The sequence below is a fragment of the Protopterus annectens genome, chromosome 4.part1, assembly GCF_019279795.1.
Source record: "Protopterus annectens isolate FY-2018-M chromosome 4.part1, PAN1.0, whole genome shotgun sequence".
NCBI lineage: Eukaryota > Metazoa > Chordata > Ceratodontiformes > Protopteridae > Protopterus > Protopterus annectens.
The window spans coordinates 640716035-640788123 of NC_056734.1; positions in this window are offsets into that span (position 1 = coordinate 640716035).

Below are 72089 nucleotides of genomic sequence, written 5' to 3' on the forward strand. Positions count from 1 at the left end.
GTTACTAGTTTGTACATTTGCATCATTATGGGTCTCTTCTGTGGATGTGTATGCATTTCTGAAGGAGATCATCATCCACAGTTCTAGGTCATAACCAGCACCCCCCATTAAATGGCCATGTGTGATGTCCCCCCCTAGAAAACTTCTGGTACAGCTGTGATGGGTGCCAGATATGGGAGTCATAATAACTGCCAGAACTGCCAGAATACACATTCATGATAATCTCCTGGACATCATACATGATAATGCAGTTAATGGAATGGTACCCCTTGCAGTTGATGTAGATTCTTCTCTCCTCACCAGGTGGTGCCCTGATGTGTACATGAGTGCAGTCTATGGCAACCTGTACTTCAGGGTAGTGTGCTACATGGTAGAAGTGTTGCATATTGCTGGCCCTCACCTCAGCAGTGACGGGAAAAGAAATGTGCTCACTGGATGTCCCCAGTTGGTCTTTGGAAAGTACCTGAAGCTAGTATCCTAAGGCCTATACATACCCTTGTTTCCACTGGGATGGGTTCCCCTCTGTTGGCTCTGGGTCTGAGTTGAGGCCAGCAGAGCTCAGTGAGTTCTTGTAGTATGTCCCTGTCCACCATGTACCGCTATACAATATCCAGCACATGTAGCTCCTGGAAGGTTACTCTGGGCCTGAACACTGTTCTCCTTCTCTGTCTAGGCCTATTGTCAGACTTGTCTGCTGTCTCGTATGTCTTGTTTGTTTGTAAATGCATCCTCACCTACCCAACTTCCCTCCCTTACACATACCTATGTCCTTTCCCTAACATTCCACTCTCACCTTAAAAAAAAAATAAGCACCTGTCCCAAAAATATCATCTCATGCATTGCTCCCCATTTCACACATGTCCAATGGACAAACATAATTTGGTCCAATTGGCTTGACAATGCAGTTTTCTTGTCCTCACTCCTTTTTCTGGGGATTGAGAAGCCAAATTCATCTACAAATCTGTCAAAGTGCACAGTTGTTGCTGTGCAAGAAATGGATAGCTATGGTTCTTTCCTATTCGCTTCCTGCACATCCCTCTGTGCCTTTCACTATGTTTTCCCCCTGCTTCCCCCCATTTCACCACTTTCCTATCTCCCTTTTTTGTTTTCTTTATATTTTTTAGAGCTGATCTGCACAATGCACCTCGTTGCACAGCTTTGCTAATCTCAAGCTAAATAGATCTATGATGACTATATGTGTTTCTAACACTGAAAGACACATGTACAAAATAAACAACTCTGTGAAGTTTTGAATCCAAGCCCATCACACCTAAAGCACACTGCATTAACCTGCCACACCATGCAACTCTCAATTAAAACGTGGTTTGAACAAAACATAGTAATTGCCAGTTACAGTCATTAGGCATGTTTCAGTGGAGCGGCACACTGCGCTGCACCACACAAACTGGAATACAAAGTAATAGAATAAATGGGAGTATACCTTGGACTCTGGTACAATAGTACACCACTAGACAGCCAAAGACATGATAATAGATGTAACTGAGGCCTGTAATATCAGGTAAATGTGCCCTTTTATCAGCAACATATAGAAAGTCACCTGCTAAGGCATTCATGGCAAAATACATATTCAACTGGTAGTCTAGTGCAGAAATACATCCATATAAAGCCATATGCATACTGATGGATGTAGAAAATGTATGTCACAGCCTGTATGTGTGCACATATATTCTTGCAAATACACTCACTGTAACAGTGAGTCAATAGTTCAGCCTATTAAATGCTTTGCCTACAGTGCATTTTGCCACACACAGTCCTGGATTCAAATCCAGTTTTGTGTTGCATTTCAATTACATTATTGTGAAGACAGCAATTAATGAATGACTCATGCACTCATTATCCACAAAAAGCACTGGAAATTAAAACACTGCTTTTCACTGCTGAAGTCACAGGCCTGCAGGTAGGGACACACATAAACGTAAAGTATTACTATATGTCACCTAGTAGTCTGTTATTGGCACAGTTGCCTAACGTACCTTAAATATATGCTGTAATTGAAGTGTAAAGGGTACTCTCACCCTGGCTCTGCCTTAACAACACATCTGACACAGGTGACACAGCTACACCTACAGCTTGTTCTCCTCCAAAGTGTCCACACTCACTGCCTATTTCTATTCCATGCACCAGCAGCTGCTGCAGCCTGTAGTACACATAGCCCTCTGTAAAGGTTTCTGCTACAGACCTACCCTCTGTAACAATGTAGTCTCCTCACCCCAGTAATGTCCATCTCAACAGCTAAGAAAGGGGCCCTGTTCTACATGAAGGCTTATATATTGCAGTTGTTGCATGTCATTGACTAATGATAGTGAAACTCAACTGTTTTGGTTGCAATTAGCATATCAAAGTCACAGACTGGTTTAGAGGCAATTACCTGCTAATGAGAAGCATGTTAAAATGCAAGCAGCTAACTATGGGCAAACATTCTACATGACACTTTCCTCACACAGACCATACCTTTGCGAAACAATACTAGAAGCACATTTCAAAAGAGGAGCGCTGTACTCCGCCAGGTATGTAACTGCTTTTTGTGTATAACAGGATGTAGATGGGAGGATAGAGGTATAGGGAACAGGGAATATAGCAGTAAGCCTGTCTTAGACCTGTGGTAATGACATGCCAGTGATACCCTGCTTCCTTATACATACAGGAGACATACAATATATCAGGATTGTATTGTATTTTGTCATTGTGCACACTGGTGTTGTTGGAATGTCCCAATATAGTGGTTGCAATAGCACACTGCTCTTTGTCTGGCACTGGTCTTACACCATATTATTGGGTGGCTGGCCTTAGGGGACACACCACAGTGGCCTGGATTGTTGGGTATAGGATCATACAGCAGAAACTCTCATGAGACACAGGGAACTACCTCTGTAATGATACAATCTTGGTTGTATCCACACATGTAGCATGTTGTCACATTGTAGGGTATGACATGTGTGAGCAAGCAATAGGATAGTACTGGCCATTTTGTTCTTCCTGTATTTGTACATAGTGGCCATCCATGTATTTGATCCTGCAATATGTTTCCCTTTTGGTGTGTTTCAGGACTAATGTATCACAGATGGCATGCCCCCTTCTCAGATGCAGAGAATGAAGTAATGCTTCAAGGACTGCAGCAGTATCATCGCATCCTCCTATCCAGGAGGAGGCATATCAGGGAATGGCGGACTGCATTGTGGGCAGACCTTGTCTGAGATGTGAGAGAGACTGGCCACCAGAACAGGACATATGAGCAGGTTCGACACCACTCTACAGACATGGTGAATGCTGCATGACAAAGAACAGCTAATGTAGCCAGGTATCCTGCCATCACCTGTAGAGGGCCTGCAATGGAACAACCACTCATGGCCACTGAGGGACTCGTGACAAACCTAGGCACACATGACAGCTCCCAGGCATCCATCGCACCATACATCATTGAGGGGGAGTGCCACAGTGTCCACAGCAGAGGAGCGTGCAAGTAAGCTTATTGTGATCACTATTGCAATACTGTAGCAGTCATTCTGTGAGGCTGTACATACCTTTACGTGAGTGTCAGGTCTATGTGCTGTGTGGGGGGTTTAGCTCAGTTGTACACTCATACTCAGAATGTCAGCAATACATCACATAACACAGTAGCTGCTGTACATGTGAGATATATGCAGGTATTATCTTGTTGTGCAGCAACATGTGGTGATACTGAAATTACCTCATCCTGATCTTTTTACTGGTCCATCAGGAGTTGTCCAAGGCCATGGTCCTGCTTCGGGTAAAGTTGATACTGTTTTGTTATGGAATATACATATGCTATTATGGGTAAGGGCCAGGATAATTACCTATGTACAGGTAATGTTGTGTGCAACCAGATTAGAATGTTTGTATATTCTAGTTTTGAACAGTAGCCTAAGTTTCCTAGAGTGGGTAATTACAGGAGTGTAGTTGAATGAGTAGAAACACTTTTGCAGTTATAGTTTAGAGTAAATAAGCCCCCTGATGTACATGAGGCAATTAATCTGACATGCCTTGTATATACTGAAAGGTCAATGGTACATACCTTGGGCACTGAAACTTGTATTTGTATATATGTGTTAAGACAGGTGTACTAGTTTTTATGTGTTGTTTTATCTGGTATAGTATCATATTGCATACCTAAAAGGTACATTGTACTGGCCAAGGGTCACGTGATTTACCTGACTTGCTTGTTATAAAGACATCAAAAGAAGTAAAACCAGAGATGAACAATGTTCAAAAAATGTAGATTTTCTTTTATTGTATAATCATACATTCTAGTATCTTGGCCATTTGCCTTCAATGGAACAATTTATTTCAAAAACATCACATCCTTATATACCAAAAAAACAATTAATTATATACAATTAACATCATCATCATCATCATCATCATCTTCTTCTTTCAGCTGTTCCTGTTAGGGGTCGCCACAGTGGATCATCTGTTTCCATTTCTTCCTGTTCTCTGCATCTTGCTCTTTCACATCATCCGCCTACATGTCCTCTCTCACCACATCCATAAACCTTATCTTAGGCCTTCCTCTTTTCCTCTTACCTTGCAGCTCCATCCTTAGCATCCTTTTCCCAATATACCCAGCATCCCTCCTCAGCACATGTCCAAACCAACGCAATCTCGCCTCTCTGACTTTGTCTCCAAACCATCCAACCTGAGCTGACCTTCTAATATACTTATTCCTAATCCTGTCTACCCTCGTCACACCCAGTGCAAATCTTAACATCTTTAACTCTGCCACATCCAGCTCTGACTCCTGCCTTTTTGTCAAGGCCACTGTCTCCAACCCATACAACATAGCTGGTCTCACTACCCTTTTGTAGACCTTCCCTTTCACTCTTACTGGTACCCGTCTGTCACAAATCACTCCTGACACTCTTCTCTACCCATTCCACCCTGCCTGTACTCTCATCTTTACCTCTCTTCCCCACTCACCATTACTCTGAACTGTTTATCCCAAGTACTTAAACTCATCCACCTTTACCAACTCTACTCCCTGCATCCTCACCATTCCTCTACCCTCCCCCTCACTTACACACATATATTCTGTTTTAGCCCTGCTGACCTTCATTCCTCTCCTTTCTAAAGCATATCTCCACCTCCCCAGGGTCTCCTCAACCTGGTCCCTACTCTCACTATACATCACAATGTCATCTGCAAAAATCATAGTCCATGGGGCCTCCTGTCCAATCTCATCTGTCAACCTGTCCATCACCACTGCAAATAAGAATGGGCTCAGAGCTGCTCCTTGATGTAATCCCACCTCCACCTTAAATGTATTTGTCACTCCCACCGTCATCCTCACCAATCAATCAAATATATATTTTTTACACAAAAAGCTGATTCCTTTAAAGTGCAACTACATTGTGCTACTATGAACAACTCAAAAATAAAGACTAATATCCATCACATAGCAAATGTATATTTTGTTGTGAAGAAGTCTGTTCTGCATGAAAGCAGAGATACGAAGATGTGAGAGTGGTAATGCAGTTGTGGCTCCTAATTATTATGACTCTTGGTGGATTTTCCATACATAAGAGTGGGGGTAGTAATGTGCTGCTTTTGTCTTGGTTTCCACAGGTGACTGGGCAGGTCGGGGTCTCTCCCCCACACAACCTGATGTCAGTGTCTCTTCTAACTCTGAGATGATGATGGCCACAGTGCGGTACAGGTGGAGTTGTCAGGGGGGCTGAATCTGTCCCAGAGGTTGATATCACTCTTCTGCCCCCATTGTCACTACACACAGTCAGTATCCCCACATATACCCAGTCCTCACAGGCCACAAATATGGGACAGTCAGTGGGTAGAGACATCAAACAGGCCAGTGTGGCAACTATGGCTTCAGTGAGTGTAGACACTGGCCATAGCCAGAGAGCTGGCGCGGTCCAAAACAGGCAGATTTGCAGGGGGGGGCTTCATAGGAGGACTGCTGTCCATCCACCATCTGTTGCAGGTCTCACATCATGGGTCACCCGGCGCATATTTTGAGACATCATGGAGGCACAGTTATGTTTTGAATGGAATACCAGGTGTTTGCTTAGGGTTATGGATGTAGCACAGACTGACATCCATGACTGCCTCCACCATACTGGGGACACCCTGGATTGGTTCTCTGATGCAGTGGACAGATGGTGGGCTGAGACAGTGTCCATCTTGGACTGCACATGGTCTGTGCTGGAACATGTGGTTGGAGTTGGGCAGCGGATCCGTGGATGTAGGTCAGCAACACCATCTGCTGATAGTCCACGTGGCTGTGCACAGTTACGGTCCCATAGTAGCAGTACATCCAGCACTACAGAGGGGTGTGTGCTGTCTACACTACAACATGGGAGGTCATGTGCATGTGGTCCAGGGCAGTCCCATGGGGGCACATTCCCAGCAGACAGCAGTCACCATCAAGTACTAGCAATGCATCTGACATTGAGCATGGTTGTGCCAGTGCAACATCTGGTAGAGCCAGTTTCCATGTTTAGGGCTGGAGACAGTGAACTGTCAGCTTTACCATGTATGGTCCACAGCTGTACAACATACACATGTGTAGGGCTAGCACTGAGCTTGACTGTGCACATGCACACACTCACACACCACTGTCACATGCAAGTGACCTACAGACACACACAGCATGTCTCCATGGTCCATCTAACCCACTCCCCTTCCTGACTCCCACACATGCTGTCAACTGTGTGGATGAGCCAAAGCCTCCAGCACCCCCACACATTAGCCTGCGCAAGTGATACCTGTGTCACATCCCTGCCATCCTTCCCATCGATGCAGAGAAATGAAGCTATGTGTCTGATGCACAGGGTTACTATACTACTTGACATGTACTTGTGTAATGCAATATTGTTTTGCCATGCCACTTGTAGTGGTCATCAACATACACTGTATGCTGGCATGTGTCATGAGTACGCAACATACTTTTGTGGACTTATGTTGTATGATGTTGTACTCACAGTATTGTAACACAATGACAGGTATGTCACAGACCTGTGTTTGTTTCTGTTCCAGGAGTTCGAGTGGATAACTTATGGACACACAGCAGCAGTGAAGAGGCACAGCATGGCAGCACAGCAAAAATATGACATCTGCAAGATACAGCAGTACACTTGTATGGGTCCATAGGTTGACATGTGTATGACAGTCTACCAAGAACAGCAGCAGCAGTCAGTGTACTCATGCATTCGTTATTTGTGATAAGGTCTGCTACAGGGCAAGATGTGACCTTGTTGGAGTGCATATGCTGCTTATCTGTTGGGAACATAGTAGATGGATGTAAGGACATTAACCTACTATGCAACATTAGTACTACATGCTTGTGAGAAACATATGTATAGCAGACATAAACATATTCTTGAAACAGACCCTGCCTACTGGTACACAGAGCACCTCAGTGCATCTCAGCACATGCTATCTGTTTGATTGCCTGGGTGGTTGTCATCTCAACACATGTCATCTGCCTGAGTCCCTCTTGGACTGGGACAATATGTGCAGGTCCTCTACCAAGGGATATACAGATATATCTGACTGTGAGAGCTGTATGGCCATTATGCTAGTTACATTGACATGCCCTATGGTTCCATAACATGATGTATACTACTGTAACAGCCTTACACACAAACATGGCCACATTCAGGCTGGCAGTACTCCATTCACTACATACAGGACATGACAAGACACACACATACTGCAAGCTGGTGGCATGTAGATCAGAACACTTAACTACGTACTGGTACATACTACAGATTACAGTACCAATGCATGCAACACAACTCATGTCTGCTAGTACACAACATATAATGCTTGTTGATATCAACAAGCCTTGTTGTGGTGTGTCATGTCTGGGGCCACATCACCTGCTACAAATAAAATGATGCAAAGCACTAACTCATTCTAAGTTACAAAGGTTGTCATATCTATGCCACATGGATATGCACACACACCATGTTGGGTGGAGTGAAATTAGAACCTGTACCTATCTAGGCTTATATACTATAGATCATAGTACTTATTGCATGCACCACAGCTTATAATTAATACTATGTTGTCAGCTGGTAGTCTTAAGGTAGCTGACATCAGCAGACCTTGTAGAACAGGACAGTTTGGAAGCCAGCAGCAAGTTATGGGCACAAAAAAGCATAAGGATTGCTGCTGGATAGTTCAAGAAAACATGCCCACTGTTTTGCAGAGGTATATACACACACACACACACACACACACACACACACACACACACACACACACACACACACACACACACACACGCACGGAGGCTGCAGTGAAATTAGAACCCCTACCTATCTAGTCTTATACACTATAGATCACAATACTTATCACATGTGCCGCATCTTATGTTTGATAATATGTTATCAGCTAGTAGTCTTAAGGTGGCTGACATCAGCAGGCCTCGTAGAAGAGGGCAGTTTGGATGTCAGCAGCAATTTATGGGCCCTAAAAATGCATAACCATTGTTGCTGGATAGCCCATGAGGGCATGGCCATTGTTTTGCAGGGGTATGTACACAGACGCACACCAAGTGGGCTACAGTGATATTTGTACTCCTGCATACTTAGGCATATACACTATAGATCACAGTACTTAATGTATGCACCACAGCTTAAGCCTGTTGTATATGTCATTGCAGGAACAGTAGTTGTGCAGTACACAAACTAGACTTGTGTTGAACAGCATCTGTGGCCTGCAGAGTGATATTACTGCTTACTGTTATCTGCATATATTATACTAGCAGTGAGACTGCTGTCATCCTAGCTAAGTGTGTAAAATTACCAGTATGGCCATATGTGGCTGCTTGGAGTAAGATAGGCGACAGTGAGAGCAGGGACAATGTGCCTTTGGCACCATTTTACATTACACCACCTGTTCACCTGCATCTCTCTATGTGGTGGCATCCAGCAGGCATAGGGATCTGTAGGTAAGTGGGTTATGTACTGTTGCACCCTTAGTTTGTATCCTCTGTGCAATGTTATGGCTGTGTGATAGTACAGTTTACTCACCATTATTAGAGTATGTCGGGCAATGCAGACACCCATGAATTTCAGTATATAGCAGGGATGTATATATACATGTAGCTGTGTGTGTATATTATATGTTTATGTGTTATGTAGATATATGGGGGAGTCTATGTATCATTTTAATATATATAGATACATATATCAGTATATACCTATTTGACACTACATAACGATAGTTATAATATGCATGTGAAAGAGAGATACTAACCAATGGATATCTATAGGTATATGTCTGTATGTATAGACAGTTATATACAACAGGTCATTTCAATGAAGGGTCAACAGAATTGAGCTCATTTTTATTAAGTGTATGGGCATGCTCAGTGGGACTGTCAGCACTTATAATGTGACTCCAGGCCACACCTACCTGCATTCCAGCCAGGGATTTTGTATGTTACAGACATTAACATCCACCCCTGTTTCTGCAGTACTGCACTTCACTCCAAATGTCCACAGTATTCCCCAGCTGTGTGCTGTACTAAATATGTGACTGAGGTTGGTAATGTTACACCACCAACAGACTGACAGTCTGCATGCCTCTCAACTGTCCTGATTTAACAGAATGTCCAGAGGTTTGCCGCATGTATTTGATCTGTTCCTCACACATTTGTGGCCTTCTGGTGCTTTAATGAATGTTGACATCAATACATTCTACTAACTACAGACAAACAATTGTGTGTCAGACTTTATATCCATCAGAAAATATGTACTCCTGCAACATCTTTAATTCCAGCAACTGTCTAGGTTTATGTGACCAATATTTAAACTCTGTCTCTATGTTTGGGCTTTTGTCCCCCAAAGTCTTTATGGTTTTGTCCAGATTTCTTGCACTACGAGGTTGGGAGGTATGAATTCTGTGAAAACACCAACAAACTACTACCTCACATGCAAAAGATGTGAGTAATTCCAGATTAGCACCATCAACACCATCACTCATGCTAGCTTCCCTAGTCCAGTGAGCCACAGAGATAGCTAGACAGAGAGGGGTCATTCATCACTCACTCAACAGCATAATATGTACATTGTTATCCTGTGTGAAGAGAGACATACAATGTGTGAGCGTTATCTATGTTACAGTCCCAAGATTGCCTGGTCCACTTTTATACCATAGCTGATTTTCTGTTAAGGCAGTTATATGGGTTACCCTGGGTATGAACACCCTTCTCCTTCTCTACCTAGACCTATTGTTAGAAGCAACAGCAGCATTGCCTTCACCATCTAGCGCATACAGGTGAAGTAGACCTGCAGCAGCCTCTAGCATTCCTTCAATTAAAATTCCCAAGTCTGTACTCCAGTGGTGCAGAGTATGGTGGAAAAGTCAGATTATAGGGTGTATGCATACTGTGTAGTGCTGTACTGTAGGGGCTGCCTGAGTGATTGGCTACCTATGATGCAGTGCACTTGCCTAATATATCATTGACATCATATAATGGCCCTAGTTTAAGTTAAGCAAGGATCAACACTAATTAATACATCATTGGCCTTTTTTATACTCTGAGCACTGTGGTGCACTTCACAAACGCATGCCCCATTGGTAAACACTGCTTAGCAGTCAGCGCACACCTCCCAAACTTCCACACTGAGCACAATGGCATGCCATGCAAAAACACAGAGAAACACATGCTCTGTAGGTAAACAAAGCTTAGACGTCAGTGCACACACACCCTCTGGCTTCCATGCTCAACTTGGTGGCATGCCATTCAAACCAGTGCAGCTAAGCTCCAATCAGATTAGAATGTATTAGACACACCCTCTCCTGATGTCAGCTATCTCCTGTTTGGACACCAACATGGTTCTCTGCCTACATGTAGGGATATGCGGACATGGTTAACCCATTATGCTATTCGGTAACTCCACCTCATTTGCATAGAGATCCATGCTCACAACTTGGATTCTACACACTTCCAAGCCCTTCCACTTTAACAACAGCTTCAATGCACCATTGCAGATACTGCACACAGTGTCTTGTAATATATTTTTGTCTCATTATATTAATATTTGATTTTTCCAGGTTTTCTTTTTCTATAAGGCATGTTTGCACACTGAGGTGGGCTATGCAAACATGTCAAGATTATTAAAAAAATATTTTAACATATTTATTGTAAATTTTGGAACACACAGAGGATAGTTTTGTTCATATCTGTGTGTGCTACACCATTTCTATGCATCTGCCTACAATTTTACAGCCCCTTTTGTCTGTCTACAGTCCTGTACATGGAAGTTTCTATGTACACTACAGACACTGACATGAAGTCTTCATGGCTGCCTGTCTGCTTGCTGGATTACTCTACCTGCCTCATTTACATGTAATTCACCTGCTTATGAGGTGCTTTGCATGCCACGGAAGTTTTCTTATTGTGCTCTTATGCGCGCCACTCAGCATTGCTTACTGAATTTAAATCTGTCTGTAGCTGTGTTAGCAGCACAGTGAGATGCCTACATGGAAATAAAATATGTAGGCTTTATTAAATTCCCCCCACTGATTCCCGAGCAAGAGTGACTTTGAAGGCAGCTGGATATAAAACTCTGAACTTCCATCTAATGGGTTTGCAAAGCTGTATGGCTGGGCAGAACTCTGCTCTGTAAAGTCTCGTGGTCACAGAATCGTCTGGAACCACATAGACATTACTATCATTTAGGATCAACTTCTTAATCCATATTTTCTTTAACAGTGCCTCTTTTGTAGCATATCTGTGAAAACAAATTAGAATTGGTCTTGGCACATGATTCCTTGTCAGAGCTGGACCACTCGCCCTATGATTCCTCTCTGTCTTTAGTTCCTCAAGTGGGACTTTGGACCAAATAGCAAGCTTAGCAGCCATGTATTTTACTCATTCTTTTCTTTCTACTCTCCTTGTGGCTCCCATTCACCTTCATATTTCTTCTATGACTTCTATCCTCCAAGTCAATTAATTTCTCCTCCATTTGTTCCATTTTGTTTTCTGTCAGTTTCAACCTTTATTGCAGATCTTGTATACCAAAGTCATGATGAGTTAACTAACTGAATGCTTTGTGAGAGTAGTTTTCTGTTCCCTAATTTTATTGTCTGACTGTGTTAAACATTCTATTAGTGTATGCTAATTTTGCAGAGTTCCTCTTTCAGGCTACCGATTTTTGATCATACTGAAACATCACTGAATTTTTATCTCAAATCCCTAGCATGTCCATTGATAAAGATGATTGTTTAACAGTGGCTGATGCCTATGTATTTCCCTCACAGCCTTCTTTTTCTTTAGTTTGCAGTGCCAAGAAATAGATAAAGGAGATACCAAATAGGATAATGGTCCAGTAAGCTTTATGAGAGCAACTAGAAAGCACAAAGAAAGAGTTAAGATTCAAAAGGAATGGAGGAGATTTGCAGATTAAATTTGCAAGTTTTGCCATGTCCCTGCTCCACAGATATTACAATTTTAATATTTGTATGTGTGTGTAATGTCTCTCTCTCTTTATATATATATGTGTGTATGTGTGTGTGTATATATATATATATATATATATATATATATATATATATATATATATATATATATAAGCAGTCATTGGAGAGTTGAAACATTGATGTTGCTAATGTTATTGCACTAAACTCAAAAAACTGTCAACATACTATGCATGCCCTAAGGTTATTCCTCAGACAATGCAAATTTCAAAACAGTGTTTATCGAGGGAGGTACGCCACACTGCATTCCCTACATCCCCCTGCTAATTATTTATTCCAACTCGGAGACAGCACAATCCTCAGGGAATGGACATATTCATCAACCCTAGGAACTGTGTGATCTCGCTCAGCTGTTGAACATCTGTGTGTTGATCAAAGTGTGTCAACAACATACAGGTTGATTTAAACTAAAACTGCCTAACTGCAGTTAACATATATATATATATATATATATATATAGAGAGAGAGAGAGAGAGAAGAAAGAGGGAGAGAGAGATTCAGAAGATCTGCTTTTCATATAGTCAAGTTTCATATAATCAAGACCACTCTGCACCCACCATATGCTGGCAGGCTTACAACATAAATATATGAACTCCATTATCACCCAAATGCAAACAAAAAATACAAAATTCCTATAAAACAGGAATTAGTAGTAACCATACCAGTCAACATCTTTACAATGGAAATCTAAACAAAGTTAAAATAATGCCCAGAACTGTCTGCAATATTTAAATGAAACTGTCAATCACTTGAAAATACAATAGAACTACAGATTATGCATCATCAATTTCCCTGATTTAAAAGAAGAAAAATAACATGGCATAACACTGGACCTTCTACTCAACTCCAATAATCATACAGACAAAATTACTGCCAAAATTATTTCTTAGTTAAGACTAAGCTACAGAATATCCAATCTACTAGTTCCTGTGCCCTGTAGATCTATAGCTAAAGATGCACCATTCCCTAAAATACAGTATGCTGTACCCCTACTCAGCATGCACTCTCTCTCTATGATAGTCAAAACTTACAGTCTACTTAATAAGAGTGCCCCTTCTCTTAGTCTTAAAACATGAATCAGCCAGAATGGTACAGCCATTGAATGAGTATTTTTGTAGATCTTTTTTAATAGATGGGTTTCCTGTATAAAGATGATCTGGGCTTTATGTGTTTTGGTATATTTAACTAAACCAGTTCTTTTGACATTATTGTTCAAACCATTAATATTCAATGATAAACATTTATAAGCCATTGACTATAATGTGTATGTTATTGCTAACTGAAAGACCTTTCTTACATGTTGACTTGAAATCTACTGAAAACTTACTTATCATGGATGCATAATGTGTATTAAGCACTACTTTCAAAAACCCAGAACTATTTACAAACACATACATGAAACATAGAGTTTCTGGTTTAGTTAAAAGCTTAAATAAACCATCCATCCACCACCTCTCCAATACCAAATGATACAAATTTTCCATGTCTGCCTAGAATATAATATAAAAACAAAAAGAAAAGCATTATGAAAGCAAATAAAGAAATCTGAATTGATAAAATATACATTAGAATAACAGTGTCCAATATATCCAAAGCTATATGAATATATCACATATGATAATAGCACCTCTAATATGTAGATATGCCAGAAATGTACATCAGATCAAAGTATGTATAAACATTAGAAGCTGAAGGTTAAGATGATTGCCATTATTTCCAAGACTTTTCAAGAAAGATCAGATAATTTAACCATTTTTGTCAGTCATCTATATAACATATTTCATGTAAGGATCAGTTGAATATATATATATATATATATATATATATATATATATATATATATATATATATATTTACATATTTTATTTATTTTTATTTTATTTTACATTTGTTAACTGGGCTAGTCTGGCTGGATGCATGTCCATTTTCAGCAGAGGCCCGAGGAGAAAAGCTCCATTAACATACTCGTAGCTAACAGTGAAAAAACAATCAAAAAATTCAAACAATCTATAAATTTAAACAATCGGACACAAATGCAAAAAGCAAACAGCAAATAAACCAAATGTAAAAAACAAGTAAGCAGATTAGGAACAGTTATTATGTAGTTTAGAAGAATTCAGAGGTAGTAGAAAAAGAGATAACAATGGAGAGGCAGTATTACAATGATTTAATTGCTAGGGAGAGACTGTCAAGGAATGAAGAGGACTGAGAAAAATTATTGTGACATATGGAGAGTCAGTATATATATATAAACACTTGTTACAACATAACTATTATATTTTGCAAGTATACACATATTACTCATATATTTAATTATTTATTTATTTATTTGCATTTGTTAACCGGATTGGTCCAGCTGGGTAAGAATTACCCTTTTTCAGTGGAGACCCGAGGGGAAAAGCCTCAAATAGACATACAAATGCATACGAATAGAGACAAATTAACAATATTACAGAGGAAAACAATATTATGGGTACAATGGATAAGAAAAACAAACAATGAAAGTTTGAGAATATGAGTAAGGTAGGCCAGAGGCATGCATGCAAAAGATTTATGAAAAGGTGTTTTGAGCAAGATCATATGTATTAACAATATCTATGTTGAAGTCTTTCATCAGGAAGGGGGGGGGAGACAGAGAAAAAAGAGGCCTCACAGCCCTCTGTTTAGTTACTAAACGTTTAGTTATATAACATAAGTCTGATGTTAATATGCATAATGAGTTTTCTAATGCAGCTCCTAGTTCACTTGATGTCATTTAGTTACTAATAGTGTCATTGAAGCTGCAGAATGTATCCATCTATAAGAGAACATAGGCATTTTCAAAAGAGTTAAACACTTTTATCAGAACTAATTATTTACCATTTAAAGTCTCTAGTGAAGGATAACAGATTTTCAAGAGAAAAGAATTTTAAGTGCAACCATTTAACAAGTTCAAAATGTCATATGATGTCATTGCTGTTATTTCCTCAAGCTGCAGCTTCATAAACTTGTTTAAAAGTATCTAAATAGGCTCATGCACAACAGAAGTTGTCTCTAGTGAAGAAAAAAGCATTTTCGGTGGGAAGTTCAGATCTTGAAGCTTTTAGAGTTTACAGAAAGCAAAAAAAAAAAAAGCACTCAAGCTGCCTTGTCAGTCCATGTCATTAATCTCCACAATAAGAACACTCACAAAGACCACCAGTTTCCTCACAAAACTTCAACATCATGAAAAAATTAACCCTTTCATATAAAAACAGCTATTTAGAAGTAAGAACAGCTGCCTCAAATCAGGAATCATATTATAACATTTCAATCATTTACCCACCAGTTAACCACACCAGAGAAAAAAAAGAACCTAGTATATATATATATATATATATATATATATATATATATATATATATATATATATATATATATATAACCTATATTTAGCTATCTATAAAACACCATAATGTATATAAATGAAGAATCTAAAACATTTAGTTGGAAACACTAATCAGAAACACCTTGTTACCCCACCACTGGCTCACTAGAAAAACAATGGGGTCTATATTACAAAGTCAAAGTCACGGGAGTTCGAACGTTGTAATATTGAACCCAAATGTTCGAAATACGAAAATAGTGTAGCCATGGCATACCGTTTTTGGGGCTTTCTATTTCCTCCACTGTGGTGCAATGTCAGAGTTGATATATTTAAGTAGGGGTGTGGGGGGTATTTCTTGCGTTTTGAACTTCATGGTTCGATATTACATTGTTCAAACTCCTGTGCTTTCGACAATGTAATATAGACCTGAAAAAATGCACTTCGGTATTAAGTCAAATTATACTATTACTGAAGAATTAGAAGACATACATCATTTGTAGTTATTTAAAAGGGAAAAGTGTGTAAAGTACTTATAATGGGGAAAAGAGAGAAAAAGAACATTGGTAACAAAAAAGAATAGGAAGAAAGAAGAGAGAGAGAGAGAGAGAGAAATAAGGTTATTTAAATACTTAGTACTATATGTAATTAGAAGAAGTAGATATAGAAAGGAAAAGAGAAAGTTAATAATAAAAATTATTCACATTACCTTACAGCTAAGAGGCTTTGCAGAATCAAATATATTATGATTCATAAAACAAAGCATTTAAAATTAGAAGAAATTTATTAATTTGTCCTTTAGTTTCTTAGTTTTGTTTGCTCCTTTCTTCACAGACCATCCATTTTTTGTTGCATGTTTCTTCAAACTCTTGGATGATCATTCCATTTCTTCTATGTCTGACAGTATTTTCTTCTTTTGGATAAATTCTACTGCTTCTTGTAGTGAATCAAATATCTTCACTTCTTCTGGCAAAATGATTTTTATTCTTGCAGGAAAAAGAATTTGAGTTTTAATATTGACTTTTTTCAAGGACTTAATTAGAGGAACACACTCCTTTTTTCTGGATATAACTCTAGAAGTATAGTCATTGTCAAAAGAAATACATTTTACCCATCTTGATAGGGAAATTAGTCCAAGCTGATTTCAGCACTAAATCCTTGTCTTGCAAGGAAATAAATCTAACTATTATAGACCTGGGTAAGATGAACTCAGAGATGAAGCTGGATTTGCCAGGGACCGATGAGCCCCCTCAATTCCAAAAGCAAGGGATTCAGGCATGTTTAGTGCTGATGAAAACCGCTTACTGAGGAACTGAATCATGTTAGCACCCTCTTCTTTCTCAGGAATTCCATATATTCTTATGTTATTCCTCCTTGATCTACTTTTTAGGTCTTCCAGTTTCTCAATCAGCCTGGTGTTTGTTTCAGAAAGAATTCATTGTGATCTTCATTTTCTGTCACTCCAGTATCTAGGTCAGTTACTGTTTCCTCTAAAGCAAGAATCTGTTCAGATTGTTTTTTTTTACTATTCCATTTAGAAGTTCCAGTTGTTTATTGCATTATTGTTTGATAATATCCATTTTGTTTTCAAATTTGTCCATTTGTAGTGACAGTTCTTGAATGTTTATTATAAGATGTAGTTCTTTCTTCACTCTGCTCTCTGGGTGTGTGGTTCTTTTTTGTGTTTTTAGTTTTAGTGACAGTTCTTGGATGTGTAAAGATATAAGATTCTTTCTTCACTCTCCTCTCGGTGTGGGTTTTCTCACGTTGCTCATCTTTAGTGACAGTTCTTGGATGTTTGTTATTAAGATGTGTTTTCTTTCTTCCTGCACTCTCCTGGTGTGGGTTCTTTGACAGTTCTTGAATGTTTATTATAAGATGTAGTTCTTTCTTTACTGCACTCTCCTGATGTGGGTTCTTCGAGTTGCTCATCTTGAGATCTCCAGTAGAGAACTTCTTCACTGGAATAATTGAAAAATTCTCTTGACTATGTATTAATTTTTAGAAAATAATAAAGAGTCTATGTTAATCTAACCTTTAGTATACTTTTAGTTAGATTTTTCTAAAAATTAAAGTATATTTCCTGTCAGGATATTAAAATCTAAGCCGAGCTATGTATTTCTGCTGCTATCAGACTGGCATCTTGACCACGCCCCTACTGTTTATGCCAAGAATTATAGATACAATTTCAGATAAACATGAGATGCTAAGCATGGTTATTTTGGAAATCAATAAGAAGTATTATACTTTGATTAATACATGCTGGATACAAGGACTGAGTACTAAATATGTTGACAGATATCTGGACCTGATTACTTTAAATGCAAAAGGAGAGATTATAGCAACAGGTGATTTTTAACTGCTTATTATCAGGCAATGATACTTCTAAAAATGGTAAAATAAAACTAACATCTCAAGCCAAGATGTTGAATGACTTTACAAACAAGATAAACCTTAAATATATACATGGCCTAAGAGAACATTATTCCTTACTCTATACTCACTATTCATATTGGTTTGGTACACAAACAAACATTGATAAGGTCTTTGTATCAAATAATATATACTCTAAAATAAGTGACGTATCTATAATGACTTGTCCACTTTCGGACCATAATGCTAAAAACTTTACATTAACTACACATACAGATGATTTAAGATTTCTACAGATAATTCATGCTTATATAATTAAGTTAAATAACTTTAGGGAATGGATAATGAAAGAAATAGACATGTTTATGAAAACAAATTATAATGGTGAAGTGACTGATACTATACTATGGGCCACCTTTAAAGTTTATATATATGGTAGGATAAAACCTTGGTACCTTAATAAAAGAAGAGAGTGGGACAAAGAACTTTTAGACTTACAAAAAAAAATAGACAATATAAAAATGGATGCAAAATCAAATAACAAAGTAGCACATAATGAAATTATTAAGTTAAATCAAAAATAGTTAGAAATTCTGAATCATAAGGTAGCCATAAGCCTGGAAAAAATGAAATTACAATCTTATGCTGTTAATCCCAAATATCTACATAAAATAATGGTAAGATCCCAAAAAAATAAACAATCAAAATTTTATTAATGAGATTAAATATAAAAATGATGGTAAAGGTAAGAGTATATTTAATGAGCATATTAGAAGTGTTCAAAAACTACTGTAAAGATATAAATAATAACACACCACTTTTGGAGATAGATAATGCAATAAATAATTTTATTCAAGAAAATATAACTACTAAGGTGTCACTGCAACAAATTAACATACTAAATAAACAAATAGCACTAACAGACGTGAAAGAGCAAATAAAAATTTTAAAAGATAATTAAGCTCCAGGACTGGATGGAATAATTCTTGAACTATATAAGATTTTTCCTGAATATATAATAAAGAAAATGATGAATGCCTTCACTATGTTTAAGCAAAAATGTATAACACCCCCATCATGGAAATACTCAATTATCTTCCCCATGTTAAAACAAGGTAAGGACCCTAAATATTTTGATTCATATAGGCCTATTTCATTACTAAACACTGATTATAAAATGTTCATGATAATATTAGCTAATAGGATAAAGAAAATATTACCTAATATAATACATAATGATTAGACAGGGTTCATTCTTCATAGAAAAGTACAAGATAACATTATTAAATTACTTTCATTAATAGGCATAGCATGCAAATATAAAGACAACTAACTATTATCAGCCTAGACATAGAAGAGGCTTTTGGTTCTATTAGTTGGTCTTATCTACAAAGAATTCTGATTGGTTTTGAATTCTCCTCAGATTTTGTCAGTGGTGGTGCTGCAGTAGCATTGTCGCCTCACAGTTAGACGTTGCCCGTTCGATTCTCAGTTAGAGTCCCTTCTGTGTGGCGACATGCATGAATGGGCATTCCTTCATTGAAGGTTGTGCATTAGGCCCAGCAAGTCAGCATGTAAAACTCTACTGCCAATCATTAGCGGACCGGAGTTCCACTGTGGTGACCCCTAACCAGGAAAAAACCGAAAGACACAAACAAACAAATTAATGACAATTTATAGTGGGGTACAAGCTTATGTGAAAATCGGATCACGTCTATCCTCACCACTAGAAATGCTCAAGGGAACTAGACAAGGTTGTCCTTTGTAACCATTATGGTTTGCTTTTTCAATGGAACCTTTTGTTACATATATCAGAATCAAGCAAAATATAAAAAGCTTTCAAATTAATGACTATTGTCCTAAGATACAATTATTTGCTGATGATATGTTGTTAATGTTGGGTGATATTGATGGTTCTTTGCATGATGTTATAAATATCTTAAGCAAGTTTAAAAGAATTCCAGGGCTTAAATTTAATCATAATAAATCCAAAACATTACTAATCAACAAAAAGATCAACAAAAACCTAAGAGAGAATGGCCTGTTTAATTGGGAGAATTATGTATTAGAATATTTGGGTGTCAGTATAAAGAGTACATGGAAAGAGTCTGTTAAACTAAACTACAATAATTTAATAACCACCATTAGCGAACTAATCAAAAGATGGAATAAAATGTTCTTCACAATTGAGGATAGGCTCTCTTTAATTAAAATTATAATTTTACCTAAAATTTTGTTTTATATAAAGTCATTGATACTACCCTCTCCCAAAAACTTATTTAAAAATTAGATTCCATGCTACTTATTTTTTATGGTTCCCCTTAAACCCTAGGATTGCAAATAAATGGCACATTAGTTCTTGAAACATTAATGGGATAGCATTCCCTAGCTTAGATCTTTATTACAAATCAGTTATAATTAATGTAATATTACACTGGATCACACCTACCTATATATCTGGCTGGAAAACAATATATGAGATTGATATTACTGATGTCAGAACTATAGAAAATCAATTTAAGGAACAATATGGAATGAGTTGAATTCATTGGCTTTTACGTGAAGTTTTTTTATTTAATAAGAAGTCTGCTTATTTTTCTTATGGCATTAATCAAATATTTAAAAACTTTAAAAATATAATTGATTGTAAGTACAACATTAAACAATTTCTATTTCTTATATTCCCTATAGCATACTTCCTGATTGCCTAGATTCTTTCAACATCAATGCGATGCAAAAATGAAAAGAAAATAACTTGATATTCTAGCATCAGTTTATTGAAAATAAGAGTATTAAACCACTAAACTCTCTTTTATGTAATGTTAATATTAATAAAGACAGTTGGTTGTTTATACACTCATTATGGCAGTTTATAGAAAACAAAATGAGAGTATCAATCAACCTAGATACTGAACCTATACCTAGTTTGAGTCAGCTTTTTATTAGGTGCCTTGAAAAGACAGATTATTACAATTACTACAGCTGGGTGGTTGCAGCATGATTTCGGATTGTGTGGTTATTAGGCAATTTAATCTTACAAACCTCAACATATTAGAGATTATGTGTTTTATTCTGGGCATAGGGTGCTGTGGTGTGTAATATATTGCTGACAATCCTAATGTCAAAATTATCAGTTTGTGAGATTTTTGCTTCCAGTGACATTATAGACATGTATCTCTCACATGCTGCATTGTGTTGTTTCAGTAATAGGTGATCATCAGTGAACATGAGGCAATTTCTACATCAGGATATCATACTTATTACCTATCTTTCTATCTATCTATCTATCTATCTATCTATCTATCTATCTATCTATCTATCTATCTATCTATCTCTCTAGCTATCTCTCTAGCTATCTATCTATCTCGCTATCTAGCTATCTTTCTGACTTTCTTTACCAGAAAAGTCTGACTGGGTAATACACATTTTCAGCAGAGGCCTGGGAGAAAAGCTTCATTTGTTTACATTGCATTATACTTAATTCTAGTTAAACAGAGAGCAGTTACATTTCTACTTACATCTATACACATAAAGTAATTACATTTGTATATTTTAAGATTTTACAGAGTTAGAAGTTAATAAATAAAACCTATGGGCAACTTAATATATTGTACAGGCAGCAGTTATGTATAAAAATTGGTTTCTCATTTCAGTGAGATGTTGAGCGCATTATGTTTAAAGAGATTATTTGGAGAGTATCATATGGTGAGCACAAAATCTTAACCTGGTGATAAGCACGTGCAGAGCCAGGACTGGTTAAGATGTTGTTTAAACAGGGATTTAAAACTACTGAGTTTGTTGAAGAGTTTTATTTGTTTGGGGATACCATTCCAGTGATTAGTAACATATTAGGAGTAGAATGAGTTTCCTGCAGCATTATTTGACTTATTTTTGAGTAGTACAAATTTGTTACTAGACCAGAGGTCCCTTGCTGGATGGTAGAGCAGTAAAATGTTTTTTAGCGTAGGTCATTTTTCTGAATGATGAATGAGTCTGTGTGCTGTAGTTAGTTGTGACTATGTTAGGTAGTTGTGCAGTTCAAGCCAGTTTAATTGCTTTAAGCTATGACAATGGTGGGTCCAATGAGTGAAATTTTTGCAAATTTAGCTATTTTATTGTAGCAGGAGGAAATTTTCTTTGAGTATTGTTTAAGAAAGGATAGGAGCGGTCCATAAGAACGGTGGCACTGAGAAGTTTGTGGCTAGAGGCTTTTTTGCAGTATCTGTAAGGAATCCATTGATTTTATAAAGGGATCCTAGTTTTTTGGTGTGTAGATTTAATGGTGTGCAGTATATGATGGTCATATTTGAGACTGACATCTACTATAACACCTACAAGTTTACTCTGAGTTAAAGTTTCAATGACAGTATTGTTTGTTGACTTTATGGCTTTTGATTTTGGCAACTTTTTGAGGTAAAACACATCAACATAGTTTTCTTGGGGTTGAGTAGGAGGTTTTTTTCTTTGAGCCCGGTTTCTACAGAGGAGAAAGATTTTTAGGTAATGTCTTGGAGCTTATTTATTGTTGACGCTGCACATATTAATGTTGAGTCATCTGTATACTGAACTAAGCTAGCAAGATAAGTGGAGGCATGGAGGTTATTAATAAATATATTAATCAAATGACCCAAGACACAGCCCTGAGGGACACCTATAGTAACTGGTTGAAAGGATAAATAGGTTTGTTGCCATTTAATGGCTTGTTAACTTCCAGCTAGTTAACTAAGCAACCATGAGAAAGAGTTTTGTGACAGTCCTATCGAGGAGAGATGAATGAACAATTGCTAGTGTGAGACAGTATCAAATGCCTTTGACAAGTCTAAGAACATGCTGGACACACCAGACCATTGTTTCTATGTTAGTTTATTATACTGGAAAAAATTAGTAGTGCAGTAGTGGTGCTGTGCTGGGGCATAAAGCCATGTTGTGTTTCTGACAGCAGGTTATTTGAAGTTAGGTATTGCATCAGCTACATATGGATGCATTTCTCTAATATTTTGGAGAAGAGGGAGATAATTGCTATTGGTCTGTAATTATTAAACTCCGTAGTTGTGCCACCTTTGTGCAGTGGTATGATGTAGGATTTCTGCCACAGTGATGGGATGTATCTTTCTGCTATAGACCTATTAATTAGTATGGGCATAGGGAAGGCTATGACTTCTGCGGCCATTTTTAGGAACTCTGATGGAAGCTGGGCTACAGCTATAGAGGTTGTTTTTATTTTAAGGAGCAATTTCATTATGAGTGACATGGGTACTGGACTAAAACTGAAGTTGTGTGGGTGGTTTTGGTTGGATAGGGTTAGAGAGAGGAGGGCAGATGTATTAGTGTCTAAGATAAATAATATTGATAGTATAAGGTAGGAATTAAACTGTATGTGGAGAGAGAGTCTGTCATATTATCTGTCTTTTGAGAGGTAGTGGTAGTCTTGCTGGTTTGGAGTCATTTACTGAGTGATGACCAGAAATGTTTTGTCTTGTAGGCTGGTATAGTATGTTTGCTTGTCCTGTTTGACATGGAGTTTTACAAGGTTTCTAAGATGTCTAAATCACTGGAAGGCATTTTGAGTTCTATTCTTATACCAGTTTTTCCAGGCTATATCCCTTTTTATCATGATTCTTTTTGTTTCTTTTGTTAGTATGGTATGGGGTTGGACTATACTCTTTTATTACATACTGGTATTAGATTATTTAAGGTATGTAAGAACATATTATTAAAGTGTTCTACAGCAGTATCTAGTGACATTGTTCTAAGTACATTATAGTTGTATTGTTTTAGTGTTTCACTGAAAATATCTTTGCTGAAATTGGTTGTATTTCATATTTGGTTAGATAACATATGTTTATTTAGGTTATGGTGAGTTCTAATATCATATGTTGGTAAAGCAGTACAAGTTTATGGATTAAGAGGGAATAGTGGACTTTATGAGTTGTAGGTCTATATTTAAGTCTCCAAGTATTATAGTTCCATGGCTAGTTCATTGGGATATCTGATACAGAATGTTTTTAGCAGTACCAATGTTATTTCCTGGTGGTATATAAATTGTTGTTAAACATATAGTTTTCCTATTGTTGATTTTTAGGGGTATTATTAGAAGTTCAACATTGTTAAATTTGTGTATTTTTCAGTTTAATTCCTCCAAGTCCTTTTGGTTTCTAATACCATGATAGGAATGCACCCCATTCCCAAGTCAAAGTAATGATGCAAGTTCATGAAATTATTAGTGTTTCAGTCTTTGATTTTAGCCAGCAGTGCTCTTTGCAGCACCCACAATGTACCCAGAATTGACACCTTCTGTAATTCATACAGAGTTACATGTATCGGTAGGATATCTAAGTATGATTATAAATTATTTTTTATATGACCCGCTGCTCCTACTACTACTGGAAATGTCTAGGTATCCTTCTTCCAGATTGCCCTCATTATTTCCTTTAAATCCTGGTATTTTATGACTTTGTGTGTCCCTCTGTACGTAAGACACTGTAGTCACTGGGTGTGGTGATTTCAATGATCAATACTGCTTTTATCTTTTCATGGACTGCTATATGTGGCTTTTTTGCATCAGCTTTTTCAACTGTTGGTAATGGGTAATCCCATGTGATACAAACTTCATCATTTTCTATACTGCTTTCTGTCTCATGTTTCCAATGCTTTTAAGTTGCTTCAATATTATAATGTTTGCACAGTCTACAAAGCAGCAGTCTTGCCACATTATTATGTCTTTCAGTATACAGTCCTTCTGTCATTAGTATATCACAAACAGCAACAAGATGTTTAACTATTTCAAATTCTGTTTTACAAAACTTACATTTGTCTGTTTCTCCTACATGTTCAATGGACTTTGTAAACCAACATCTACATAGTCCACTATCTTAGGTGACCAATATTAACCTTTCATCTTCTGGTTTAAATTCACCTCTCCTTAACCATTCCTGTACTCAATCCTGATCAACGTGAGGTTGTTCCAATAGTTTTCTACACTTACAGCCATAGTTATGCTTTTCCATGTTTATTGTCTTCTCATCTGATAATTTTTGTCTTTTTTGGCACATTCAGTTGCTGCTTGATTTTTATCTACTTCTGGTTTGATTTCAATTCTCAATTGACACCAATATGCTTCTGCTGAACTTAGCAGGGAGTGATCTTAGACTTAGTCTCTTTGTGTTTTAAAACTTTCACTATGTGTGGGTCTTGTGAGGTCACAGATATGTATTCAGACCTAAGATTGCAGATCTATACATGTAACCAATTTCAAGGAGGCCCATCCCTCCTTCAGAATGAGGAATATATAATCTTGGTATACACTGATTTATATAAATCATTTGATGAACATGAAGCTTCCTTCTTGTTTTCCTGTCCAACCGATCTAGCACCTTTTGGGGCCAGTCAGTCACTCTAAAACTGTAAGTTAGGACAGGAGAAGCAAACTGGTTTATAGCTTGGACTTTGTTCCTAGATGTCAACCCTGTTTTCAGTATGAATTTTAGTCTTCTAAACTATTCCTTACTAACTTTTATTCCCATCTGTTCATGTTTTATTGTTTATCCTTCATCATTTCCCAAATATGTATACACTCCCTCTTGCTCAGGTTCTTTCATATCACATTCTTGTCCTAGACTGATGTTTTCTTGCTGCTGCAGCTTTCCTGCTGTAAAGGTTCTTTTGCTCATTTATCAAGAAGAAATAACATCCTTGCATCATTTGAAAAAGATTTGACCACTTGCAGTTGTGCTTTCAGTTTCTTATCTGATGAAATATACAGTTTTAAATCATCCATGATAAGACGTGATTATACTTTGTTGTTTTCTATGAGCCAAATTGTAGCCATGACTTAATCTGTTAACCAAACAGCTTAATGGGTTAAGAATATGACAAAAGAGCAGTGCTAACAAAGAGTCACCCTGGAGTATCCCCTTTTGAATATTTATCCCTGGAATAATAATTTGTCCTTTATCCTGACTTAACTGTAAAGTGGTTTACCAGTGTTTCAGGGTCACTGTAATGTAATTGATCAGTAAAGGGTATATCTTAGACATTTTTAAGCACTCTTTATCCATGAATGAGGGATACTATCGAATGTTTTTTTGTAGTCTATCCATGCCATGTTTAGATTCTTACCCTTTTTACAGTTATCCATTATGACTTTATTTAACATCAAATGATCCTTTGTTCCATATGAGTTTCTTTTATTATCTTTTTGTTCTATTGCCATGACTGAGTTTTCTTCTAATGTCTATAAACATTGTTGGTATCAATTCCAGTGTATAGTTTATACATTATCAGAAGGCAAATTGTTGGACTATAGTTTTTAGGATGGCTTGCAGGTTCACTCTTAAGTAAGAGTATTGTTTTTCCTGTTGTTAGCAAGGCTGGTGTCTGTTCAGGGTGTGCATATAAATAGTTTTTACTCATGGCTAAATCTTCATGTAAAGATGTTAATACTTTTAGCCAGATTAGGTACTGCATCTGGGCCTGGCGATTTCCACTTAGGAGCTATTCTTAACTTTGTTTCAATCTCTCTGGCTGTTACTTCATCCCATTTCATATCCTGTACATTTGAACTTCTTATTCTTTTACTTTTTCTATCCATTCTTCATCTTTATGTTCCACAGGATCTTCATAGTTATTTCTCCAAAATGTATCTATTTCTTCTTCTTTTTTTTGTGATGTTTCAATTCCTTTTGCCTTGTTTTCCAATTTTCTATAAAACTTTTTTGGATCATCAATAAATTGCTTGTTTTGTAATTTTCCTTTATATTTATCTGCATATCTTCTAAGTTTTTTTGCCTGTGTTGATATTTTTAGTTTATTATTTGTGATAGTGCATACCTCCTAATATGTTCTGATACTTTGCGTTGCTTTTATCACATCTATCTTTCTGAGTATTTTTCTTGATCTATTTCTGTTCTATACTCTTCTAACAGTGACACTTCTTGTCTTAACTGCCTTAAAGTTGTCGAAACATCCATGATGGTGTTTGATTGCTCCCCTTCCTTTCCCTTACTACCATGTGTTTTTGTGGTAAGACTTTATCTGTTATTAATTTAGGTGCACAGTAATATATCCAATTTACTTATGTTATATCACATCAATCACTATGGGCAGTCCTAATGACTGTGTTCATTTGTTTTATCAAACTTCAAACTTTTTGTGTTTTATTGACTTTCTGTAGTCTATTTCTTTCATTGATCTTAATATGTCTGACCAGCTCTATTAAATCAAGCAACTGTTCTCTTAGATCATTTTCTTCCTGCAAGCATTCTATAGAAAGTTTTTATTTTATTTATTTTACATTTGTTGACCAGGATAGTCCAACCGGATATATGTCCATTTCCAGCGGAGGCACAGGGAGAAAAGCTCCAGTTACAGAATATAAAGATTACACAGAAGTTCAGATACACAGTAAAATATCATACAAAAGGTCAGGCATATTTGCAAGTTAGTTTAGTGAAGCCCTCCAACAGGGACTCTCGAGTTACACAGTGTGTCATCTTAAACAAAATCATCAGGTTACAACAAAGAGTTTTGAGTAAGAATGCTTACAACACTATCTAGGTAGGGTAATTAATATGGAGATTAATCAGGGTTGGTACAGGGACAAAGCCAGTACATTTTGAAACACTGTTTAAGGCCTTTTTTGAAGAGACTTGCAAAGGGTTTGAGGGTAAGATTGGTTAGCAATGAATTCCAAGTTTTCCCAACAAAGTTGGCAAACAGGCACTCACCAGCTGAGTTATTAGCTTTGCAGGTTTGGAGCAATAGCTTATTGGATGAGCATAGTGACCTTAAATTACTGTATGGTTTTATAATATTTTTAAGTGAGGGGGTATCTTCAGGTTGGTAGAGAATTTTGTGTGCTATTAAGAGTTGATTGAATTTAATTAAGCTGGGCAGTTAGTTCTAGCCACGCTAGAAGATTAAGGTTTTGGCAGTGATGTGTCCTGTATGTTGAGCCAGTGGCGAATCTGGCAATATAATTGTAGCTGTGTGAGAGCTTGCTAAGTTGGATTTGTTTAGGCTGGAGAGTATAGGGGAGGCGTATATAAGAGTCGATACTAGGTATGAGTGGGCGATTGCATTCCTAGCTAATGGGATTAGAAATGGTTTATTTCTGTATAAAGAACCAAGCTGCTTGTTGATGGTTTTTATGATTTTGTTGACATATAGATCAAATTTAAGATTATCTATTATTACCCCTAAAAGCTTAGTATGGCTGTCCAGAGAGATAGAGGTACCATTGTTGGATGTTACAGAGAAGAAAATAGGATAGATCTACTAGTAGGGGTAAAGAGTAGCAGTTTAGTTTTGCTGGGGTTCAGTAGTAGACATTGGTTAGGGAGCCAGATTTCAATAGTGTTAAATGTCTTCTGGGTTAAGATTTGTAGGTCTGATTGGGAGGAGGCTGAGCAGATCAGGGTGTAATCATCTGCATATTGAATGCAGGTAGCATCAGGGATGACAGTGTGAAGGTTATTGATGAAGACAGAAAACAGCAGTGTTCCTAAAATAGAGCCTTGAGGGACACCGAGTGTGAGCGTTAGCTGGCTGTGCAGTTTACCCTACCAAAATGCAGCCTGTTGTCTGTCAGTCAGATAGGACTGGAACCACTGAATTGCATGGTTATTAAGGGAGATGGATTTTAGGGATTGGATGAGTAGTTCATGGCTGACCATATCAAAGTGCTTTGACAGGTCTAGAAAGAGGACTAAGGATAGCCTATTGTTATTCCTGTTTTGGTAGATGGCATTGGTAAAGGGAAGGAGGGCAGGGGTGGTACTGTGATGTAGCCTAAAGCCATGCTCAGAGTTAGTCAGCAGCTTGTTCTGTATAACATAACTTCAACTTCTATTTTTTTTAACTTCTACTTTAATAATCTTCTGCTCTAATTTTATAGGTTCATAGGTAGGTACTAGGCTATTGGCACTGGGGCCTATATAAGCCTAGCCAAAAAGGTTCCCTGGCTTTCGCCACTCAAGAAAATTATTTTCCTGTGCCCTTGTCAAGCAGTGCTGCAGAAGTGATCCCTGGGGCAAATTTTCTATTTCCTATCCAGTCGTCAAGATTTTTCTTAAAGAGGACCAATGAGGAGCTTTGTTTGACATGAATGGGTAGTTTGTTCCAGAGTATGGGAATTCTCTGGGACAGCAATCTATCCCTCCAGCATGTCCTGTTTATCGTTTTGACAAGGTTTAGGTCTCTGGAGCATGTAGCTTGGAGAGACTGGGATGTCTTTAAGTGTAGCATGTCCATCAGCTCTGGGTTTGACATAGCTTTGTATGTTAGACAGAGATCGCTTCTGAGTAGGTGATATGCGACGGAGTAGAGATGGATATGTGATGGAGTAGAGCTCTTTGTGCTCTTATTTTTTGTATTGTAAAATTTTTCATATCTTGATGCCTTTGCCTGCATTTCTGCTTGAATACCTTTGAGGCTGTTTTTTTGTATTGATTAATGTGGATTTCTCCTTTGCGTTAATATTGCACCATATCAGATCTCACTTTTTTCCGATGTCCATATTTCTTTTTTATACCTTTCAAAAATCTTTAGATTGTGTTCTTTATATTTTCTCACTTCCTCAGTTGCTTCTTTTTCCAAACAGCTCAAGATATCTTTGTCTATATAACATTTTTCATAAATCTATTGTATTGATGAACACAGATTTTTATTTGAAGCTTCTGACAGATTTTCTTGTGCAAGTATTTTTCTTTCCTCCTATATCTCTCTTAATCTTTTTGTATACCTTCTGTTTAGAAATTCTGGGATTCTTACAGGATAGTAAAAATACATAATTTGTTTCTTAGCCTCAGTATTCCACTCTGTCATCTTTATGATTCTTTTTTGTCCTATCAGTTTTTGTGATTTTTGTGAACTACTACTTATTTCTACACCAGGGGGGCCAACCTCCTCCTACATCTGCCCTAGCCCAATTGTAGGAATGTTTCAATGTCTCAAAAATTCTACACTGTCATTTTTTCCAGTCCTGGCACCAGTGCACCTACCAGGATTGGGCATTGTTTATCCTGGGTCTTGTGCACCCAGCTATCTTTTTTTTTATTTTTTAATCTATTTCTGTCCATGATATATGCTATATAAAAGGCAGTCTACATATCAGTGTCATCTTGGTGAAATTTTGTGAAAAACAGAATTCACCTTGTGAAGGTACTCACCAAGACTTGAGGATGAATTTAGTTCCAGCAATACTACTCTCCTTTACTTGCTGACTTATCATCTCTCGGGTCTGACCTGTGTATTTACTGTGGGAGTAAGGTGATGGCTAGGTAAATTTTATAGATGATTGCTACACCACCTGCACTCTTGTTTTGTCTGTCATTCCTGAGTATATTATATCCTTGGTGGGGCGATCTCATTATCCTTTATTTCATTTTTAAACCAGGTTTTAGTAGCTATGATTACATCAGTAGTGTATGTGGCAAGGTAGGCATGTATGTCATGGATTTTATTGCACGTACTTCTTAGGTTCATATTTAGGAAGCTGAGGTTGGCTTCTGTTTTTCTTGAGCACTATTAGGTGGCTGATTTATTTTGAAGTTGGAAGTGATGAACAGTGGGACCTGGACTGGGATGAATATCTCTGCTTATTTTTATTTTTTTTTTAATTGACATTTTACAGAGGGAAGAGTGTGGCCAGTTATATTTTAGTCATGGTTTGGTATTTGTTCATAAATTTGGATACTTAGGCCGGGATTCACTAATCCTCCATGTAAGGCTAGCTAAGTCTTACTTGGAAACTGCAGTCTAAGAGTATGACGTCAGCGTGTCATGCGTATTCATGAGGGCGTGCTGACTCAACTCTAAGGCTAACACAGAGCGTGCACGAGTGCAGGGGGTGTGTCAGACTGCCGAGCAGTCCAAATATCCACACCCCTGCAAGTGCCTAAACTACAAATGTCAACTGAAATGAGCGAGTCCGCTCAAATGTCTACATACCCAGCACTACACTCCCCCAGATTCTAAATCCCTGTACAAGTTTAAAATGTAAAGCTTTCCGTTTTTTTTTTTTATTATTCCCGATATAGCTGCCCGTATTTGCGCGTGTATGCACGGATTTGCCCATTGCTTAGCTACAGTTAGCAGTGTAGACATTGAAGAGGATAATAAACTACTTATATGCAAATTAAGCCAAAAAGCAATAGCGTAGTGGTAGAGCCTTCGCACAAAGAGGATGTATTCCCAGTTCGAGTCCCACCACTAACCTTCCCATTTTCTGTGGGAAATCTGTGCATAAAAATAATTCCTGACATTTACCTTTTAAATTTTAGTAAAATGCATTGAAATGGCCTATGTGGTAGTGAACGATATTTTATATATATATATATATATATATATATAAGAAGGTGGAATGGTCATGCATACTGATAAATGCATAAGTAACATATCTTAAGCAATGTGACGCACTGCTAAGCAAAGTTTACTAGTATTAAGCACAGTTAAGTATAATTGCTCATAGCTTATCTCTGCTTTAACTAGCGCAATGGCTTTGTGTGGAGCTGTGCATCGTGCCAACTAGCGGAAACAACACATGTTTGCGTGGAGCTGCGCACCGTGCTAACTAGCGCAATGTCAGGCAACGTTAGGCAATGCCGGGCAACGTACAGCAATGTAGAGCAATGTCGAGCAACGTTGGGCAATGTTGAGCAAAGTCAGCTAAACATAGCCACACCTTCTAGCCAGTCTGGCCAGTAGTAAAATAAAAAGCAATGACAGGCCTCGAACCCGGGATATTGTGCACCATAATCACAGTACTAAACCACTAAGCCATGACAGCTTTACATATGAATGCATTTCCAACACACTCATATATATCAATGGAAGTTTATGCATTGCTTAGCAGGTTTGCTTTTAGCTGAGATTTTTCAAAACCGGCCAATCACAAATAAGTGCTGGAAATGAGGCATATTTAAGCTCCATAGGCGGGAATAATTTCCATAACTGGTTGTAGCTCCCATCTGCAGACAGTATGGCTGGTGTTGGAGAGGGCTCTCATTTTCAAGTGCAGCAGTGGTTTATTGAGGAGTCAAAAGTAATGGTTTGGCTCCTCATCCATCATCATGATGCAAGACTCCTGCAGGGCCAGTTTCAAGGCACTGAGTACAAAGCGGAAGCCTGGAACCATCTAGCACATGATCTCACCAGTGCCACAGGCGTCCTACGGACTGGAGAACAGGTCAGACACCACTATTCAGACCTGAAGAGATGCAAGGAGGACCGACTGAACCAGTGGATACAGGAGGCCTGTGAAATGGAAAATGCCCCACTACTGAGTATGTAGCCATGGAATGAAGTATGTAAGACTTGCTATTGTAGTCTATATTATGGATATGTATGTCTCAATATCCCTTCATTTACTTCACAGCTGCAGGTCCGTGCTGCAAATCAGCAAGCCTATGCAGATAGGCTGCTAAGGCTGCGCCACCAGGCAAGTTAGTAACTATTCTGCATGTGTTGTCATATAAAAGAAGTGAGAGAGCCTGAAAAAGAGTGTTGTAACCCATTAATAAAGGTATAATAAGTCTTGAATAACTTCTCTGCATGTACTGTTATATAAAATAAGTGAGACAGCATGAAAAGGTGTTGTAACCCATTAATAAAAGTATAATATGTCTTGAATAAATGTCCTCTGCATGCACTGATATATCAAATAACTGACAGAACCACTAGAAGAGTGTGTAATGTAATTAATAAATGTATAATTCCTGGAGTGTGTCCGTGTCACTTTCTTCAATATGTTGTTGTACCCTTGCATTATAGAAATAGTACTGTTGTATTAAGCACAGTCAACCCACACATGGGTAGGCCCATATAAAGTGGATGAAGGGAGTGCCAGTAGCTGCTAAGCATATATACAGTCCTCAACTATCGGTTCATGGCTGGCATGTACAGGTTAATCTGGCACATGAGTAGCTTGTTATTGTGTTCCCCATAAATGTCAGTGTGCTGCTAGAAATGTAGGGGGCTGTTAACATATACCTGATAATGTCACATGAACACATCCAGATATGTAGATATATAAATATAAATGAAATATATAAATATGTAGCAGTAACATCTGCATCCAGGACAGTTTGTATGTCAGATACAGGTCAGGTATATCAAGAGCTAGCAAAACCCATTTCACAATTTAACGGACATTGCCTAGTGTAATAATACATGTATGGGATATATAACTGCAGTCAATAGGAATGTAGTGTAAACTATAAGTATATATAAGTTGTTAATGGAGGTATCTTTTTACACCCTACTGTATGGGCATAAACAATGCAATTCCACACTTCAATGGGTATGTCTAATCAAATAACATTTGTTGGGACACGTCCTATTGGTTTATAAATATCTGCATTTACTTTGATGCATGTGCATCATACCACAATCTTGGTGGCCTGTTGCCACCAATCAATCCTGCATGCTGTTGGAATGTCTACTGTTGTTCAATATATGCATGTGTTATGCCTGCTGTTCAACTGTTGGAACTCTGGTGTGTTGGGTTAATGGGAATACTACTGAATGCTGTTACAACTAAATTGGAATGCTGTTGGCTATTACTAACCCATATTGTCATTAAATCCTCCTAAACATAGAACGTATGGGAAGGCCAGTCCCAGCGGAACCACCTGTCCCACCTCAGCTGGTCATGGCACCTGGCACCAGCAGGTCCGGTGCCCAGCCCGGGACCTCCTACTCCATTGGTCCTGTGCCACCTTCAGGTGTAAGTGCTGCAGAGGATGGGGCTTGTCCCCCCCATGCAAGCGTGGCTGGAGGAGGGCCACCTATCACCCTCCGAACAGTCCAGGCTGTGGTGCGTAGGGAGATCGAGTGTTCAGTCGCTGATCCTCTATGCCAGCTCGAGGCAAGAGTGGCACAACTCATGGGTGAGCTTGCCCCTCCTACGCAGCCCCCAGCACAGCCACCATCTGGGCTGTGAAGGTGCAGTGGTGACTGCCCATGGGTGGCAATCTCAGTTCCACTGTTGCTATCTGTGGGCTCATGGGCTTGCGATTTCCAAACATCCTTCCCCGTCAATGGTGTTCACCCACCCCATGTGTCTTATTCCACCCCTGTATGTGTCTTGTTTGGCTTGTCTATTTACCTCCCCAACCTACCTCCCAAAATATACCTACTTCCCCTACCCCACATTCCACTCTCACCTGAAAAAAAAAAAAAAAAAAATGGGCAATCTGCTCCCACAAAAAAATTACGCCCCATACATAGCTGCCCATTTTGCACACATGTCCGCTGGACACATAAACTGAAATTTAACTGGCAGCACAACATACTTCGTTGTCCTCACCCCTCTCTCAGGGGTGGAAGGTTTCAAATTTCCCTCCAAATTACTAGTATATGCACAGCTGTTGCTGTTAAAGAAATGGGCAGCTATGGACATTCCCTACACCTGTCCTGCACATCCCAAGCTGTTTTCTCTACTGTCTTTTCCTCTTTGTGCCTCTTTTTCACCACTTTCCTATCTCCCCATTTTCTTTTCTTTCAAAGAAATGAGCGCGGGGGTTACTGGGGGTAAGCACTTTTAAGCAGTAGTTAGCAAGTTTGTGCGAGTGTGCGCTTGTGTGCGCTTAGCTAAGTATTGCTAAGCTTCTTGCAAACCCATGCAAAACCACTTACAACTGCTTAAAAGTGCCTTAGACACCCTGCATGTAAGGGCCCTTGTTCTGCTCAGCAGCAAAATAAAACACCACTGTCAGTCTCGAATCCCGGACCTTGGACAAACTAGACTGCATGAAGTACCACTAAGCTGCAGTAGATATACAGCAGGTTGTTGCTGAAATATATATATATCATGCATCAGAATGAGTGAATCTAAAGGTAGGATAGGAATGCCATAACACAAAACCTGTTCTGTGGAACTTTACCAGCAGTTGTTGTGGAATTGCATTACATGGCTGTGATAATAGAACCAGCCATTTTAGCAGTAAATAATGTTACAGCAGCACTTTACAACCCCCACACAGTATCATAGCAGGACAATCCCCACCCAAATGTACAAAATACCTGTGAGTTCAAGGTCCAGCAAGGATGTAGGTAGGCATACTCAGTACTGGAATTGTCCAGTTTTCATGAGCATCCTGTGCTAATCTCAACAAAAAAAAAAAACACAAACTGTGCAGAAGTGAGTAGATTAATATCTGCAGTATAGCAGTTCACAAACAGTTCATGTGCCAAATGAAAACATCTCAATAACTACGTATGTATGGCAGCTAATTGCATAAGTAGAACAGAAACTACATACTCCCATGTATCTTGTATTAGCATTTGTAGGGGTGAGTACAACTCTGCACTGACAACTGTGTACTGGAAGTGGCAACATTCAGGTCTGAGTACAACATTCAAATCACTGGCTACACCCCTAGCATCAGATACAAGAAGTATACCAACCTTCTGACTTACACAACGGTGTCCACAGCAAACAAGCATGGTCCCCACTTTGGAAAGCTGAAAGGGCTACACCTACCTGACTTAGCAATTTATAGCATTTGGTTGCTATGACAGTGAGTACTGCAAGTACCACACAGCAGGCTGCATGCAATTGCCAAATGGTGGCCAACAATTGGTGCAGAGGCCATCGCATATACATGTGCAGATACCTATAAAAGCAGGCTGTACTTGCTGTCCACACATGCAATCATTTCATTGCAGGTACAGAGAGAGAGGGAGAGAGACACAGAGTGACACAGAGCAACACAGAGAGACACAGACCACAGCAACAGGAAACAAAAAAGATATAAAAGAAAATATATTGAAAAAATATATTGAAAAAAAAATATATATATATATATTTAAAAAATATATATTTTAAAAAAATAATATATTGAAAAAAAAAATTATTGGAAAAAAAAAAGATATAAAAAAAAAAGTGTACAAAACACATGGACTTGACTACTATAAAGACATACAAAGGAAAGGTATGTAACAGATATATATTTACTGGCATGTAGTAGATGTTTTTGAAGAGTATTCTACATAGTTTGAATCATCCATTTGTGGCAGCAGGACGTATCTATGCACAGATGCCCTGCATAACTACTGCCATGGAGAAATCAGTGTGTGGCTGTGTGCAGTGGGATATGACTGTGACATATGTAGTTCAGCATTAAATGTCAAACATCTGATCCATGTTATCTGTGTTCTGTACAGTAGTGTGTACAATGTCTGTTTGGGGGAGTAGCGCATACAGTTATGTAAACATGGATGTGACAGAGTAACAAATGCATGATAGTCATATTAACGTGTAGCTTAGCATTGACAACAGCTGTACCAGGATAGTATGCTAATCTAGCATTTGCAGCTATATATACACCCTCTGATATTACTGTGTGCTCACATGTGTTGCCTGTTCATGTTGCAGCAAGGCCCAACAGGTCAGCCGTGTACACGGACTTACAACAGTGTGGTCCCTATGTGTGTATGGCACACACATACGAAGAGATCTGTCTGTGTCAGATATATTAGCATATGTACATGTGCATAGAGCAAGGGACATACTGCAATTGTTTGTGAAAGGTGGACGTATATATGTTGTTGAAGTTTGTTAAGTGCATATTTCAATGTAGGTTGTAGTGTGTGGTAAACCAGACAGCATACAGTGCTGGTTTATGACATGTGGTGGTTAAACGCTGTGGGTATGATTCATCAGGTTTGTAGTGTTGCAGCCAGTGAGGCCTGCTAAAGCTACATGGGCTGAGAACACCTTCAAAGCATTCCGCCCAACACTGTGCAATATTATGACATAACTGTATACCTCACAACCTTAGCATACTTGATATTCCCACCATGAAAGGTGGACTGTATATGTGCCTATATGTATATCTACATGTACACCAATGGATGTTTATATGTATGTGTGTCTATATTCATATATATATATATATATATATATATATATATATATATATATACATATATATATATATGATTCTACCTTACATAGTCGACAGTGCAGAACATCGACAACGCAATCGCGATTGCCAGAAGATCGAAAATGCAGAAGACCGACGGATGAAAACACCGACGCCGAGGATATCGACATGAGAAAAGGCTTTGTAAGTATGCGGTAGTGACGGACGTTAGGGTGCGAGTAAGGTAAGTGTGGATATTGACGGTCTGTGGGGATAGGGGTGGGTTAAGTGAGTTAGGGTTAGGGCGCGGGTTAGGTAAGTGTGCGGTAGTGAAAGTCTTTGGGTTAGGGGCGGGCTAAGTGAGTTAGGGTTAGGGCGCAGGTTAGGTAAGTGTGCGGTAGTGAAAGGCTTTGGGTTAGGGGCGGGTTAAGTGAGTTAGGGTTAGGGCGCGGGTTAGCTGAGTGTGTGATAGTGACGGACCTTAGGGTTAGGGTTTGGGTTAGGGTTGTAGATAGTTGTGTATGTGAGGTTTAGTGTGGGTTTGTAAGGATTTTGGTGTGCTTGTGTTGTCTGTGTGGTTTTTGGACAGGGGATGTGTTTTGTTTGTTGATTGTTGTTATTGTGCTGTGTGCAGCGTATGAGGTTTCGTGTTTGTGAACCGTCAGTTATTTCGTTGTCGGGCATGTGAGGTGTCGTGTTTATGCACTGTCGATTATGTGGTGTCGATGATTGCATTGTCGGTGTTCTGCACTGTCGACTATGTAAGGTAAAACCATATATATATATATATATATATATATATATATATATATATATATATATATATATATATATATATATATATATAGAGAGAGAGAGAGAGAGAGAGAGAGATAGACAGGGTCATATTTACTGCAACAGATGCCTGGTGACAAAGCCATGGACTCAAGCTCAAAGTTGACACTGCATTGGCATCCCTCCTTGTGAAAACTCAGTACCCATTAACTACCACATAGGTGGTAGTCTACTTAACACCAAAGTTGTGATAAGAGACCATGGGGCACAGCTGGACAGTAGTCTCCCCTTTGATAATCACAGTGCCACACTAGTCATGTAATCTGTCTACATGGCACACGTCATCACAAAAGGTGTGTCATCCAGGGAAATATAGGTCAGTGTTCCCCTCTACTCCACACACATAAAACCCATTATAGAGTACAATGCCCCATGTGGTATGTACCTCACAAGACATCTACAGCAACTGGAAAGGACACAGACATACCTCACAAAGAGTAATATCAGCTTCAAACAGATGCCCTATGCAGACCATCTCAGAAAATCACAGGTAGACTGTGTCGCATACTGGATACCCAGAGGTGATCTCTGCCTAACATACAAAGCTATGTGAAACCCAGAGCTGTTCGACATACTCCACGTAAACAGATCATAATCCCTACGAGCTACACTCTCTAGGGACCTAAACCTTGTCACCTCAATAAGCAGCACATGCTGGAGGGATAGATTCCTGTCTCAGAGACATCCCATACTCTGGAACAAACCACCTATCAATAGCAAACAAAGTTCCTAATTAGCAGTCGTCGTATATAATCCTGATGATTGTACGGGAGATAGGAAATACACCCCGGGAATCACCTCTGTGGCTCTGCTTGACAGGGCCACGTGAAATGAAATTACCTGTGTGTCAAAGGCCAGGGTAGCATATGGCTAGACATCTATAGGTGCTAGGGCCAATAGCCTATAATCTACCTATGAACCGATACACACCCACATGTACTTATTGCAATAATTGCTATGTGAGGTTGACTGAGTGTGGTGGTGAATGTGTTGGTGAATGTGTCAGAGTTCTGTATATGTGTGATAGCTAAGTGGAAAACTGTTTCTCTCATGGTATTATGTGTCCTAGCTGTGATCCCATCAAAAGATGTGTATGCTATTGCTAGGCAGAAAAAGCAGTATGCCATATGGTCTGACATAGTCTGTTGGTGTCAACTGGGGTGTCCCATTGTAGGCTACAGCAGTACATGTATGCTTATTGAGTGTTACTGCTGGTGAATCCAACCCTCTATGAACTGTAGTACTACCTGAAGCTGTATGCCTAAACAGCACAGTATGGTGTATGTCCACATTTCTTGGAACCACTGCTTTGTGTGTACCCCATAGTCCTCACAGATGACATACCTCAGGCATAAGGTTTTGTAACTACTGACACACAGTACTGTATGGTACACAGGTAAAGGTCATGTGGGTTGCCATACCTTTGTGTCTGGTATGAATGTCTGATGTGTGTGTGTGTGTCTATGCCTGTACCATGGCCTCAGTCATATGTGTGTTACAGGATATAGGTGCATATCTAGCAACATGTATAGTCTAGTACATCAGTATGCCACCTATATTAATGAATAAGCACATATGTTAGGCAGGGGTTTGCCATCAATGACTAGTGTGGTATACTGGTAATACTGTAACTGGACTTTACAATCATTGCAATGGATTACATGTTACATTATGCATTAGCTTGATATATATACCCCCTGCGGCTAGGTGGTGCGTTGTGTCGCATACAGTGTGCCATGTACTGTTGTATAGTCTTACATACTGGTTTATCTTTGTTGCTGTGCAAAACATGGTTTGATATATAGAGTGTGCCAGGCACTGTCAGGCAGTTGTGGGTTGAGCACTAATATGTGGTATTGAAATTGTGTATCCTCTGAAAGCCAATAGGTTGCTATATATGGCAGTTAATTGATATCTGTACTTTAGAATGTTAAGTGTGCCACTTGACTTGCTCACACATACTGTTTCATTGTCTTCCAGGGTCATGGCCCACCATCGTAATCCCTCATATAGCCCAGCAGAGGAGGAAGTGATTACAGCCACCATGGTTCAATACTACGCCCTGCTGTTCTCAAGAACCAGCCAGGACCAGCATGAGCGGACTGCACTGTGGCAAGATCTTGTCCGTAGGGTAAATGACATAGGCATGCATAACCGGACATATGAGCAGGTATGCCATCACTGCAGTGATTTAATTAGACATGTCTGGCAACGTTCATCTGATATCCGTAGACAACAGCTTGCCACAGGTGGTGGAGTAGCCATCCACCCCCCCCCTCACCAAAGTGGAGGAGCTGCTCCTGAGCCAGGTGGCTCCTGGCCAACAACAACTAACATGTATCATCATGGAGGCCGGAACCACCCAGCAGGTTGACACGGAGCGTGCAGGTAACATGGCATATCTGTACACTACTGTCACCTCTATTGGTAGATCATGCTTATGTGAAATGTGTACTGTGTAGTTACAAGATGCGGTGCCTAGTGTTGTGCAATAATAATAAATAGGAATATAATCTGTAGGCCTGTGACTGTCAACCATCATACTACTGAAAGATTGCAAACACACAGTAGCAATGCCATAGTTGTTGCCACTGACAAACTGTATCATATCCTTGTAGGTCCCTCTGGTGTGACAGCAAGGCAGCAGACCCATGCTGGTGAATGTGTTCTACATTTAATATTGCTAATTAAATGTGCATGTCATAGGTGAGGTGTAGGCCATGTACACGTCACACACCTGTGCATAATGCATGCTGTGCATGTTTGCTGTGAGACTATGCACATCTCAGTAACATGAGTAGCTGCCTCAAACACATGCAATACACAGAGCAACCCACACAACTGTGGCAACACTCTAGTGGACATTGGATAGGCAGAGTCAATACACATGCAGACAACATACACAAATGTGTCATACGCAGTACACGTTAACATGCTACACATGGCGTATTCAGACACCCGCTGTAAGGTCACACTCCAGTATCCCAAATGTCATCCACACAGCACACATAATATACCTGAAGGGTAAAGGCCTCTCATGTGGCTGTGCAACACTCTTCAACACATAACACATTCTTGTAAGGCAATGCCCCCTATTGGGCACCTTACAAACCCATGTAACAACTGGCTGTGAAATGGTGAATGTAGCCATGGTACTGCAGTTCAGGTACAGCATGCTATGTGCCAGTCTGGCACACATTAGTAGCCTTGAGTGACCACATGATGCCACATGATGATGGCTCATGGTACTACACCCCATCCAGTTACAGTGGCCACAGTACTACACATATCATTAATTGCCATGCACCTCAATGTTGTGTGTGTGCAAACATATGCACCTATACACAATATGCATAGCAATCACCATTTGTACAAAGTGACACACATATGTCTTGTAATGCTATTGAGTGTATAGTTCACATGACACACATTGTGTATGTGTGATGTTTAATATTGCAGTTGTGTTGTAGCATGCCATGTCATGGCTGGCACTGGCCTGTCCACAATATGTCCTACACTCACCATAACCACTGTACAATGGCTATGTTGAGCAATGGTATTCCATCAGGTATACATGCACCACTCATCCTGTGTGTATACATAGCATGCATGTGCTAAACCTGTGTCCACAATTACCTGCTAAAGACACAGATGCTCTAATCAGAAATGGATATCTATGTGACACACAGATACACATCCAGCCATGGTATGTATACCTGTGTGTGATGGTGCACAGGACATTGCAGAGCTTTTAATACCTGCACAGCAATGTTGTGTTCATGTACACATTGCATTCAAGGGTGAGGCCAATCACTGAGACAAAACACACATGCATCAAAGCCATATATACTGTTATTAGTAAGGTCTGTTTACACTCACACTGCATGCTGTTGAGGAACATACATCCTGTTTGGTAACATGTTTGATATAAATGTTTGGCTTGTGATACTGTTCCCCACCATCACACGCTATTGAGTATGTTCTGGATTGCTGGTGGTGTGTGTGTGTGTGTGTGTGTGTGTGTGTGTGTGTGTGTGTCTGTTTTAGTGAAGAGTGTATTTGTGTGCACGTGTTCATGTGTGCATGTGTGCTGACATCATGTACAGATCGTAAAGTGTGTTTCCTGTCTTCCTCTCACAGGTGCTGAGTTTGGGGTGGTTCACTGCAGCAGGGAAACCGATGTCACTGAGCATAATAGTGATAATGATGATAGGTGTGTTTAGGCGCAGGCATGTTTGCAAGTGTCTGTTGTTGGGCCACCAATCGACAGTACACAAGTGTTCACCCCATCCATGCACACAGTCATACTGCCAATACATCCATCACCAATGCCCTTAGCTAAGGGACAGCGTACAGCCAGCATTGGCCAGGACAGTGTAGTATCTATGGCACATGCATCCCGACACAACAGCCATACCCAGATGTCTGGAAGGGTATCACATAGGCAGATGTCCAGGGGTTCTAGTCAGAGCACTGCTGCTCATCATGCCACTGGCAGACGTGCCACAGGTCTTACAACCTCAAGCATGTTCCAGGCTGTCATGGAGGCACAGGCATGTATGGAACGGTACACCAAACAGGGACTAAGGGCACAGAGGGCACATAACACCTCCATAATTGACAGTATCCATGACCTAACAGCTGCCATCCGTCATTACACTGAGGTCACTGATAGACGTTGGGGTGAGACATTAGATGTCCTCCGCAATGTCATGTCCATGTGTCAGGACAGTACAGGACGGTTGAGTCATCGACGTGGACGTATGCCAGCAACATCAGCAGCTGGCAGTCACCACAGACATCCCTCAAGTCACAGCCACTCCCGTAGTGCCAGTACAAGCTCCAGCAATGTTGGTGGTGGGCTGTCCATAGACCATCCTAGAAGACCACATGCAAGTGGCTCTGGACAGTCCCAGCAGGGACCTGGGTCCAGTGTACATCCTTCTACCTCTGGGGATAGTACCCAGTCTGGCTTAGTACCTGATAGTGTCAGTAGCACCCCTGCCAGGCACAGGTACCATATCCATGACCAGAGATGGCGATCTGTAAAGGCTGGTAGGTACAGTCTGTGGCTGTCCCACAAATACCCGTATATGGCGGCCACATGGTGGAACTGTGTGCATGCAGACACACACGCACATTACATCAACATAGGCCCATACCAGTACTCTTGGCTTTCACACACACACACACACACACACACACACACACACACACACACACACACACATACATGTCAATTGTATGGCTCACTGTAGGCCACTGGCAAACCAACAACACACCCTGTGCATATGATGAAACCTGTGCCACCTTCTGTCATCTTTAACATCGATGCAGGAACAGGCTACCATGGTGCTGATGCACAGGGTGACTTTATAACAGTATAGCAATGTTAGCATATTGTCAGCAGTAGAGTGTTATGATATGCTTGAATGTGTAGCTGAGCAGGCATGATGCATTTAAGCTATGATTGTCAATGCAGTAATGTTTACACCAGGGTTAGTCCCAATAGTGTATTGTCCACCCACGTGCCACTTGGCTGATGTGTGCAGTATTGGCAGCATGTGTTAGAGAGTGGACAGTATGTGTGGGATGTGTGTGGCACAGATTTGCAGGTGTACATTTGTGAACATGGTGGAGGTGCACTGTCTGCATGTACATGCATAGTGGACACATCGGCAGGGAGACATGCTCTGTATTACACAGTAACACTCCATAGTTTCTATTGGTGGCCAGTATGCATTGTACTACACACATTTCAGAATTTGACTACACATGTGTGTATGACATGGTTTGACACTGTGCTGCGGGTGATACTGTTACTATCTGTCATTGTTTTGCATTCTGGTAGTATACATAACTTCAACAGCCTGACCATAACCAATCGTTAGATGATGTCTTGACAACTGACACACAGATGTAGGACACACAGTAACATTTGGATCCTTCAGGTACTATACTATGCCAGTAACCAGTGGTATTCACCTGCACCCATTACTGAGACCACTCCTGTTTGGCATATATGCCAGAAATCTAAACCTCAAGATGCACGCACTCGAAACTCTCCTTAGCATGGAGAACATCGATATCTGTGCAGTAACAGAAACCTGGTTCAAGGCTCCCGAGAGCACCCCAGCACTACCAGGTTATACCTCATACCATGCTTTTCGGCCCCAAAACTTGGACCGAACCACAAAAGGAGGAGGAGTATCAATATTCATCAAAGATACCCACACCTCCAGGTTGGTGGCACAGCACGAAGCATCAGAGACTATCCATGTGCAACTAACAGTGGGTAAAACTGCCTTCCAGTTTATAGCCTGCTACAGACCACCCTCCCAAACCCAGGAACCCCACTCGGCCTTCCTGAGAACACTGGAAAATATGAAGGTCTCTCCAAACACCATTATATTGGGCGACTTCAACTACCCAAACATAGACTGGGAGCATTACTCTAGCTCCAACACCCTAGCCCAAAGTTTCCTAGAATTTATAAACTCAAATTCTATGGAACAACTTGTTACCACTCTCACAAGAGGGGAAATCATACTGGACCTGATCATCATGAACATGGGGATTCTATGCTCCAGACCAGAAGTGTATCCCTCACTGGTAAGATCAGACCATAAACTAATCTCACTGGATATTCACATCCCGACCCCACCTCCTGCCCAGAAAACCACAGTGAAAAACTTCTCTAAATCAAATTTCACACTCCTCAAAACTGAGGTGGAATCCTTCAAAGACCCCAGGCCTGTGGAAAATACGGCCCAGACCACAGAATCCTTTATAAAAACATTCTATGAACATCTTCAGGCATGCATGGATCATGCAATCCCAAATAAAACCAAGACCCAATCCTCCAAAGGCAGACGTCCTGTCTGGTGGACCCCAGCCATAAACAAACTATACAATAGAAGGAGGAAGCTACTAAATGATAGAGCAAAATCCCAAAAAGGGAAGGCATCACTGATCAGTATTAGCAAAAAAGTACGGGCACTCATAAAATCGTCTAAGGCCAGCTTCAAGAGAAAAATTGCACAGGACACTAAGGATAATCACAAGGCTTTCTTTAGTTATGTTAGGAACCTGGGTGGGAATTCCCAGATATGCTCAGAATTAGTCCAAAATGACATAAAATACACTGAACCCACAGACATTGCCAACATCCTAGCTGACAGGTTCAGTGCAAACTCCCCGCCCCACCAAAAGGGCAAATATCTATCCCAGCAGAGTGCTGCCCCCCTGACATCTCAGATGCTCAGGTAAGAGCCGCCCTCTCCAAAGCAAAAAACACTGCATCAATGGGACCAGACGGTGTCCCGGGCTGCGTCCTACATGAACTCCAAGAAGAGCTAAACCCAAACATAAAACTACTGTTCAATCTCAGCCTTACTACAGGATATGTACCCAAACAGTGGCGTACAGCAACAGTGGTCCCTCTCCACAAAGCTGGTGCCTCAACGGATCCTGGAAACTATAACCCCATAAGCCTGACTAGCTTGGTCTGCAAAGCTATGGAAAGGATCATCATGGACCTCATAAATAAAGATATTGGGGACCTACAGACATTGGATCCTACCCAGTTCGGCTTTGTTAAGGGCAGATCCTGCCTCTTAAACCTGGTTGATTTCTTTGAAACAGTCACCAAGGCCACTGATGAGGGGAAGGTGGTCCACACAGCCTACCTGGACCTCGCAAAAGCCTTTGATACAATACCCCACTCGGGCATTATAGATAAGCTCACCAGCTTAAATATAAACCCCTATGTCACTAGATGGGTTGCAAACTGGCTCAAGGACAGAACCCACATGGTTAGAATTGCTGGAGCCATGTCAGCCTCCAAACCAGTTACAAGTGGCGTCCCACAAGGCGCAGTCCTAGGACCTCTCTTGTTCGGTATATATTTCTCGGAGGTACAGGCTAACATGGAAGGACTGTGGCTGACCAAGTTCTCAGATGACTGTAAACTGGGCGCCATAATCGTCTCTCCAGGCGACACAAGCATCCTCCAAAAGGGCCTCATAGAAACAGACAACTGGTGCCAGAGCCATGGCCTCAAGCTAAATGCCAAAAAGTGTATAGTCATTCCCTTTGGCAAAAACAAAGTGCCCACAAATTACCACATAGGTGGTAATCCATTAAGTACAGAAGAAGTAATTAGGGACCTGGGGACCCAAGTTGATAGCAGTCTCTCATTTGTCAACCACATGGCGAAAGTGGTTAGAAAAACATTTTATATAGCCCACCTAATCATGAAGGGATTCACATCTAGATCAGGGGAGGTCATCGTGCCTCTTTACTCATCCCTCATCAGGCCCATAATTGAGTACAATGCCCCTTTTGGGATGTACCTTACCAGACACCTGCAGCAACTGGAAAGACCCCAAAAGTACCTCACCAAGTGGATCAAAGGGCTCAAACAGATGCCATATGCTGCCCGGTTAAAGAAACTCCAGCTCTACTCAGTGGTATACCGCCTGTTCAGGGGTGATCTGTGCCTGACGTATAAAGCCATGTCCAACCCGGAATTAATGGACATGCTGCACCTCAGAAAATCCAAATCCCATCAAGCTACGTGCTCGAGAGACTTGAACCTCAGCACTGAAATAAATACGACATGCTGGAGGGACAGATTCATAACCCAGAGGCTCCCTTCACTCTGGAATAAAATCCCAATCCAGGCTAGGCAGAGTCCCTCATTGACTCTCTTCAAGAGAATCTTGATGAGTGAATGGGAGATTGTAGGTTTAACCCGGGTATCACTTCTGTGTCACTGTTAGACAGAGGCACAGTATACTAACCTCGAAAAAGGGCATAGCAAAATTAATTTAAAATGGGTGGCAAAAGCCAAACACATTCTGGCTAGGCTTATAAATGCCCTAGGGCAGATAGCCTAGTATGAACCTATGAACCTATATAGCTCTCTTAAGTACAAGCAATCACAGTAGGGATATGTCCGTCCATGTCTGGTAATGCATACTGTGGCCTATAATGCATTCTCCAGATGACACACACATCCTCCACAAGGGTATCATACAGACAGATCCCTGTTGTCAAACCCATGCTGTAAAGCTATAAGCCAACCAAAGCATAGTCATCCACCTTTACAGAACATAGTATCCCCACAGTACCACATAGGTAGTAGCCACTAACATGAAGAACAGCTACCGTTGTGTACATGCAACCAAGTGGCACGTCATCTCTCCTTTGATAATCACATTTCCAAAGGTATTTTTCAATCCCTCGGTGGATCACATAAGCAATAAGGGGTCTGCATGCATATCCACAAAGGTTGTTATACACCTATAATGAATAGCCATCATTGACAGACTTTGCTGCATTTGAACAGATCTGACATATACCTTGGCCATAAACCCTCACTCACACAATTCTATAGAAACCATAATTAGTGTGTGTGACACGGTTGACCTAAGCCAGGGATCACTGCAATGGCTGGCCTTGTCACAAGCATACAGATGTGACCTAAGGTCTGGAAAGCAGCAGCACACTCTGGAAAAGATGACAGATGTGTTCTTGAAGAAAGCAGGGTTCCCACACATGCAATAATTGAGGTCACATGTACGTATATGTATTTGCCACACAGCTACCTCACATGTGCAATGCACATACTGTTCTCATACTGATATGTCATACAGTAGTAAAAGCAAAACCCACAACACATTGACCAACAGTGTCACACACACACGCACCAAGTGCAGGATTCAAACTCCTACCTAACGGCTTCATAATACTAGAGGAGTATGCATTAACACAACACGCTATACACGTTACTGTGAGCTCTGTTTTCCACAGGTATATTTGTAGGATGGTGTCATCATCAGACCTGACAAAGATTAGTATACCACTTTTAAGGTGTTTGAGTACTTTCTAAAAAGACTGCTCCTCTCCAAGGAGATCTCACACAAACAGATACACACTTGTCAAGTGCAGGTTTCAAACCCCTACCTAACTGATTTATGATATTACAGGAGTACGCATTTACATGACATGCTATACACATTTCTGTGAGCTCTCTTTTCCACAGGTATATTTGTAGGATGGTGACATCATCAGACCTGACAAAGATTAGTATACCACTTTTAAGGTGTTTGAGTACTCTCCAAAAAGGTTGCTCCTTTCCAAGGAGATCACTCACAGACACACTTGTCAAGTGCAGGATTCAAACTCCTGCTTAACTGGTTTCTGACACTACAGAAGTTTGCATTTACATGACACACTATACACATTTCACAGACATACTTGTCAAGTGCAGGATTCAAACTCCTACCTAGTTTCTGACACTACAGATGTATGCATTTACACGACACACTATACACATTACTTTGAGTTCTCTTTTCCACAAGTATATTTGTAGGATGGTGACATCATCAGACTTGACCAAGATTAGGATACCACTTTTAAGGTGTTTTACTACTCTCCAAAAGGGTTGATCCTCTCCAAGGAGATCACACACAAACAGACATACACAAACTTATCAAGTGCAAGATTCAAACCCCTACCTAACTGGTTTATGATACTACAGGTGTATGCATTTACACGACATGCTATACATATTACTGTGAATCCTACTTTCCACAGGTATATTTGCAGGATGGTGACATCATCAGACTTGACAAAGACTAGTATACCACTTTTAAGGTGTTTTACTACTCTCCAAAAGGGCTGCGTCTCTCTATGGAGATCACACCCAACCTTGGCAAGGGCAGGATTCAAACCTCTATCTAACTGGTTTATGATACTACAGGTGCAGGCATTTACACAACACGCTGTACACATTACTATGAGCTCTATTTTCCACAGTATATTTGTAGGATGGTGACATCATCAGACTAGACAAAGTGGGTTACATTAGGTGACATTGGGTGGGCTACATAGAAGGAATGTCTAAACACTTTGGCCATGTGATCATCAAAGGAGAGTTTACTATCTAACTGTGTTCCCAAGGCCTCCATGAATTTGTCCGTACATACTGGAGTACCACCTATGTGGTAATTAGTTTGCACTTTGTTTTAGCCAAAGAGGATGGCTATGCATTCTTTGGCATTCTGCTTGGGGCATTGTTTTGACATCAGGTATCTGTCTCTGTAAGCACCTTCTGGAGCATGTGTGTGTGTGTCAGCCATAGAGTCAATTATGGACCACAGTTAGCAGTCATCTGCAAACCTGTTCAGCCATACTCCTCCAGTGCTTGCCTGTACCTCTGAGAAGTGTTTACTGAACAGGTGGGGTCCCAGGACCAAGACCTGTGGGATGCCATTTGTGACTGGCTTAGAGGCGGACATGGCACCCGCAACTCTGAACATGTGTGTTTGATCTGTGAGCCAGTTGGCCACCCATCCTGTAACATAGCTGTTAATGTTCAAGCTGGTAAGTGTGTCCATGATGACAGAGTGGGGTATGGTGTAAAAAGTCCTTAGTGAGGTCCAGGTGGGCTGTGTGGACTACTTACATCTCCATCTATGTCCTTGATAACTGTTTGAAATAAGTCAACTATGTTTAGGAGGCAGGATCTGCCTTTAACAAGGTGAGGTTGTGTAGAGTCCAGTGTCTGGAGGTCCCCAAAGTCTCTGTTTATGGGTTCCATGACAATTTGCTCAATAGCTTTGTAGAACAGGCTGAGTAGACATATAGGGCAATATTTTCCAGGTTCTGTTGTGGCACCCCCTTTGTGGAGCTGGAAGACTGTTAGTGTATGCCATTCTTTGGGAACATAGCCTGTGGTATGACTGAGTCTGGGAAGTGAATGTAGGTGAGGGTGTAGTTCCTTTTGGGCCTAGTGTAAGACGCAGCTTGGGATACCATCCAGTCCCATTGATGCTGTGTTCTTGGCTTTGGAGAGGGCTGTCTTTACCTGCGTGTCCATGAAGTCTGGGGCTCTGCATCCATCTGTGATGGACGCAGGCCCTTTTGGGGGTGATGGGGGGAAGTTTACACTGAACTTGTCCCCCAGGATGTGGGCAATGAAAGCTGGTTCAGTGTATTTCTTGCCATTTGTCAGTAGCTGACAGCATATTTGGAAGTTGACACCTACATGTCTGGTATATTTACCGCAGGCTTTGTGGTTGTTATTCTTACATTCCTTGGCAATTTGTCTTTAGAAACTGCCCTTAAATTATCTTATGAGTGATCATTGTTTCTTCCTAATAATGATCAGTGATGCCTTTCCTTTAGTGAAGTTGGCTCTATCAGGTGTTAGTTTCCTCCTTCTGTTGTCTAGCTTATTTATGGGCAATGACCACCAGATTGTTTTCTTATTTTTGGAGGAGTACATCTTTCTTTTATTTGTGATGTCTCGATCCATGCATCCCTGTAGATGTTCATAGGATGCACTTGTAAATGATTTGGCAGATTGTATACCATTATCCTATAGCATGAGGGCTTTGGAACTTTCCACTTTGGTCTTGGGACGTGTGCAGTTTGCTTTTGTAAATGTCTTCACGGTGGTTTCATTGACTGGGTGGGGGGGGGATGTGGATGTCCAGTGTGATTACTTTATGATCTGATATTACCAGCAAGGGTTTTATCTCTGTTGTGGAACACTGGCACCCCATGTTGGTGATGATCATGTCCAGTATGGTGTCACCTCTAGTGGGCATGGTGACCAGCTGTTCCAGGGTGTTAGAGTTTTTAAACTCTAGGAGACAATGGGCAAAGGACGTTGTACACGAGTAATTCTCTCACTCAATGTTTGGGTAGTTGTAATCACCTCATATAATGGTGTTTGATAGGACCTTTATATTTTCCACTGCTCTCAGGAATACTGAGTGAGGTTCCTGAGACAAGGTAGGTGATCTGTAGCAGGCTACTATCCGATGAGCAGCTTTGCCCAATGTTAGTTGCACTTGCATGGCCTCCAAGGCCTCACGTTGTGCCACCAACCTGAAGGTATGGGTATCCATAAGGTAAATGGGTACACCCCTTCCTTTTGTATTTCACTCGTGGTTTTGGGTCCGAAGGTCAGAGGGATTGTGAGTGTTTTACGTGGAGCATGTCCAACAGCTCTGCGTTTGACATAGCTTTGTATGTTAGGCAGTGAACACATCTGAGTAGGTGATATGCAAGGAAGTACAGATGGAGCATTTTTAGATGGTCTGTGTATGACATGTATTTCAGACTGCTAATGCTCTTTGTGAGGTATTGCTGCAGGCTTTCCAGTTGCTGTAGTTGTCTTGTGAGGTACATAGCAAAAGTGGCTTTGTACTCTATTATAGTTCCAGTGAGTGATGAGTAGTGGGGAACAATGTCCTCTTCTATTCTGCATGAGACACACTTTGTGATGACGTGTGCCACATAGAAGGCTTTCCTAACTACTGTGGGGATGTGATTATCACAGTTGTGTCCACTGTCCACCTGTGACCCAAAGTCTCTTGTCACACTTTCAGTGTTAAGTATACTACCGCCTATGTTGTAGTTCTTGGCTACAGATTTTTTAACAAAGGAGATGACAAAGCACCTTTTGGCACTGAGCTAGAGCCCATGGCTTTGACAACTGCCATCTGTCTCAGTGATGCCCTTTTGTAGGATGTCCACATCTTTAGTGTTTACAATTATGGCTCCTAGTTTGCAGTCCTCTGGAAACTTCAGTAGCCACAGATCTTCCATGTTAAAGTTTACTTCAGGGAAGTAGATACTAAACAGGACAAGACACAGGACTGGACCTTGTGGTACTGCACTCGTCACTGGTACAAAGTCATACTTGGAGTCTGCTACTTTCACAGTGTGTGTTCTGTCAGTAGGCCTGTTGGCAACCCATCTTGTGACATGGCAATTTATACCTAGTTTAGTGGGTTTATGTATATTTCCAGAGTGTGGGGTGGTGTTGTAAGCCATGGCAGGATCAACATAGGCTGTGTGAACCACCTTACCCTTGTCTACGGTTCTGTTGACTGCTTCACTGTCAGCTATCATGTTTAGGAGACATGATCTGCATTTTACAAACCCAACATGGCTGTGGTCAGGGTTTGGGGATTACCAATGTAATTTTTTATATGTTGTATGATGATACATTCCATGGCCTTGAAGAGCGGGCTCATCAGGCTAATGGGCGCTAGTTCCTGGGGTCCATGGTGTCTCCACTCTTGTGTAGTGGGATAACCGTCACTGTGCACCATTCAGCAGGCACAAAGCATGAGGTGTGGCTATGACTGCACATGAAACGTCAGCGTGGTGCCTGTTCGTTCTGTGGTTTGTGTGGAACACAGCCTGTGAAGTTATCTGGTCCCATGGCTGCTGTGATACTGGCCTTGGAGAGTGTTTTTTACCTGTGCAGCTGTGATGACAGCAACTTTGCAGTCTTCCATTATAGAGATGTGCTCTTTCATGGGTGACAGGGGGGTAAAGTTAACACTGATCCTATCTGCCAGGATGTTGGCAATATCAGTTGGGTCTGTATATTTCGTGCCATTGAGCTGTAACTCAGAACAGATCTGAGTGTAGCCATGACATGGACCTGTCTGTTGGGAAGAGATCTCCTGAGTAGACAGTATGCAACAGAGTACAGATTGGGTTACATTCAGTCTTGTTGCATGGGGCAACTGTTTGAGGCCAGTAATCCTCTTGTTAGGGTACTTCAGTGGTCTTTCTGGCTGCTGAATGTGCCTAGTCAGATTCATCGCAAGTGTGTTGTGGTACTCTCTGACGGGTCTGATGACTGATGAGTAGTGGGACCCTCCTTTGACCTACATGCACAGACCTTGGCAGTTTGTGTAAACACATAGCATAATTTTCTGACAACTTTGTGAATGTGTTTCTGGAAGTAGAGATGTCTATCCACATTTGTCCATAGATCCCTTATTATCACCTCCGTATTTGGCATAAGTGTGTGAGCATGCCCAGTATGACCTTTCAGTATGTTGTTGCCTGACATTTGCTTCATTTATTTGTGTGTGAGCATGCCCAGTATGACCTTTCAGTGTGATGCTGAATGAAATCCACTACATTTGTTGGAGTGTGTAAGCACGCCCGGTATAGACATTTATGCTATATGTGTACGGAAAATCAAATTGTATTTTTACAGCAGGCCTCAACTTTGTGTCATAGATCAACAGGGATCATGCTGTGCCTGCAGGGCTTCCATGAGACACTTTGCATAGACTTATCAACGTTTCTACATACAGTTATTCTTTGTACATTTCTACCCGGGGACACACTTGATTGTTACTGTGGGTGTACATAGGATGAGGGGTTCACCTGACACTTATACACATTTGCTATGCCTGCACTGCTATGTACAGTACACCATTTCAGTCTGTACTGTTGCCTATCGTACTGGCTTGAGGCATACTACTGTACTACACTTCTTAGCATCCAATGCCACGTATATTAGATTGCAACTTCATAGCCTACATAACCCACATCACACCGCCTGGCCTGTTGTTCTCTGTCTGCATAGGCCTGTGGGTGGGGTTACCCATATGCCTCTTTAAGGGTATGTTACAGCGATTCTTTGTGTTTGCATTAGTGTACACTTGTCCTGCTGTGTCTGTGCTACTGAAATGCTATCATGGCTTAGTGGTTCAGTACTGTGACTATAGTGCACTGTATCCTGGATTCGAGCCCTGTCACTGCTTTTTATTTTCATGCTGGACAGACCAGACTGCTTAAGGGACAGTAAAGCTAATATGAGCATGTTTACCTGTCTTTGCTCAACTTTGCCTGACCTTGCCCAACATTGCTCAATGTTGCCTGACATTGCGCTAGTTAGCACAGGCAATTTTGTTTACATATACTAAATATTTGTAAAAGCTGCTTAGCACTGCTTTATATTGTTTAAAACATGGCAATCATGCCTCAGGTGGTGCTTCAGGGCTACTTATGTCGGATGCACATACTACACTCCCTATACATGTTTGGAAACAGGTAATGTCAAGTTAGGCATCCCTTTTATTTTATGTGCGAGTCAGAGAGAGGTATAATTTCCAGGGTTCCTACCGAGCCAGTGTATGTGCTATGCATTGCCTCTTTGCCAAGGCATACTGGGTACGCCTCCCTCTGTCTACTGGGGCAGGCTCAGGTTGTTCCTCCTCCGAGTCACGCTGTGCCTGTGCAGGCCTTGGCAATGGTGAGGGGCTGTTTGACCTTGCCCCATGCTATTCCTGCTGCAGCTGTTTTCGCAGGATCATATTGTGTAGCATGGCACATACCATGACAATTTGTGTACATGTAGTTGGTGAGTACTGCAAGTCTCCACCAGGTGTGTCCAGGTACCGGAACCGTGACTTGAGCATCCCAAACACACGCTCGATTACATTTCGTGTTTGTGCATGTGCCTCATTATGAAGTTCTTGTTCAGATGTGTGTGCATTTCTGATGGGTGTCATCAGCCACGGCTCCAGTGTGTATCCAGCATCCCCCACTAGTTGACCACCAGGGATGTCCCCATTGACAAATGTCTGGTACAGCTGCGTCAGATGCCAGATATGGGAATCGTGGTAGCTTCCAGGGCAGCCAGCACACACATTCAGTATTATGCCCTGGGCATCGCACATGACCTGGCAGTTGATGTAGTGGAAGCCCTTGCAGTTGATGTAGGCCCTACCCTGCTCACCGGCTGGTGCTTTGATGTGTATGTGCGTGCAGTCAATTGCACCCACTACCTCAGGGTATTTCACTATTTGCTGGAAAAGATGCATATGGCTGGCCAATACCTCAAGGGAATTGGGGAAATATACATGATCACTGACATGTGCTGACATGGCATTCAGGAACTGGTGCAGTACCCTGGATGCTGATGCCTGTGAAATCCCCATCATATCATAGCTTTCAGCAGCAAATGAGGTAATTTGCATGACATAATACTGTCCGTGCAAGGGTAGTTTTAGGAGCTCTCATGCACACCCCTGCCAGCTGCTCCTCGATCACTCAGCAGACATATTGGCTGTCTGGAGTCTTACTCTACTCTTAGACTCTGTGCAAGCCTTCGTGAATCTGGCCCTACGTTTTTAAGATATTTGTAGATAAACAAACCAGATGTGGTTTGTTTGTAGAAACAGGATGCTATGGAGAAAGACAGGCTACCTAAACGTTGATATTCTTTGTGAGGATTGGTTGAAGTCCTATGTATTTGAAAGAGGTGGATTTGATAATTGGTGTTGAAGACGAGTAGAGTTATGAGGAAAAGAAAAATAATCTGAGTTGGGATATCTTATTTACTTGGGTTTTATATTTGCTGTAAATTATCCATATCAATCAGGCTGGCTAAAGAAATTGAGCAGAAATACTCATCCATGAAGAGTCAAAATTCAGGGGATCTGATTTTGGATGTGTGGGTTACTATAGGTAGACTTACTTCTATGGAGAATGGGGGGCAAATTACTATGGATGTGGGTATATGGATATCTTGGTCTTGGTTTAGTTGCAGCAAAAGATATATACTTGTATTTGGTGAAGGTTAGATAAACCTTCAACCTGGATTACTAGGGCTGTGTAGAATCTTTCAGCTTCTTACACTGAAGAAAGTTGTTTCACTTACGACCCACTGTAGAGTGAGTCCAACATCAGCAGTGCACTGAGCACAGCTCAGTGTGGCTTTTTTTTCTTCCTTTTTTGATGAAAGACTCTTGTTTGTAATATCTGGAGGAAACCAAGAACAGTGCAGCTCATATCTCTCAATTCAAGGTTTTCCACACTTCTCAGAGTCTTGAGTGAAAGACCCTGGGTGGGCACAGGTCAGCTGAAGTTATAGGAATGAGGTGGAGAGGAAACGAAACCAATCAAAAAATAGCCAAATGAATCAGCAAATGGAGTTATGAGAGACAAAACATGCATCAGAGAACACTTCTCTCACAATGATGGTCATGTTGCAGGTCTAGGAGGACAGGTCGACTAAAGACTAAATTAATTTTACTTTTACAGTAGGGGCGGGGAGAAAGTATAATTAGTATAACAAAACAGGAGGGAGCAGTAGGAGAAAGTGATACCTACAGCAATGAGTAGGTAGTATTAACTAGTAAATCAAAAAAGAAAAGACATAAAAGTATCTTAAGCATTAAGAAGAGCTACATAAAGGTATTGCAGTACAGAATACCTTATTTGAATTCTACATGTTACAGACATGACTAAATGTAGCAAATAATAGAGCAAATACAGTACACAGTCCATTATTAATATTGTTATCTAGGTTTAGGCTTCTATACAGCATTCACAGATGAGGGATTTGGTTGCTATAGGTGAGTTAATACAAATGTAAAGAAGTTAGTTTACAAAGTAAATACAAAGTACAAAGGCCAGCTTCGAGAGAAAAATTGCACAGGACACTAAGGATAATCACAAGGCTTTCTTTAGTTATGTTAGGAACCTGGGTGGGAATTCCCAGATATGCTCAGAATTAGTCCAAAATGACAAAAAATACACTGATCCCACAGACATTGCCAACATCCTAGCTGACAGATTCAGCGCAAACTTCTCCCCCCCCCCCTCCCCACCAAAAGGGCAAATATCTATCCCAGCAGAGTGCTGCCCCCCTGACATCTCAGATGCTCAGGTGGGAGCCGCCCTCTCCAAAGCAAAAAACACAGCATCAATGGGACCAGACGGTGTCCCAGGCTGCGTCCTACATGAACTCCAAGAAGAGCTAAACCCAAACAAAAAACTACTGTTCAATCTCAGCCTTACTACAGGATATGTACCCAAAGAGTGGCATACAGCAACAGTGGTCCCTCTCCACAAAGGTGGTGCCTCAACGGACACTGGAAACTATTGCCCCATAAGCCTGACTAGCTTGGTCTGCAAAGCTATGGAAAGGATCATCATGGACCTCATAAATAAAGATATTGGGGACCTACAGACACTGGATCCTACCCAGTTTGGCTTTGTTAAGGGCAGATCCTGCCTCTTAAACCTGGTTGACTTCTTTGAAACAGTCACCAAGGCCATTGACGAAGGGAAGGTGGTCCACACAGCCTTTCTGGACCTCGCAAAAGCCTTCGATACAATACCCCACTCGGGCATTATAGATAAGCTCACTAGCTTAAATATAAACCCCTATGTCACTAGATGGGTTGCAAACTGGCTCAAGGACAGAACCCACATGGTTAGAATTGCTGGAGCCATGTCAGACTCCAAACCAGTTACAAGTGGCGTCCCACAAGGCTCAGTCCTGGGACCTCTCTTGTTTGGTATATATTTCTCGGAGGTACAGGCCACCACAGAAGGACTGTGGCTGACCAAGTTCGCAGATGACTGCAAACTGGGCGCCATAATCGACTCTCCAGCCGACACAAGCATCCTCCAAAAAGGCCTCGTAGAAACAGACAACTGGTGCCAGAGCCATGGCCTCAAGCTAAACGCCAAAAAGTGTATAGTCATCCCCTTTGGCAAAACAAAGTGCCACAAATTACCACATAGGTGGTAATCCATTAAGTACAGAAGAAGTAATTAGGGACCTGGGGACCCAAGTTGATAGCAATCTCTCATTTGACAACCACGTGGCCAAAGTGGTTAGAAAAACATTTTATATAGCCCACCTAATCATGAAGGGATTCACATCTAGATTAGGGGAGGTCATCGTGCCTCTTTACTCATCCCTCATCAGGCCTATAATTGAGTACAATGCCCCTTTTCGGATGTACCTTACCAGACACCTGCAGCAACTGGAAAGACCCCAAAAGTACCTCACCAAGAGGATCAAAGGGCTCAAACAGATGCCATATGCTGCCCGGTTAAAGAAACTCCAGCTCTACTCAGTGGCATACCGCCTGCTCAGAGATGACCTGTGCCTGACGTATAAGGCCATGTCCAACCCGGAATTAAGAGACATGCTGTACCTCAAAAAATCCAAATCCCATCGAGCTACACGCTCGAGAGACTTGAACCTCAGCACTGAAATAAATAGGACATGCTGGAGGGACAGATTCATAACCCAGAGGCTCCCTTCACTCTGGAATAAAATCCCAGTCCAGGTTAGGTAGAGTCCCTCATTAACTCTTTTCAAGAGGAATCTTGATGAGTGGATGGGAGATCGTAGGTTTACCCCGGGTATCACTTCTGTGTCACTGTTAGACAGAGGCACAGTATACTAACCTCGAAAAAGGGCATAGCAAAATTAATTTAAAATGGGTGGCGAAAGCCAAACATACTCTGGCTAGGCTTATAAATGCCCTAGGGCAGATAGCCTAGTATGAACCTATGAACCTATGAACCTAAGTGCATATGAATGGTAGTAAGCAGGTCACTGGTTACTGAGTTATAGAAGAGAAGAGCTAATTGGGAAGTACAGTAGAATGGCAAATAATGGATGCAGACTCAATGAGCTGAAACATCGAATGTTATAGTGAAGTAAATTTGATGAGGTGCATGGGAGAAAATGTTTTAATGGAGGGGGGTAAGAAAAAATCTGTCAGAGAGTTGGCTGGAGAGGATTCATTGGAAAATGAAAGGTAGCCAGAAGAGGTTAGATTATAAAGAATGTCCATATGAATTATTTTGCTTGGGTGGATATTTATGGTATCATGAGTATTACCCTGGTGAACGGTATGTTTCCATCAAATGTTATTTAATATGTTGTTTAAATGTTAAGAGGTTATGGGTTTGTTTAAGGATGAATAGTATTGAGATCCAGAATTTGGATACATAGTAGGAGTACTGGATGTCACCTGTAATGTTAATAGATTTTGTGCTAACTAATAGGTGTTTGTCTGTGGAATGAAGAGTTATATTGCAATGAATTATGTTGTTAATGCTGGGGTATTTATCTAATGAAGATGATTGTAGTAAATGACTGAAAGAAGTTTAGGGTTTGCCCACTGATGTTGTTTTATAATTAAAAAAATAATGTATTATGTATGTGGTATTAGCAACATATGTTGCTATTTTATTGTAGCGATGTTTGAGAAGGTGGAATTGGATGGCTTACAGATTCATAAAATTTGAAGCACTGCATTGATAATAGAGCTTGTGGGTAAGATGTGACAATCGTTTTCCTATAAGGCTTTTGATGTTGTTTTTTAACTACTGCTTGTTTTAGATGAAAGTCAAATTTCAAATGTTCAGTTATGATCCCAAGAAGTCTTTGCATGCATTACAAGTTCAATTTTTGTATAGCTGGAATAAGTTATGTTGAAGAGATTATTCTAGTGACAATACACCATATGAGAGGTTGCCTTCATTTTTGCTTTGGCTGATGGACTCACTGAAGTTAAGAAAGGCTGAGGTAGTGAGATATAGGAGTTCACTATCAGAGAGAAAATTAAGTAGTTGGGATCAGATGTGTTTTCCTAATACTTTAGAAAGAGGTGATAGAATGGCAATGAGATGATAAATTGTCACATAGTACATGATCATATGTGCATTAACCACTTAAATTAACATAAAACACAGCAGATCTTCACCATACTCTAAATTACAAACCAAGTATAGACTAAATATGAATGTTAACCAGTTTTCTTTATTTCCAGATGTACTTCACATCTTCTATCATGTTACATTTCCTAACGTTTCACAGCATGCCAAGTGTCAGTGTATTGCCTCTTTCATGATCTATATAATATATTATGGAAGCAGACCTGAGAAACAAATAGAGCTCAAGGCTGATAAAACAGTATGATGTGCATGAGTTTCTCCATGACCAAATTACCACAGCCAAAGCGCCATACCATATACATGCAAGCTATAGATCTCTCGATATGCCCAAAGAGCCCATAACACATATTTAATTCAACCCAACACTGGATTCATGGGTGACTTTAACTGCCCCTACTATAAAATAGGAATCATACATGGCTCAGAAATACAGACCCAGAGATTTCTTAGCTTTGTAAATGCAAACAGCCTGCACCAGCTAGTTCATAGATCCGCTAGGCGCATGAATATACTTGATCTGGTCCTCACAAATGTAGAACTTTAGATATGTCTTCATTATAAATATATATATACTATATACAGAGAGAAAAACAGATATAGATATAGTTACCTCAATCACAAAGCGTAACACCCCCTATCTCCCATATACGTCATTATTTTGTGTATTTAACAAAATTACAAAAGACATATGGTGCTGCGGTAGCGTTGTCGCCTCATAGCAAGACATTGCCCCGCTCGATTCTCAGCTAGCACGTCTTCTGTGTGGAGGCATACGTGAATGGGACATGCCTTCGTTGAAGGTTGTGCGTCAGGACTGGTAACCCGGTACGTAAAATTCCACTACAAAATCATTAGCGGACCGGAGTTCCGCTGTGTCGAGGCCTAACCGGAAAAGGCTGAAAAACACAAACAAAAGACATAAATTCTAAAGGTAATATAAGACTGTTTTCTGGTACCAAAATAACACAGTACTTCACTATGGTCATACGATATTGCTAAGTCGAGTTGTATGCTGCTTAAAGTACATTATGATAATTAAATGTAACTGTAATGTTGGATTAGCAGAGATATTACAGAGCTGCTTTCACTGTTCTCCCCAGTTAAGCCCTTCATGTTTTCTAAACCTCTCTAAACAGCCAAGATGTTTAAATACTAATCTTTAAAAAATCCTTGGGCTAGTCCCCTGTGTTACAAGATGCATTCTCTAAGCCACACAGCACTGTAGGTTGACATTTATTTCATTACAGTGTCAGCCTTAGACAAGTCAGTTTATGTTGCTGATGATTAAAAGAAAAGGATAGAAATAAAACAGAAACTGTTTTTTTTTTCTGTCATGGACTAACTCACAGTGAAAACAGAACAGTTTATGGGCTTATTTCAGAGTTGCTGCTCATGCCCAATAGCTTGATGTTTTTAATCATATGCATTTTTTCACGATATATTATGTAATTATGTTTAAGTAGTATGGATGGAGGGAGAACTAAATGCAGGGATTGTTATACAGGAACGATAATGATGGGGAAACACAAGCAAAAGCAAACGGTCTGATTCTGTCACCATGGTTTTATATTTAAAGTCAGCTGTTCTTATTTTCAATCTGATAAACTATAATAATAATGACATTACATACCTTTATTTTTTTGTGACGATTTCCAAATGATTCTTAATCAAACACTGTAAAGAAAACATTATTCCACAGACTAATTTATCAGTGAATGCATATTTTGATAGAGCTTACATATTTTTGTAGTAGCATTTCCAGTGTTTGAAATGCTTAAGACATGCCAGCCAAGAATATATGCTAATGTACTCATAGCAATGCACAACGTTTAAGTGATATTTGATATATATATATATATATATATATATATATATATATATACATACATATAGAGAGAGAGAGAAAGATAATATAGCTTAAAATGTCCCTGCAGTTGTCAATGAATTTTGCAATTTCATTATTTTTTTTATTAAATAAAACAGTGAACATTTTACTCTCTTAATAATGTTTTAAGTTGGACTGCAGCTGCTACAACTGACTGCATATGCTAAAATCGTTCAGACTCTCCAGATCTGGGCCAACATAAAAAAGCTCAACCAGTTTTAATAAAATATGTAAAACTTGAACTCTGTACCATGAACTCTCAAATTTTAGAATTTATCTTCATTAATAGCTGAAATAATAGTGAAAATCTTGGGTTTTCAGGAAGAGCCCTTGCTTTAACTGCTGTCCTAATTAAATTAGCCTGCATTCCGTGCTGAAATGGTATGCAGTAGCACCTCATAACACTTACTAGTAGAGTTATCATTCCTAGTGCAATAGATGGAGAGTGGTACAGTGACTATGGCACTGGTAAACACAATGTGTACACGTCCTAAAAGCTTGAAGGCATAGCACTTTGCTTGCCTTAAGAAGGGGGTGTGGGAAGTAGGGCATGCTGTTTAAAAGCTGGACTATCATACAGGAAAGTGTATAGATACAACCAGATCTGCTTATCTGATTGGAGGTGTTTCAGAAATTAGAAACAAATCCTGCTCTTGGCTTGAGATCAGATTGAACTTGATCAGAACAATAAGACGTTAAACAAAACATGATAACTTTTGTAGTGGGAGGTAAAAGAAGAAAGGACACAATTTGCTAACAGTTAAATGATTACTGATGCAGCTTGTGCAGGACACATTGTACATGTCTGACTGCAATATGTTAAAACAAATTTCTGTGGACAGTATTCTTTTAATTTAATCACATTCAAACATCAAAAATATCACTTATGTGATGTCAGAAGTGGAAAATGAATATATTTAAAAGTATGGGGCGTGTACCAGATAACTGTTAAATGAAATATATGCATATTGTCATCTTGGGGTAGTTTATATATCTAAAAACAACAAGATGAAATGCATCACTGTGATCATTATTTCTTTCATTTCGATCACACTCAAATCTCAAGTGGTAAATAAAATCTGGTTAGTTTAGTTATAGGACATGGGAAGTCAGACTATCTGTAATAGTGAAAGGTAATTTAGTGATAACAATTAAATCATCTCCAATGTTGCTTGTCAGACACAGCAATATATGTGACTGAGAACAACAAGTTGATATCCATTACATTTACCATTATTTCTTTCATTTTGATCAAATTCAAACATCGGATGGAAGGGAAATGGTCATAACATGGGCATTTTCAGGAGTGAGATGAAGAAACAGATTGTATGTGGAAAGAATGGGAAATTTATTGAAGACATTTAAATGATAATTTATATGACTTGTCAAACAAAGTCAGTGCAAATGCCTGAGAGCAGCATATTTAGCCCGACTGACAACATTCTCCTCAACATGGACAAAGGTAACTTAACATAAGCAACAATCACTGACCTCATAAAACCTTTGTCTTAATAAAACATGAACTTCTCCCTCTTTCATTTCAGAACATTGGCATTAATAACATCTATTACCTAATTTCAATACATCATGTCAACCAGATTCTTCAAAGTTAAATTAGGCTTTTGCTGTCTCAGCCCTCACTTCATTTAATGGGAGTAACCTAAGGTTCTATCTATCATAGTTCCCCTTCTGTTCTCTATTGGAAGAAGTGAAAGAGATGGAAATTGAAGATTTTACAGTCTAAGGAATGATGGGGGGTTCTCAAGTTTAACTTCTAATATTTAATAGTATAAGCAGAAAAGATGACATTGGGAAGAGTTTCCAAAGTCAAATGTGCAGTAGGGATGTGCTGCTCAAAATATACTGAGTTTAATAGCACAACAGGGTAAGGGTGCTTGTTGGACAAAATAATCACACAGCAACAGCAGTAATGGATCACTGACATCCGCAAAAGATTAAAACCTCTTCCTGTTCTGCTTACTTTAAATAATGAATGTTATTTTCTAAGCTACTCTGGAAGATCACTTAGAGTTAATCTGCTTTGACTCCGAAAATGGACAAGAAACATTGATAACTTCTCCTAATCAATGACTTTTAATGCTTCAAGAAAAAAAAAACAAACATAAAAAACAAAAAACAAAAATAAAATGCAACAAATTTAAAGCAAAACAAATTTCAGCTAAAAGAAACTGCTGTCTGCTGGTTCAGCCGAATATCATAACACTGAACAATTCAGACTGACTCCACATTTATTCATGCACAAAATTGATTACATCACAAATAAAAGGTGTATATGTACTTCTAAGCATGTACTGTGATCTGCCATACACTAGCAAACAACATACCCCCGGATTCATGAAGCTCGGTGCAAGGCCGGTGTAAGGCTTGCGCTGGCCGTGTGGCGTATATATGGAGTAGTAGTGCCATATGCATATTAATGAAGGCGTGCAGTCGGCACAGCCACGTGCATAGGAAACGTGCGTGAGTGCATGGGGCGTACCGAAGTTGCGGAGGGAGGCGTGTCAATGTCGGCTGTCGATGAGCAACCTAAACTGCTGAATAGTATAGTCCGCCTGCAGTAATACTCGCACCTATCAGTGTCCGTGGAGACTGAAACGTATACAAAACATGCAAGATAGTTCCTGCGAACAGAAAATGAAGAAGCAAACACAAATGCACGATAGGGAATAACAGGTCCCTACCCTTGAACAAATGACAGAAAAAATGTGTGCCCGTGGTCCAACGTAGTGTTTATAGCTACACCATGTGGAAGTGAAACATATCATATGCTAGGGCGCCGCCAGGAGGTACATCCAGCCCAATGGAGAGGGTCACCAGCTGACCCATAATGTGAGGGAGGGTACATAGCTGTGCAGATGTGTCCATAACAAAATACACAAGGAGAAATGTAGATATATGTAGTGACCGTATGTCCGAATCATATCCCACAAGGGATGTAATAGTCACATACAAAAGGTATGTCTGTATCCCACATAACAAATGTGATAGGGAATAGAATACACATGTAAACGAATCAGGAGCATAGAAACAGCTACAACAATAAGGACACATGTAGGCCGAAAGGAACAGTATGACCCGTACCATCGACTAAGAATACCACCTGTCCCACTTTGCGAGCGACAGTACCGCTGCGGCCAGATGTGTCCTGACACAAGCATGTAAACATGGCAAATGTGCAGAGATTATAGGACATAATTATCCCTCAGACATCATGTAATAGCGGCATTAAGCAGTTGTTCTCCACACGTATATTACATAAATGTCATAAGAAAAAGAATAAGCCACTGAAATGCTACAAGACTAAAGCTTAGATGTAGGCAAGAGTTGTAAGTTCTATCTGCTGAACTGACCGTGGGTATGTGTCGGCGTGGAAAATGTGTTGTGTCCACCGCAAATGTTACATTGTGGCCAATTGAAAAGATGGAAACAGTACCATAGACTGTGGGGAGGCATTGTCCACAACAGTCGGATATGTGGAAGGAATAGCATGGACATTGGAAAAGGTGCCATCCCCCCAATGAGTAAAACAGGTCTGCAAATCCCGGGAGTCATCGGTAGAAGCCAAACTAGTATGTGACACAGTCGAACGGGTAGTACCCGGGCATACCAACTAAGTAACGAAAGTGAAGTATGGGCGTGTACCTATGTGTGTGAGGTATAGCACGTGGGAAGCAAACATGGCAGGGTAGTCCATACAACCATAAAGATACCCGACACCTGTAGGGCAGTCAATGTGCTACTCTGGCTGTGTCATGGCCCAACAACAAAAGTAGTGAGCTATCGGATGTGAGTAATTTGCATGAGAGGGGTGGATGGGTAATGGTAAAACACGCAAAGGCGATACTGTGTCATATGCAGAAAAGGTGAACCAGAGGTATAGGAGGGGGCAGCGGGTGAAGTGGACATAAACACAAACACATGGAGAAACAGCTGCAAGACAAGCAGACAGGCCATAGTGTAGAACACAATCCCACAAACATATGTATCATGTAAATGTGCGATCAAAATGTATAGATGTGTCACCGTCACATACCCACAGGTTGGTCCTGATGGAACTGGCCATAACAAATGCAACACACCTGGCTGCATAATGGGCTACCCAGCATACCCTTCACATCACACAACCCAGCCCCGTAACAGAACGTCCACCAAATCCACCCATACGTGGCCCACTGGTCCGTTGCAGACACAGCTATACATACCGACCCCTATGCATATGTAGTAGGTATTGTCACCCTAGGCAGTGTCAGGATAGCAAACCATGTATTCCCCGCATGTGTGGGGACACGTGCGTCATGGGAAGGTGTTTTATCCTGGGTACTGGGTTATGCATGACCACTCAGGTCTGGACAGTGTCTTGGACCTGTACTTCACGTTCTGACTTGTGTCCAGATATGTACAGGATTGGACATCTTGTCGTCCTACCCATTCTACTATTTACACAGGTTACTTATCCCGTAAGGGATATTCCAGAAATTGGACCATTCCACACAGAAACAATATCGAAATGTATTTTGGCTTCATGAAAATGTGCAGGGGTTTAACATTTCGATATTGTTTCTGTGTGGAATGGTCCAATTTCTGGAATATCCCTTACGGGATAAGTAACCTGTGTAAATAGTAGAATGGGTAGGATGACAAGATGTTCAATCCTGTACATATCTGGACACAAGTCAGAACGTGAAGTACAGGTCCAAGACACTGTCCAGACCTGAGTGGTCATGCATAACCCAGTACCCAGGATAAAACACCTTCCTGTGACGCACGTGTCCCCACACAAATATGCGGGAAAATATATCGCACACTCGCATAGTGGCAAACGGCAGAAGGGTGAGGAAGACACCCGACATTAACAGGAGAACCCTGATGAAGTGTGAGGGATACCTAGTGTGTGCCGGCGTGACCGACCATACTTGACAACCTGTGTGAGCTAGATATCTGGACAGAGCCGTGACTACAAGTGAGACAAAGGTACAACAGCAGGTACAATATGCAAAGATAGCTGTTAGAAGTTATTCATGTATGTGCAGTCTGAGTACCCGGGAAGTCCACTGGGCGAAGAAGTGCCCAGTAACAGCGGAGGCCGGGTAGAAAAGCTCCACAAGCAATACAAGGAAATGAAGGCTATATAATGTTAAAGGTAAAATACAAGAATAAAAGGCATACAGTCAGGAAATACACATGCATAACATGTGCATAATAAGATAGTGCAAATCCAGAGTTTGTAGTGGTAATACAGAAATGTAGAACAATGACATACTTGGAGTCATGTGAGTGTCAGCTAAGTCTGGTTAAGCTGGAGGGTAGAGAGGGGCAGGAGTATGGAGAGCTCAGAGGAGTGAGATCCGTAGAATGTATAACAGGTGCAAGCAGGAATATATCCATGTGGATGGATAAACATAGATGTATCATAGAATGACAGTTTGCACAATGGCATTAATGTCCGGAGTATGAAGTCTGAAACTCAACTGTCTGCCAGCACGTCCCGACATCTGTCCCTTATGCCGAGCTACTGCTGTGCCAGAACACAACAGCATATTACAGAGGTTCGTACCATATCACTCAACTGTCCAGATATTCGCAGAATGACAGTGTTGTGTGCCTCCGACAACCTGCATCTGTCCGGTAAATAGGTGTGGACTGACGTCACGAAATAATGAGCATTATGTATAACACTGCACATCCCGCAGAAGAGTCATGACAATGCAAAACCTAGTATTCTATCAATGTTATAAGCTTGTAAGGAAACTAGTTAAAATGTGTGCCTGTTACTCTCCCCGTCATGTAGGGTTTGCGCAGATTTGTTGCTTAAAGAGGTCGAGAGGTATGGTCCATACATATGTACAGTAACAAGCCATGACATTTGTGTAATGTACAACTGCATACCTGTAGTCACAACATGTCCAAGAAAATAATCCCCGTATGAATGAATACAGGTAATAGTCAAATGTGAATGGGAAAGCCCCCTCACCGTGAAGTATGGACCGTAACAACCCCACCCATAATATGTACAGCCAACAGAATAAGCTCCTGATAGGTGCCCACACACGTGTCTATAAATACAGGTAAAATGTTCATAATAGGGAGATGCTCCCTGTCCACATGCTTCATCTGACATTTGAACTCGGCCAGGGAAGTTCCGTTCACCAGGCGGACAAGCCCATACCCAGATCACTACATGAACACCCTGACAATCATAAACGTGTATGTGATACGACTATATGCCCTGGTGTTCTGCATATCCTCGGAGTGATTAACAATGCAGCTGGGTTCCACAGCAGTAGGCAATATGGAATGTGTAATATGTAGTACCGCGTTTCCCACAGCAGGGGAATGGATGCCTGTGTTGTAAGTAAAGCGGTGAGGCATATGTTGATGTAGCTAAGTACTATGGGTATGCATATCAATGAGGCAGAACAGCAACAGAATACTGTTTCCAGCATCCGTCCAATGTGAATGCAGTCCCGGTTGACCTACGACCACTGCAGATATCCTTGTAAAGTGTAATGAATGCGTTCGTGCTGTACACACAGTTAAATACGTAAAGGTGAACCGTGTGTTTCACACCAGTCCATAAACCGGACTACAGATAAGTAAGTGTTACGGTCAGAAGTATGAAAGGCCGCGCAAGCACACATTTATTAAACAGATGTAACCCACAACATGTAAATGCAAGTGCGCCTGTGTGTGTGATCCGCTCACAGCATAGTAAATGAATGCTGTTTCCCCCACGTTAGATATACATGGCTCAAACCTGTTAACCCCGTAAAGTATGAAACCGGACAAAGGCATGCAAACTACCAGTACAAATAGGGACAAACCCCAGATATGTGCCAGAACAAACATAGAAAGTGGATAGAATAATGGGTGTGTCAGTAGCATGGATTCTCTGAAGGGTATGCAGTCGTAACCTGAACTGCTTGCCAGTATTTCCCAACGTAAGTCTTTAATGAAATGCCACTACATTGCCAGATAGACACAAGGTTATGAAAAACACACCGAAGATAAAGAGGCAACCAGCTGTACATTCTGCGACAATCTGTACAGTGGAAAGGTATGGTATGGATATAGATATATGTGTATACACATAATCCACAAACGTAAACCAAAGCAAATTATGAAATGAGGACTGTACATGTATATATGTATACTCAACAAACATATGTCCTGTAGATATGACATATGTACATAAATAGGCCACGACATACCTAATATGGGTAGGCAAACAGACATGCACGAAAGGTGAATAAACTGCTGCTTTCCAAACCATTGGCCAGAAAGTGACAGTCCAGCAAGTTCTACACTTTAAACATGAATATAGGTGTCCATTGCAGGGCCCCAAAAATTGATCCATACGTAGTGTCAACCGTCATTGACACAAAATAAGTGACCTCAGCAAATACGATATAGCTGTACATGCAACAGTAGCAGGTGCAAGGGTAATGACACGTGTGTCGATAGAATGTATGACGTATGAACTGATATCCGGAGAGTGGGGAGTGCATATAAGTGTCTCCACACTTTAGTACCGCTCACATTAAACATGTGTAATGGGTACTGTGGAGGGGTGTCAGGTATGGGAATCATGGGTATGCAGAAATGGGCCTAGGTGTTGTTTGGCAGAGATTTATTAGGTCCGCCCCGTGGGAGTGATGTGGGTATAGCACACGCCTATATTCCCAATAATGGGGCAAACCATCCACTGGATATTGCGTAAACCATTGTGGGAATATGTAGGGCCCTATATCAGTGTCATGTAGGCGATTATCATGGATGGACATGCATACGACCAAGATGGTAACCATACCTGGCAAAATGTCAGAATAAGACAGCTGCACTAAGGCATAGTACATGAAATACAAATAGGGACTATATTAGATATACCCCAGACAAAGTCAGAACGTTGATAGAATACTGGCGTAGCCAGGAATACGAATGTTATGAGTGTTACTAATCATGACATAGAAATGTCAGTCACTATTATCTAACCACACAGTTCGTAATGCCTTGCCAGTAATTTACCAGAAAGGCACATTACTATGACAAATGTAACAAGAGCAAAGGTCAAACTTCAGAGCGTTTACCCATAATGTGTACAGGTTAGGGGTATGAAGGTAACCTGTCCAAAATACATGTACAGAACTAGTGATACTAGGTGGACAGGTGAGAAGAAAGACATCAGGACAAATGACAAAACATGTACAAGTCATACGCATGTACTTCGACAAATGTGAATGACAACGTATGCCCTGTGAAAGTCAATGTGGAAGGTTAATAGACTCAAAAGAAATGTGTCCCTCAGGGTGTCATGCAGTGTCACCATTACAATGTCCAGTCCCCCATACTCGTACGTGAGCTCTGCCACTGACGGAAAACGCAAATACCGGCGTACACATAAGGTACATGATAGACTAATTAGTGTGGATAAGCAGCTGTTGGCCTGTGTGAGGAATACAACCCTCTGAGTGGGTGTGTCCTGCAATATAAATGGCATGTGGCCTGTGATGCCGCCATACAGTGTGTGTATTGGTGTCAGAAAGTTGATATCTTGTATCAGACACATACTCCGCAACTGTACAGATTTACGCAGAATGTGCATGTTTGGTGTGTTCCACGTAAAATCAGTACCATTCTGGCAAATTCCTGAGAACTGAAGTCATGAAATCATGACAAACATGTGAGTTTAAGACACCAAATCCGTCAGAAAAGTCATAATAATGCAAAACCTATTATTGTGTCAACTATCTACGTTTGTAAGAGCAATATGTAAATACTGCCCCTATGTGTCCCACTATCAGTTAAGGCTTTGTCCAGATGTTTGCTCTAGGAGGTGGAGTGGTATGATCAGGAACAGGTACATGTGTGAGGAAACAGCATTATCGACTGCAAGATAACGCAGAAGGTATGAAAAGCGCTGCAGTAGGACATTCAGTACTGTCCGTAGGTATGTGCTGACATGTCAAATGACACAGCAGTCTACATGAAGTACCTATAGGGCTGTCACCTTTACAGATGATGATAGTGGGACATACCCAAAGCCATGCACACAGCACAAATAGACATACACACAGCAAAACTAGGCCATGATACATGAAGCCTCCGGCGTGTACGAGTAGAGTGAGAGTACAGCAAGGATAGATGTCTGCCAAGCTATACAGCAAACGCCTGTAAGGGCATGTAACACCGCCCGTAACACAAACGTTGCACGGACAATGTTGGGATTTGCAACATACCCCATTGGTATGTGAAAGCTATGCAAATATGCGATACATGAAACAGTCAGCTGTCCATGCAAGAGCAGAGTTATGGGCAGAAAATATATATATATAGAGATACAGACACACACACACACACACGTGGCAGGGTTGTGAGCAGAACACGAACGTAACCACTGTACGACACAACAGCATTACCCAGTGACAGAATGTGCAACCATGAGTAGTAGATCACGGAAATCACACAGGCATATGTCTAGCCTGTAGACAGCGGCATCAAAGGCAAAGACGCTGCACAGATGTTATGGTGAGTGAATACTGAAAAGCAATGTACTGTTGTCATGCAGCTGGAAACACACACACACACTTGGAAGGGCTGGGAATTGAACTTACACTTAACTACCCTATCACACTACAGCATGACGCATTTACAGAACGTGCTACTGAGATTAATAAACACAGCAGACCCACAGGCATTCTTCTAGGTGCATGTCGACATCTGCAAAGGCAAAGACATCAGCAAGATATATCTGTGGTGTGAAGCGTCTAAAAGCATAACCTGAGTCCCCAGGCGGACAGGAGCATGCGCACACACACACACACACACACACACACACAAACACACACTTGGCAGAGCTGGAAATCGAACTTACACCTAACTACCCTATCACACTACAGCGTGACGCATTTACAGAACGCGCTACCGAGATTACTAAACACAGCAGACCCACAGGCATTCTTCTAGGTGCGTGTCAACATCCGCAAAGGCAAAGACGTCAGCAGGATATATCTGTGGTGTGAAGCGTCTAAAAGCATAACCTGAGTCCCCAGGTGGACGGGAGCATACACACACACACACACACGCACACACACACACACACACACACACACTTGGCAGGGCTGGGAATCAAACCTACACCTAACTACCCTATCACACTACAGCATGACACATTTACAGAATGCGCTACCGAGATTACTAAACACAGCAGACCCACAGGCATTCTTCTAGGTGCGTGTCGACATCCGCAAAGGCAAAGACGTCAGCAGGATATATCTGTGGTGTGAAGCATCTAAAAGCATAACCTGAGTCCCCAGGTGGACGGGAGCATGCGCACACACACACACACACACACACACACACACACACACACACACACTTGCCAGGGCTGGGAATTGAACTTACACCTAACTACCCTATCACACTACAGCATGACGCATTTACAGAACGCGCTACCGAGATTACTAAACACAGCAGACCCACAGGCATTCTTCTAGGTGCGTGTCGACATCCGCAAAGGCAAAAACGTCAGCAGGATATATCTGTGGTGTGAAGCGTCTAAAAGCATAACCTGAGTCCCCAGGTGGACGGGAGCATGCGCACACACGCACACACACACACACTTGGCAGGGCTTGGAATCAAATATACACATAACTACCCTATCACACTACAGCATGACGCATTTATAGAACGCGCTACCAAGATTACTAAACACAGCAGTCCCACAGGCATCCTTCTAGGTGCGTCTCGACATCCGCAAAGGCAAAGACGTCAGCAGGATATATCTGTGGTGTGAAGCATCTAAAAGCATAACCTGAGTCCCCAGGCGGACGGGAGCATGCGCACACACACACACACACACACACACACACACACACACACACACACACACACTTGGCAGGGCTGGGAGTCCAACTTACACCTAACTACCCTACAGCATGACGCATTTACAGAATGCGCTACCGA